Source organism: Chaetodon auriga, chromosome 6 (assembly GCF_051107435.1).
Source record: "Chaetodon auriga isolate fChaAug3 chromosome 6, fChaAug3.hap1, whole genome shotgun sequence".
In the NCBI taxonomy this organism is placed as follows: Eukaryota; Metazoa; Chordata; class Actinopteri; order Chaetodontiformes; family Chaetodontidae; genus Chaetodon; species Chaetodon auriga.
Window position 1 is genome coordinate 2,529,442 of NC_135079.1, and position 56,473 is coordinate 2,585,914.

At 43.6% G+C, this 56,473-nt stretch overlaps 1 protein-coding gene across 1 annotated transcript; it reads right to left on the minus strand.

Moving 5' to 3' along the window:
* Positions 1-1,241: 1,241 nt before the first annotated feature.
* Positions 1,242-37,984, minus strand: LOC143321680 (chemokine-like protein TAFA-5). The gene is made up of 4 exons (XM_076732191.1): positions 37,252-37,984; positions 23,042-23,191; positions 14,182-14,309; positions 1,242-3,662 (listed from the first exon to the last, which is right to left on the minus strand). The coding sequence occupies exons 1-4, from the start codon at positions 37,340-37,342 to the stop codon at positions 3,654-3,656; spliced, it is 378 nt and encodes a 125-aa protein (XP_076588306.1). The 5' UTR covers positions 37,343-37,984; the 3' UTR covers positions 1,242-3,653.
* Positions 37,985-56,473: the final 18,489 nt, after the last annotated feature.

Here is a 56,473-nt window from a genome sequence, read left to right on the forward strand (position 1 = left end):
TGAAACCACGACCTGAAGCATTCATCGACGCTGCAATATGCGAGCAAACATGAGGCTGATGCACAATAAAAAGGCCCTCATGGTCATTTTTGTGCTGGTTTCCATTAGTGAGGTAGGTGGTCTTGACGTCTGCTTGTGTTGCAATGTATTCTTTCATAATTGCAAAAAAATACTACATACCTGTACTGCAGTACTTACCTTCAGCACTGATCAGAGTCCCAGCAGAGAGAGGACAGTATGTACCTGCCTGCCAGGTGTTTGTGCAACCAATCAATGACAAATGACAACTTTACTGAATCTCTCTCCACTTAAGCGCTGAAGGCTGATCTTATTGGAGTATTGACTGTGACTATTGCTCCTTTCTTTGATAATGTCACCTCCATATTGCTCCAAACGATGAGCTACCCTCCGAGCGGACTCTCTGGAAGTCTGCAGTTGTTGGTTTGAAGCCCCGCTGATGGAGGAGGTGCTGTTAGATCTGTGATCTGCAGGTGTTGACGGTATCGTTCAGGTAACGCTGAGGAGGAGCAGCTTTCTGGTGGTTTCCTGCTCTGTGTGTAAAAGTGGGCTAATAGTGCTGAGGGGAAGAAGTAGGCCAGAATTTAAAGTTAATAAATAAAAGAGGATAATGTAAGAGCAGCGAAGCCTCAGAGAGCTCAGCCTACATTCTGCTCAGTATTTTTAGTTCATCTGACGCCTGAAAACTGTCACGTTCACTCTGTGAATCCAGCAGGAAAATGTGTGAAGGCTTCAGTTGGAGGGAGACGGCCGAGTGTGGAACAGCCGTCAGTCTGAGGTCCTGGAAATCACCTGTTCATAGACACCTGCCTGAGGGTGTTTGTCTGAGCACCCACAGTAAAACACCTCTACGCTGCAGGACAACACCATCACCGGTCTGTGCTTATCTGTGATGTGAAGGTCAGGACTTCACTGTAGTGTTTACATATCAAATCCAAATCTTGTGATTAATTATGTCATTATCTGAGGATATCAAACGCCTCATATGCCGTTATCTGACATTATCTCAAGGTTAAATCTTAATTACCTTTTTGTAAACACATAGTTTACAAGCTTTTTGCAGTGCCACAGTTTTTCAGGAGCCAAAGTTCATATTTAAATATCTGATGCACTTTAACATCACCCGATTTTTTATTCAGAAATAATCATGTGAAATATGAATAGAACTGAAAATGCAGTTTTTGCGTGGGGAACCTGAGATAATGCGATGAATGCCGCCTTCAAACTTGCGAGGTTTTGTTTATTTTACATCACACACTGAGGAAACAGCTTCAGGCTTGTTACCTCCTCGGCTTCCACGCGAAACTCTTTAATGTGTCATTAGAAGAAAAGCTGTGAGCTGAAAGGCAGATGAAGTCGTGTTTTCTGTTTAATGAAAAATACGCTTCATAACGGCAGAGCATCAAAACAGAGACGGCGAGTTTCTCTCCGGCTGAGATGAATAAGGCAATGACCTAAAAACACACTACATTCTGGGATTTGGTGAACGTAACCTACAATAACCGAAGGAGCACTCAGTGCCACTTTCTCATAAAAAACATTTTTAAGTTGTAACGAATGACTTGATGTTAATTATTTAATTTACGGTTTAAAAAGACTTTTGACTGCTGTTCATCCTCCAACATGACACTTTAATTCAGGTCTGTGACATCCTGGAAAACATCTGTACACGCAGACACAAGCAGCCAGAGGGATTTTCACTACCTGGCCAATCATTAATAAATGATTCAGAATTTAATAGTGACCTATAAAGCTTGAGTAAATTCCTCTTTAATGATTGCTAAAGCCATTCGTTAGAACCTATAAAGGCTCTGTAAGTTATCAGAAAGTGGTAAAAAGTCTTCCTCCGTCCCTCCTGAGAAACCATAAGCGAGCTTTGACAGCAGCAGCCTTCAAACCTCTGCAGCTGCCTGTGAATCCACTTCATGAGCAAAATGAGTGTTAAATAAAGTTTTCTACAAAGATACAACATATAAAACTGTTAAATATAGAACTTTAGGCTTTTGAAAATACATTGAATGCTTCTTTCCCCTCAAACAGACATGCCGGTGTGAGATGGTTCGCTTGCTGATTCGTTAAAACCTGCCATGCCATGACTGCTCGTCGGCCAAATGTAGAATCTGATTGGATGCGTCACGTGGTCTGCTGGAGAAGAACCGGAAATCATTGTGAACTCTGCAGATTTTTGGATAAAAACTGGAAACTTTGCACACCGTTAGCAAACATCCCGGAGAATATGTTCAAGTTGGACAGTCTGGGTGGAAATGTTGTCTGTCCACCGGGTGGCGCTGTGTTACAACAGCATAATGTTGTACCAGAGCCGACCAGCAGACTAAGAGTCTGCAGCCACACCCGCTGCTCTGTGAAACCGTACTCAGGCATGGCTACTTTGAGCTAAATGCTAATATGTTGATGCTAAGCAGGTGTATCGTTCACAGTCTTAGTTTAGTGTGTTTGAATATTAACATGTGCTAATTAGCATCAAACACAAAGTGAAGCTGAGTCTTAGTTTTGAAGGCATTTGGTCAGAAAGTAGTTAAATTTGGACCTGATGGTGGCGCTAGATGAAAAAGTTAGAGATCATCAAAGTTATTACAATTCATCCTGAGGAGGACGTGAATGTTGGGACCACATTTCATGACAGTCCAACGAATGATCGTCAAGACGTTTCAGTGAAAATCAAACGTGAACCTCATGGTGGCGCCGCAGGAAAAACATTCATGTTGAGATGTTTGAGTCGGGACCAAAGCGTTGGACTTCAGGCGTCACCATCAGCTGACGGTAACCTGACTCGACTCAGTGCAAAGGCGGCAAAATAAATCAGATTTCATGTTTAAAATAACATCAAAATGGGCCCAAAGAGGCGAGTGTTTATATGAAAGAATGTCTGAATTTAGTTTTCACCTGGTTTCCATGTTGGACGCGTCTCCTGCCCTGTTTGACTTCCTCCAATCTTTGAAATATGTCTTCAGGTGTTTGCTAAGAGTGCACAAAGTTTGACGTAGTCATCGTAAAAATGCCTGCTAAGATCTCCACCCTCCTCCACCCGCCTGAAGTTCAGCACGAGCAGCTGCTCTGTCCCAACACAAACACCACCAGCTCCACCTCTGCTCAAACACATACACTTTTATCATTAACTCATTTACAGTTTACTTTGCTCAGTGAAGTCACTTCCTGTATAATATCACAATGTGTTCATTTCTTTACATGGGTGTGTGTGTGTGTGTGTGTGTGTGTGTGTGTGTGTGTGTGTGTGTGCGCGCGGGGAGGCTTCTGATCGTCTCTGCCCCTCTGAAACGTCTCATCGTCGGCTCTGTTCATCTTTGGTCTGTAAAAACGAAACAGAGTTTGTGCCAAACTAAAGAAATCCATCCAGCAGCTCGTCACGATCCGCTTTTTTCAAACGTCCTGGAAATAAACGGAGTCACTTCCTTCCCGGAAACAGCCTCAGGCTTCAAGCTCCACAGGTCGCTCAGGTGAGACGCGGGGAGCGCCGACGCGCCCGCGGCTCTCACGGCGGCCGATGATTGGTCACCGGCAGCTGTGGCGGCTGCGGATGCTCCACTCGGCGACGATGGGCGATGGACAGTGGGGACCAGTCTTTCTCGGCGGAGCGTCTGTCCTTGCCGCCGCTGTCAGGAGACCTGGAGGACAGAAGTGAGCAGCGTCAGGAGAGAACAACCAATCAGAGCATCAGCAGGTCTGAGCAGAGGGAGACCGCCACAGTATTTTCATCAGAATACACCTGAAGCACCAAAAGAATAATGTGTTACCTGTTATTACTGACGCCTTCCTGCATAAGCATCGCTTTAATGCTGCAGCTGGTGAAGGTGAGACCAGTTTAAATGACTTTCTATACTGCAGAACTTGTGAATTCCTCTCATTTTGCACACGGTAATGAAACTTCCTTCTTTCAGAGCCACAATGAAAACCAACAAAGACTTCAGCAACTTCAGTTTTATTGCACATCAGCCAAAAACTCTCTGCACACTTTACGGGCATAAACATCAGACACACGGCGATGCTGCAAAAGACAGCGAGACGATCAAATAGAATACGATAAATAATATAAAATACTGACAGTACAGTTCTAGCTGTGCTCATTAAATCAAGTGCAATGGATGCTGAAACAGTGCAGCCTTAGAAATAACTGTTCATTGTGTAACTTCGAAGTGGCACTATGACTGAAATATATCAAAATAATACATATTAAAAGTATGAAGGTATTGTTTGGGTTCAGTCTGAGTCTCCTCGGCTTTATGTTTCCCTTTCAGTTGCTGTAGGCGAACGTCTCAACTTTGCTGGGCTTCATTAGAGAAAATGAGCCTCACACACAGACCACAGAATTAAAAACCACACAGTTGGTCCAATTAAAGCAGCTGAGCTGGATCTGCAACCAAACCCAGAGTCACAGACAGGATGAGAATTTATACAACAACACGTCTCTGCATGTCGGAGACGCAGAGCGAGGAGGTAACAAGCAGAGTAAATGAGGAGCTGAAATATCGACGGAAACATTCGGAGGAACACCGTCAAAGTACAGCTGACTGGAAAGCTTAGAAAGAGCTCCTGAGCCAACGTTTCCAGGATGAGGTGTTTAAAAAAAGACCTGAAAAGCCGAGTTTGACTCTAAAGCTCAAGACAAACAGTGAAAGACGTCGACAAACCTGAACAGACGTGAATTTCATGTTGGACCTCGTCTGTTTGTTTCTGGATCAACATAAATATCAGCTTTTCACTTCTGCTTTCACAGATATCAGCGTCCATGATCAATAAGTTTATGATCACAATGTTGTTATCATCATCTCTGGCAGGTGTCAGCCTGTCTTTATATGGACATTGTGTCTGAGGTTTGTCTTCTCTGGTTACACCTTGATAATATTAAACTCTGTTACATCGCCAGCAAATATCAAAATGACATAAATGAGTCATGAAGTTTGGTGTTTTTCATGCAGAACTACGCTACGCTACGCTGTCTGCATCTCACTGAGTGTGGACATGTCCTCCTGAAGGCGCTGAGACTCTGATTAAAAACGTGAAGCTCTGGGGATGAGCGGGGACACTTCATTTCTGTCCCCTCTGTGGAGGCAGTGCTCTCTGTAATTGCTTTCAGGTGAGGACTCACAAGAAGAAGAAGAAGAAGAAGAGGAGGAAGAGGAAGAGGAAGCAGCGGCGGCACCTCTGAGACGCACACCCCTGAATTATTCATGTCCGTCCTGTTTGACTGCAGCTGGAATCCTAAAAGAGCCGGAGGAGTCAGACAAGGACGAGGTGGATTACAGCGAGAAGCATACATCACTCTGAAACAGCATCAACATGCAGAGGGTCCCTAAACACTCCGCTCACAGCTGATTAAATGTGGAGGTGAAGGTGCGTTTGGAACATTTCAAACATGTTGCTTCAGCTCCTGCAGTCAGATCAGACGTGAAGCGTCTCCGTAGGAAACGCAGGCAACGCTTCCACCGCCGCCGTGGCGCTCTGAGCTCAGGTCGTCTGGAAAACAATCAGAAAACCTGTGGCCCAGTTTCAGTCTTCACTCACAGAGGAGACAGTCCTTTGGGCCACAGCTCACTCCAGCATCCTGTCCTGATGTGTTCAGTCCAATGAGTGAACATCAGAGATTAGCCTGGACATCAGAACCAGCCCTATTAACCTCGAACGTTGCTCCATCATCATGTTTAGATGCTTTCTGCAGCATCACAAGTCATCCAGTGATTGTTTCCATGGTTACAGAGCAGACAGGGACCGCCGGCGGCTAAATGTGGTATGAATTTTTTAATGGTGCACATTCAACAAAAAGGAATATAGACTGAAATAAAACTAATTCGGATGGTAACGCCCTGGTGCGTCTTGGTAACATCAGCAAAAGCACGATGACGGGGCTGGTGCCAAAAAACCTCAAATGGATCCATCCCACACGATACAGATCGATCAGATCAATCAGATCAGCACATTTTTCTGTCAGAACTAAGACTTAAAGGGAACTTTGGTATTGTTCAACCTGTCTTCTCATGTTTTTGTGCTAATGGGAACAACGACGTTTGAAACCAAAGTCTCGCAAGAGGTCACTCGTTGCTTGTTTGGTTGTGAAAATCAGCTAAATTTTCAGTCATGGCGCTGAAAGAACATTAAGCTACGACCTCTGTACTCCACTCACCTTTCCACCGATGTCGCCTTGCAACAACTCAACTCTCACGAGACTTCAGAGCGAGACTTGACCTTGAGTGAGACTTGGTTGGACACAATAACCCAAAGACTGGACCGAGGATATTTGCCATCTGGGAACCTGTTTTCAGGACCGAACCAGCTGCTGACTGACTCACAACATCGCTGGTTTGAAGGGAAGTGAGAGGAAAACTGATGCGACCTCCTTCAGGTTTCAGTCAAACTGACCCCTGAGAGTTTCCATGTGAGCAGAAAACAAGGTGAGAACAGCAAAAAAAAAAAAAAAAAAAAAAAAGATGTTCGGTCTCTGAATTTGCATCATGCTGTGTTCACCTTCTCTCCAAGGAGAATTGGATTTCTGTCTGATTGAGCAGACTGTGATTTGTTCCTCTGTCGTTTTCTCCCGGTGTGACCGAAAATAAATTCAAAGAACCTGGTTTCCGCCAGACGTGAGGCTTCAACACGCAAACGCACACACAAACATGCAGAAACATACAGACAGGTAAAGTCACTCACTTCTTTCAAGGACAGTCATGTCGTGATGAAACAAAACACCTCCAGGTGAGCCGATGCAGCGAGGCACAAATGAGTTCTGCTTTCTGCTGCGACGCCTGATTGCACCTTTGTAAGGGCAAATTACATCCTCACTCGCAGACTATAATGATCGTGTAGGAGTGAAAGAGATGAAATGAAGTGTCTTCCAGACATGAACAGTGCGGGTTTTTAAAGACACACACCTGAGGCTGCGTCGTCACATGTGCTTCAAACTCTCAGAACTTTATTTTAAGTTCGAGTGGAGATCTCCACTGGTTTTAGTCGCCTGAAATGTTTGTCGGGAGCTTTATTTTGAAAGGGTAACCGAATGTTGCAGATTCATTATTGCTAACTTAACTGTGGACAGAGAAAGTCTCGTTTTCACCTGATGATACAACAATCAAACACTTCCTGTCTCCTGCTGTCGACTTTGTAGCTGAGGCCACACAGTTCAAACATGCGCTCTGATTGGCTCCCGCTAAAGTCTGGCAGCCCAGTGGGATCAATTACAGGAAGAGGATCAGAAGGCAGCACCTGTCACACATCGCTCACACCTGTCCCCTAATGGGAGAGAGCTTTTAATTCACAGCCAGGTGTTAAGACAAATAACAGATTCAGTGCAAACGGCAGCGGAGACCAAACCGAGTGGACTCGTGGACGACCAAACTGAGCTGTCTGCGTGTTCTGGGATGAAGATCAGCGAAGAAATCTTAATGCAACAGCCTGAAACAAGTTTTCAGAGCACAGAGTTTATCCGGTTTGAGGACGGCCAACAGACGACAGGAGCTCAGCGTTTTAACAGCAACACAAAAAGTGGTTCATACAAAGCCGACACACGTTATTAAACTCTGTTTGCGGGTTCATCTGCGCTTCATTAGCTCGCAAACAAACTATCAAGTCTTAAATTGGCTTCTGTAATTGGAGATTAGACTCACAATAAAAACCTCTCTGACTGAGTTTACTCTTCGTTAACACCTCTGATCTGTGTTTCCTTCTGTTTGCCTGACAGGCTGTTAGTGTTCAAACAGTCCACAGATGTACGTGACTGGGTTTCTAATCCGCTTCTCACCAAAACCCAAAGAGGCATTGCAGCATCACGTGAAGAAATTTGGACTCGCTAACAAGATCTTTAAGTCGTGATTAAAATCAAAATGATAAAACTCTCATGCCTGTTCTGTAAATGTGATCTGCAGCCAGCAGCCAGTTAGCAATTTAGCTCAAAGGCTGGAAAGAGTGGGAAACAGCTAACATGACAATAACAAAATGCCTTCCAGCACCGCTAAAGCTCCTTAGCTAACACGTCATCTGTTTTTTTTTTTTTTTAATGTTATATTAAAACCCAAAATCGATCCTGTAAAACCTCAATGTGTTTAAAGAAGCTTGTAGGGGGATTTTTATTACCATCAGACGGAGCCAGACTAGCTGTTTCCCCCTGTTTTCAGTCTTTGTGCTAAGCTAAGCTAACCAGTTGTTGACTGCAGCTTGATATTTATACTGTATTCTGTAAGTAATGTTTTCCTTCACTACATTTTAATTGAAATTTTTTGGAGGAAACTATCATATTTCTTAACTGTCCATATGTAGAAATACATGCAATGAAATCACAGTGAAGTTGAAGTGAGGTTCAGGTCGATGCAAACAAAATCATTAACAACTCTGGAGACAATAAAGTTACGTGATGTCGGTTAGAAACCGACATCAACAAGATAACCGCAACAAGGTAAGTTTGATCGAAAATCCAGAGGCAGGTCAATCCAGAGCAGGTCAATCCAGGCAGGTCAATCCAGAGCAGCTTCACCAGGTTCAACCCAACGACAAACTGAATGAAAAGTGTGATTATCAGCTCCGGTGAAGAGACGCTGCTGCAGGAGCACAAACACATTCAACAACCCCAAAAATGACCGAACGAGCTCCTGCAGCAGCGAGATGAACGACGCGACGAGGAGAGTCCAACCAGCCGAAACAGAGACATCATTTCAGCGTTCGGCCTCCTGAACTAAACTGAACAACACGTATAATTAACAGCTTTGAAGCTGCAAATCCATTTTGACTTTACTGTGCCTTTAAATTCAAAGTCTGACTGAAACTGACACCCAGTCGCCTCCAGACGTCAAAATAAGTTCCTGCTGCTGTTTCTACAGGAACCAAGTTACATGAACACACGCCGTCTGATGAGAGGGGTGACCTGATTTCACGAGCGTGTGAACAAAGTGCAACTGTAAACAGGTTAGAAGAAGAAGAAGAGGAAGAAGAAGAGGAAGAAGAAGAAGAAGAAGAAGGCTGCGATGGAGGCAAACACAAGCTGCAGTAATAATTTCTATTTTATCAAAGATGCAAAATAAAACGCATTAGAAACCAACCAATCAGGAGTCGGCATGAATACAGGAACATTACTGTCTGCGGCTCGTTAACACAGAGTTAATTAATAGCAAACAAACACATTAATATCAGGAGAAAGACACAGGAAGCAGCAGATATCATCAGAGGAGAGAACAGGAAGCAGCTTTTAGTTTAATTCACACAACAGCAAGTACAGCCCACAGTTATCAGAGGTGTGTGTGCGTGCGTGTGTGCGTGTGTGTGTGTGTGTGTGTGTGTGTGTGTGTGTGTGTGTGTGTGTGTGTGTGTGCGCATTGTCTGCTGCTTCCATGATAAACACTGCAGCTGGGAGTAAACTGGAAAGCAGACGGCCTTGTTTCCAACATAATTGCTTTATGATGAATTGCGGCCGGTGATGAGGAACAATGAGCTCCGTTACTATTTATTCCACCTCCAAAGTAAAAACAGCCCAGAAGTTGTCTCATTAATATTACAAAGCTGCAGCTTCTTAAAATATTAAAGGGAGCTACGAACCCATTTTTAATATTCTCTGAGCCTATAGATGTTTAAAGTCCTCCTGGGAAATTACAGGCTGCCTGTGAAACACACAGGTGAGCGTTCAGGTGAGGAGGCCTCGGCTTCTCTCGGACTGTTTGTACCTGCCTCTCGTGTGACAGCTGCGACACAGGTAACAGCTCAGCACCAGACCTGTGAGGCGGGTAAGCTGAGGTCGGAACACCTGAGACGAGTCGGAGCGCAGAGCACTGCTGACGTTTAACAGGTGCTCGGCTTCCTGCGAATCAGTGGAACTATTTTTAAAATAACTCTGTTCATTCTCTGTCTTGTTACGTGAAGCACTAGGTTCATGTGGTTTTCTTTAATGTGAAGCGCTTTAAGCTGCATTTCTTGTATGAAAGGTGTGACACAAATAAAGTTTATTTTTAACATTATAGTACAAACTAGAATGCTGAAAGGAAATTCATGTCCAAATCCCGACCAGAAGTTGGGTTTCAGCTCACGTAGTTGTTCACATTTTGACTGGTGCTCATTTAATGAGGTGGTTCAATGGTGGTTCAATGGCTCCTGACTGGAGAATTAGCGCCACCTGCTGTTTTTCCGGACAAACCAACTTCTAATAATTGCCTACTCATAAACAGCAGTGGATGGAAACACGCCTTAATTCACTTTTTTTAAATCAGGTTTTCTTGAAATTTGGTGAAAATTTACACTGCATTTGGACAGAAACCTGCAGACAGAGAGAATAAGTTCAGACCAACGCCACTAGATGGCAGTATGAGAACTTAAAAAGTAAAATAATCTTAACTATTAAATAACAATAACAGGAGTTCGCAGTCATCCAAGTGGAAGGCGCACTGTTCACATCTAATGCTAACGATGCTAATGTCAGCATGCTAACATCTTCATGTTAACATGCTGATGTTTAGCATGTTCAGCATTGCAGTTTAGCATGTTAGCATGTTAACATGTTCTGACAGGGATGTCAGTAGTTTGGTTAACATTACAGAAAGATTTGATTCAGTTAAACGTTGATAATCACGCTGTGCGTCCTGGTTCACTTCACTTCATCTTTCAGGGTTCGTGTTCAGCACCTGTGTGATGTCAATAATCATCTCTGATGGTTTTATTTGAACCCAAACCAAATCTTTTCCTAAAGCTAACCATGCAGATTTGTAATTGTTGCTTACTTGACGGCGTGGTGCAGACATGAAAGATGCACGAGTCCATGTAAATGAATAGATTAAATTTCACTGCTGTGAGACTGTGCTGGATCCTTCCTTTACCTGAACCAGGTGCTGCTTGTGCCTCAAGATAACCACGAAGAGGTTTAACAGCACTGTGGACACAAGCAGCACAAGCGTTGCTTTGTAAGATGAGATATTTTGCCGTTGCAGATGAATTTACAGATCAACATTTCAGCCGTCAGGATTTTGATGGAGCCTGTTTTTGCTGCATCGTCTGTGATTTAGGACAAAGATTTCCACAGTTCACTCTCACCTGGGACGGACCAGAGTCTGTAGCAGAGGTTTAGGATGTTCGTACAGGAGGCCCAGCGGTAAAAAGTGTTGTGCTGCGGGCTCCGTCTTTCATCAGACTATGAAGTCCTTTAAAGAGTCTCCATCAGTCTGCAGAGACTTCAAACTGTGTGAAGGATCACTGTAGGTCTGTTTGCCTCATCCAGACTCATTATATATCACCAATTAAATCCTCTACACTTTCTGTGCATCTCTGTAAGCCTGTAAACCTCCTCAGGGCTAATTGAACGTCCTTTGTTCCTCTGATGCCGCTCTCACAGTTTTAATGAACGCTGATTCGTCCGCTCCTGTAAACACAGCCAGTTTCGTGTCGGTCCGCCCACTCAGAGCTGCGTCTCGTTAATTTAATTTGCCTCAGAGCAGAATCAGATCTGCTGTCCTTCATTAGCAGACGAGCTTGTTTTTGTAACGCTCCTTTTAAAAAAAATTTGATTTTCTCATTTATGTGTTGAGCGCAGAGCCGCCGCCATCTTTCAGCCACGTGAAGACAAGAGATGAAGAGCGTCGTTGAGCGGAAGACGTTCGTCGGACCACAGGATCAAACTTCTTCCAGCGAGAGTCTGGTCCAGATCAGAGAAACCATCCGCTCATCATGCTCATCTTGGGTTAAGATTAATGAATGGTTGTTTAAATAAAGATCATTCAGTTCAAAAAAGGACTTATGAGTGGGTGCATGCATGAAGGGATTTTTCCAAAGCTTTTTATGTGCAGTTTGCAGAAATGTGAAAATGCAAAATGATTCAGCCAAAGTCCAACTACACCCCCCGTCAGTGCTAATTAACATCTTCTGTATGAAAAGCCACATTCAATCTGCTTGGATTCAGTGTTGTGAAACATCTTGAAAACCTCCAACATGGTGAATCCTTTTCATACGCTGCCATGTAGAAATGCAAATTAAAGTAAAAACAAAAGCGTAACATCTAAAATCCCCAACGTGGCTCCGGCTCCAGACGTCCTGCAGTGTTTCAGGAGCGTCTGCCGGAGTCCCCAGGAGGCCGAGAGGCGACGCTCCAGCGATCTGAATTTGAGGACGGCAGGCGGCTCCTCGCTCTGCTGTCCATCTTTAAAACAACAAGTTCCCAAAGGAGGAGAAACTCCCAGACAGGGCAGAGAGGAAGGAGCTCTGTAAGCGTCCTGACGTGTGAAAGTCAGCGGCGGTTTGACAGACTTCATTATTCACAGAGCGGACGCCTCGTCTCAAAGCAACCAACCAGAACGCAGGACAGAAGGAGGTGATGCAGGAAGCTGCCCGTCAGCAGAGGAAACGGGCAGACGGACGGCTACAGTCGTCATCCTGGAGTCGTCTGATTTCTAAGCATCCTGCAGAGCTGCTGTCTGAGATCACAGCAGCTTGATTTCTGCTGGAGAAAACTTGATTTTTGACCAAATAACTGCAGTTTTAATCAGTGTCCTTACAGATGGATCCATTCATTATATATATATGAGTCTGTAACCCAAAAGAGATTCAGGTTTCGGTTCTATAAAACAGAAAAAAGCAGAAAATCCTCACACTGGTTGGAGGTTTTACGTCATAAATTAAACAATTGATTATCAAAATTGTCGTCAAATTTATGTCATTTGAGGAACTTACACACTATATTTAAAAATGGTAAAGACATTAGATTTTGGAAAGAAGTCAACTAAATGTGAAATCATATTGGGAGATATTGATTGATTTTATTATTTTTCATTGATTTAATTTGTTATCTTTATTGTTTATTTGTTCTGTTTTCTACGTCGACTTTTTTATTCTGTTCCTGTTGTAACAAGAAAGTTTCCCCGGCCTGGTATCAATCTTATCTTAACTTATCTTATCTTAGAAGCAATGACTTCATTAATTATTGCATTTATTTACCTGTATCTATATTTATTGTTGTTGTTGTTGTTGTTGTTGTTGTTGTTATTGAGGATGTTAGACAGGTAAATAATGATGACACCTGGGACGTGATGATAAGTGATGGGATTCTAAAGGCCTTGGTTGTATTGATGTGTGATGTTTATTTAGATTTCACATATTTCATTTAAGCTGATCAGAGATGAAGATGCTGAGGTTTAGCAGGGTTGTTTTATAGGTGTGTGTATGTGTACATATATGTGTGTATTTTTGTAGGTTTCATCTTGTTTTGTTCGTCAGGATCGCTGGTCTGAGGTCAGTCAATATAATGTAAATTGTATATAAGCTCTGAGTGAAATCTTAATTGGACATCCAAACATCCACAGGTGATGATATCCAAGAAACTGTAGGTTGAAAATGAAAGAAAGGGGTGACGGTGCAGGTCACAGGTGAGTGTTCATCAGAGTGCAGGTGAAGAGACGCTAACGCAGAAACACAAAGAAACTAAACTCTCACATCTGAAGCTGCATGAAACCAGGAAAGCCGTGAATCAGCCTCATCAAACCAACAGTCTGCAGCTGAACAAAGAGCGACAGAGAACAGGAGGAAGATGAAGAGTTGTGTTTTAAAAATCAACAAATTATGAATGAGGTTTGGTTGATGTGGCGAAACGCGCCGCCTGAAGAGGCTCTTGAAACAACTCCTTAATCAGCCGCTGTGAAGAGAGGCAGACGGAGAAGAGAGAGTGCTCATGGGTAGCAATTATTCAATCAACACACACAGACGCACGCACGCACACACGCAGGGCCAACATCTCGTTAGAGGATGTTATTATGTTATTAGAGGCTGGTGTTAAAATTAGATCTCTGATTGAAATTAAACACACAAACAGAGGAAAAGAGGAAATGCGGAGAAGAAGGAATGAAGGGCACAAACTCAACACATCCGCTGATTTACAGAAGTACAGACACAAACTGTGCCCTGTTCACCCACTGCTGCAACAAAAAAGAGCCGCGTTAGAGCAAATTCACATGTTCATGTCTGCGGCAGCGATGTGGAAAGGTGATAAAGACAAGTCATGAATCCAACAGTGTGCATCCGCACCGACCTCCAACTTTTACCTTTAACATCTGATTCCATAATGTGACGTATTTCCTGTTGAATACATCTGAAGTGTAAGTCAACAGGACATCAGTCACATGTGATCAGGCGGGACCGGTTCAGGTCCAGCCCGGTCCGGCTCGGTTCTGTTCTCACCGTGGTGGTCTTGACTCGGCCCCCTGGTTGCGTGCAGGTCCAGCCCGACTGATTGACCAGGAGATCGCAGCCTTCATCGTCCAAACACGGAGTCATCTCACACCACTGTCGACTCCAGACGATACGAACTGAGGAGGAGGAGGAGGAGGAGGAAGAGGAGAGATGGTGAGTTTGTTTGACTTTTATTGTCTTAGTAAACGTCTCTCAATGACTCGCTGTCAAAAAACATACTGTGATGTCTTGTAAACACACCTCTTCTTTCTTCTAAAATCACAAATCACAAACTTTCACTCTGAAAACACTGATGTCAAAGTCATTTTACACAAACTTCATCACTTCACTTCACAGCTTTCCATCTCTGCGTCTTCGCTTTTCTCAATTTGCCTCTTTTAATTGTAAATTTTCAACCTTATTCTCACAAGAATACCACTTTTTCTTGAAATTGCAGCTTTATTCTCACAAATTTCTGACTTCTATTCTCATTAGATTGTGACTTTTTGTGTAAACATCAGATCTTTAAATCTCCAAAGAAAGTGGAAACCAAACTGAACATCCGAGTGCTGATTCTGTTTACTGTACACACCTCCTCTTCATCACAATCAGCTATTTATAAAGAAATAGGACATTCTCACCACCACATTTGCATATTGTGGCTCTCTGATTGGCCCACAGAGAGAGAGAGGAGGGGGGTGTTGAAGAGGAGGAAGATGATGCCAGAAATTAATTGAGCTGGAACCAGCTAACAAGGAATAACCAGAATCAGAGGACGTTGAGTCAGAGCCTCAGATATCCTGACTTGTGTGGGTCAAGCTCTAAATTTCCCATAATGCAACCTGATATCGTCTCCTCCCTGCCTGACAAATGTCTTTCAGCCTCCAGTTTATAATGCAGGCTTTGCATATATTTGTAATCTACACCCAAAATGTGATACCCTGATGACATCATAGTGATGTCATCAGGGTCTCCTCAAGAGCCACAAAAGACTTGAGAGTGGCCCTTTAACGTGAGGTTGGAGTCACAGCTTGTATAAGCGGTTATGGTATGTGTCCTGTATAATGATCTTCATGCGTGAACCTGGTGGATGTTCCCCTGAAGTGAAGGATTCTGGGATACATATCAAACCTCCAGAGAATCCACGTGACTATCAGTCAGTCCTGAGGAGGTCAAAGGTCATAACGATGGAGCAGATGTCTCTGTGACTCCACTTCATGTATACGAGTATGAGTAAGAGCATGTGCATCTCATCAAAGATGGCCGCTGCTCCCCGAGGGAAAACACACGGGGGAAAAGTTAAAGCTTGTTAAGGAGAGGAAAAGATGGAGGAGGAAGCATCAAACACAGCGACACAGATCAGAGAAACAAATGCATGCGATCAATGAAGGGCCAGCCTTCTCCCGTCGTGACTGACATGATGATCACATGAACTCGTTTCAGCATCGGAGCTAAAATACTCATCATACACGTATTTACATTAACATTTAACGCAGTGCTTCACGATACGCTGCGCATCCTAACACTGAGCTTGTTTAATTGGCCATCGTGAGCAGACTGTGCGTATGAGATGACTGAGGTGTGAATGTGATGACTTTCTATAAAACGTTTTCAAAAATGAATTCACTCACGTAAAGTTTGACATGAATCATCACTGCAGCACGAACGCTGCAGGAAGAGATACAAACGCTGAAGTAATGTATGAATGTTACATTATATATTTTTAGATTTTACATAATGCAACAGAATGTTTAACAATGTAGCATAATGTTTCATACGTAACACACATTCTTCTTGTTATTATTATCATTATTATTATTATTACTTCGACTACTCCCACTAAAACTACTTATTATTACTATTATTTTCATCACTATCATTATTTTCTCTGACCTGCCTGAAAGAAACTAAATGATTTATGTTATTTACCTCGTTCATGTGCTCCTCTTATTTCAGCTCGGTGTGACTCTTTAAGATAAATGCAATGCAAAGTTTCCTATTCTAAAAGAGCTGGGATTGATGGAATATTTACATTTACACACATTTGCATGTTATCCCTGCTTCTAGCTACCGTTTCTCTGAATCTGAATCTGAATTACTGGCACAGGCGACTTCAAAGACATGTTTGCTCTTCCACAGGTGAATCCAGGGATTCTCTTCTCAGCAGCACAGCAGGTTCAGGTGAGCTGATCGAAATGATGCCCCTTCTTCCTGCCTCTTGTTTGCCTTTTGATTGACAAGACAAGGCAAGGTAGTCAAAACCGAGTAGCTCTAAAGCCACGTTTAGACCACGTTCAATGCAGCGGATTGTTTCACAGCACTAAGCGCTCACATTTATTTACGTCATAAAGACTCTGTTATCAGATTTAATGTCGTTTTCTAGCTGCACACAGTTCGTTTGTGTGTGATTGTCAGAGAGAGTGAGAGCGAGTGGGAGCTCTGGCCTCTCTCTCTTCCTGTCATCTCATTTGGAAATGAATCCTTCACTCTGAGGGATTTCCTGCTGTTTGGGCGACACTTCACTGACCCCGTCGCTCCCGTCGCTCCAGCATCGCTCTCATTCCCCAAACTAAATTACACTCCGCGCTGAGCCGGGGGATAGATGAAGAAAATGAAAGGCTGTACAGGCCTGTAATACATAACCAGGTAATCAGTTCTCCCTTTGGAGCAGCGGAGCAGCGGTGTGATTGTGATAGCCCGTTAGCCCCCAATTATCAAACCAATTTCCTATTGAACAGCAGCTCCTCTCAGCCATGATACCTAATTAAATTCTCACATTGCTCACACCTCTTATCGTGATGGAGACGCAGGGCTCCTCCTCCAGAATGAGGACACACTTCAGCCAAGGCATAAAAAGGTTATTTTCAGAGTTAAAGAAATATTTACACGTCGGTAAACCCTCGGTCTCCTCCAGAGCACCGTGGGCAGGGGGAAGCTGCTAGCCTAGCTTAGCATGAAGACTGCAAAGAGTCTGCTAGATTAGCTCCATCAAAAGAGAAAAAACCTTCCAGCAAATCTGTCACCGCAGATTTAAAACAACAGCTACTGTTACACCATTTCCAACATTATTCAACTCCGCTCCCTCCGACAGCAGACAGTTAACAAGACATTTTGTCTCACGTTTTTAGTCAATTTCTTGCATTTTTCACCCTTGTGAACAACAACTTTTGGTACTCAATAGAAGCTCCTCGTGGTTTCTTGGTTTGACTGATCTGAGCAGCTGTAATTTGTGTGTTTTAAAGTGTTTCCTATGCAGAAAACCACTTCCTGCCCTCCATCTGCAGTTCGCGCCACAACATAAGAGCGACATGACATCATCTGCAAACAGCCTATTTGCAGAGGGTTGATATTGTGCACTGCACAGCAAATAGATTTTGGTCATTGCCCTTCCTCCTCCTCCTCCTCCCTCGTCTTCCTCTTCTTCTATTTTCAGAGGTGGCTGACGTCCAGACAGGTCAAAAAAAAAAAAAAAAAAAGAAGTGTGAAAACCAGCGAACGTGTGTGAGTGTGAGAAAAACCCTAACATGACATGACGGAGCAGAGATGCTGAATGCTGATTGGACGTCAGCTGATGATGTGTATACTATTGACAGAGCAGCTGTTGTGTGAACGTGCTCGCTGTGGCGATGTCTTCCTGCTCAGGTTTGCATGGAAACACTTCGCCGCCTCCCTCCGCACTGAGCGCGCTCAGATCCCCCCCCCCCCGAGACACGATGAAAGGTGTCAGAGAGCAGAGCGGCAGGAAGCAGCGGCGCCCTGTTTGTTTCTGAGAGGACGACGTGTAATCACAGCCCCTCCGAGTTTCCTGCTGAGGACGAGGATGGAAGCCGACAGCGGCGTGCGACGTCTCTGCTGAGCGAGCGCGCCGCACGCTTCCCTCCAAAACACCTCCATTACCTCAGCGGCGTCTGAGCGTTTTATCAGACCCCTCGCAGAGGCTGGAAATGCTGCTGTTTCCTGAACTCAGCTGGAAACGTTCAGACTGAACACATCAACTCAGAGAGAACAAGACAAAATGTCCAACCAGGACCCGATACGAAGCCTGAGCTGGTCAGCCCCCAATCCAAGGTCACACAAAATGACACGAAAATCACGATTTTTGATGTTTTCAAGCTCAAAATACTGACCTGTTTTTTCCTTTTCTAATCTTTTACAGTGTAAAACTGAAAAAAATCACATGCTTGACTTTCTCGTGTGACCGGGGTTCAGTGCCTCGCTCAAGGTCACTTCACCTGGACGGCAGGAGCGGTTTCAGCTGAGTTCAGTTTCAGAGTTTTCAGGCGTTAAATATAGAAAACAGTCAGAAACGGAAACTTTCACATTAACAGTGTTGTGGATTAATCTCAGGTGTAAGTGAACACCTGAACACCTGCGAGCGCTGCATCAGCGTGCTGATTAATGAACGACCGCGACGTAGATCCATCCGCCGCCGCCGCCGCTCAGCGCAGTTCATTTATCCGAAAACAGAGGAGGCCATTTTGTAATCGCTTCATTCATCAAAGACGGTGTCCAGAAGGAGGGACGCTGCCTCGTCCCCCGAGGACGAGAGGAACGGGGAGGAAAGAAGGACGAACAAACAAAAAGGAAATGAGGCAAAGAACAAACAGATGGAGGGAAATAAAAAAGTGTGCCGCAGAACAGGAAGTGGACACGGAAGCCATTACTCCTCCTTTAAAGGACGGACAGATCGAGTTTGATGAGCTGCAGAGGGAAAGAAAATCATCATCACTTTTCTTCTTCTTCTTCTTTCTCCTCCTGTTTTGTTTACTCTCCTTTTCTTCATGCTTCCCTCCTTTAATCCGCTTTCCTCTGCGCTGTCGTCCTTTACTTCACGCTTGCTTTCCTGAGGGTCTGTTTCGCAGCATCCAGAAAGAAAAGGAGACGTTTCGTATTAATTATGAGACGCAGATTTTATAATCACCGTCTCAGCGACAGGAGAGGTGTATTAAAATCATCAGATGAAGACGTCATTAGTATCTCAATCACAAGATATTCTTAGAATTACAAGACAAACATCTGATTGAGAGATTTTTTGAAGATCTTTTCTTTGAACTCTCATTTTCTTACAACATAAAAGTAGTTTCTTGCAGATTTTATTAATAAATTCTGAGATAAAAGAAAATGTGAAAAAACATTTGCTGCTTCGTTAAAATTTCCTTCCCTTCATATTTTCTTTCTTCTCTGGTGTCTTCAGGTCGAGGTCGGAGCAGGTCTTCACGTCTCTCAGACTCACTCTGAACGCCTCACAGTCCCTGAACGCACCGCCTCTCTGCCCTTTTCAGTTCGTCTGCACCTGATGAGAAACAAAAAGGTCTCGTCTCTCGTTTGTTCTTTCACCGCAGCCTCGGAGCCTCGTGGCCTTTCTTATTCCTCGCCGTCAATCTGATGACGTCTGAGACGAAGCAGTGAAACAGCAGCTGCTTCAGAGTCTTCTTAATCCTTAATCTTAGTCCTGATGAAGCGTCTGCATCTGTGAACATGAAGACAATAATCCCTCAGATTGACCTCCTGCGATGCATGCTGGGATGGTCCCGCTCAGACTGGGACCTCCGCCCTGGAACCAGGACTTGTTAAAGTCAGATGAAGAGTGGAGACGTGGGAGGCCGGATAAGAGCTGACTTCCTCTGAGCTGGTGGTCGGAGCTCTGCTGCTGGATTCGAGCAGCAGAACGACGAAAGGCGAAGCGAGCCGTCGCCTGAGATACAAACTGACATAAATACCAACGTGCAGCCGAAAGGTCACCGAGACGAAAACGGAGGTCTGAGTTTTATTTAAGATGTCTGGACACTGACGACGCTCTGGCTTTGAAAACACCTGGAAAGTAAAATAGTTTTTAAAGTGAAACACAGATATATAAAAATAAGGATGGAAGTTAAATGAGGTGCAGAGCATGAATGAAAACATGCTGCAGCTGCTCCAGATTAGAAGAAATTAAAAAACTCCACAGAAACATGCCTCAAATTTACTCTGGAAAAACAAAACTACACAAAAAGATGCATTTGATGACTCGTCACATTTCCACGTCAGAGGGAACTACTATAAAATACTTATACTACTAATACTTTTTACTGCACTGCATTAATTTAACAGCTTTTGTAAAAGTACATTTTCCTCTGATACTTGTGTACTTTTACTTCAATGCAGGATCATTCCTATTTTTAATTTGTGGCGTTTCTACTTTTACTTTAGTAAATGATCTGAATACTTCTCGTGCAGGTCCCATGATGTGAGTGTGGCAAGTTTTTGTTTACTTTGGGTTGAAATAAAGTTTTTCAAAACTCTGGAGTTGGTGTTACCTGAGATTGCGACAGAAAACACAAAGTGACATAAATACCAACTCGCAGCTCTGCAAAGGTCACAGAAAGCTCACACAAAGGCTCAAGTCTGCACTGAATACTTTGGGAAATCCAACTTTTTCTGCTGACAGTTGACAATAATCTGTCATTCACATTGATCGAGACTCCGAATGATCAATACATCAAATCCGTCTGCTCACCCTGAGGGACACGCTGAGCTCTAATGTGTTTTTTTATTGAAGCCTTTAGCATCACGAGCATTTGTATTCGTGTTCTCTAATGGGCTTCACGCTACACGTCCAAAAGTATGTGTCAAGTGTCCCATATGGCTGCAATGGTCGGGTGTCCACATACTTTTGTCCATGTCGTACCTCAACGTTTAACAGTTATTTAATGTTGTTTTTTTTAAGATAACTAACTGATTAAAGGAAATGCTGCTCATTCACGGCATCGAAGAGGTCACTAAGAGTTCAGGCAGGTTTTCTTTTAGGTCGAGACGTTCAGGGAGGACAAGAAAACAGGAAAACAGGAAGCTGCTGATGAGGCTCTGAAAACAGGTCGCAGCGACCAGCAGCTGAAAATATCCTCCCAGAGCAGCAGAGCACGCTCCACCCTCTCTGATCCCCGACAGCTCCACCTTTACCCTGTTCAGCTCCAACAGCACCAACTTTACCCTGTTCAGCTCCAACAGCACCAACTTTACCCTGTTCAGCTCCACCTTTACCCTGTTCAGCTCCACCAGCACCAACTTTAACCTGTTCAGCTCCAACATCACCAACTTTACCCTGTTCAGCTCCACCTTTACCCTGTTCAGCTCCACCAGCACCAACTTTAACCTGTTCAGCTCCAACAGCACCAACTTTACCCTGTTCAGCTCCACCTTTACCCTGTTCAGCTCCACCAGCACCAACTTTAACCTGCTCAGCTCCATCAACACCTTGAGCATCAGCACTTCTGAATATCAAGCGTTTATCTTCAGTTACAACATTTTCAACATCGACTTGAGTCAAATGAGAAAGAAAATAGACAAACACCATTTTCATCTCTGTATAGTGCATAGTTAGCCTAGCTTAGCACAAAGAGTTGAGGAAGGAGGAAACTGCTAGCCTACTTTTGGGGAACATGTGCCATTTTAAACCACCAAGATCACAAAAACAAAACAAAACAAACAAAACAAAACAAAACAGTTAGCGAACTGGTTATTCCATTATGAAAATCTATCTAAAAAACTCTTTTAACTGACTCTCCAATGCCCAAACGGCAGACTTTGGTTGGTTGGTGGGATTTTTCTGGCCTTTAAAAAGTAGAAAATTTTACTTGTAAGTTTTGTTGTTCTCTTCCAGAATAATCACGACTTTGTAAAATCATAGTTGGACAACAAAGAACAACATCATCAACAACAGGGAGAGTTACCGCAGCCTGGCATTTACTAGCAAGCTAATGCTAATGGCGGTGCACATATTATGTATTAAAGTTGAATGAGGTTTTAAAGAGGAACGCCACACTAAATAATTCCTTTCTGTGCTGTTCATATTATCACATGTACAGATTCTCGTTGGCATGTGATGTTAACAGGCGACAGATGAACTAGATAAAGTTTTCCACTGATTAGATGAAAATCTGGATGTGATAATTTGGACACTTTGTCTCAATTGTTATCATCCTGATTGTAGGAAATCAATGCTGATGAGAGGAAAAACTAACATCAAGACAAAGCTGAAGGAGAAAATATCTGAAGCTATTCAACTGCAGAGAAAGCAGCACAGCAGGAAAGACTGCAGAGGTTCTTTAACTCAGCTCAACAACTGCTCACAGTCTCTGACAATCAATAGAAGAGGCTGCAAATCCCTGCAGAGCAGACGAGTCCCTCCAGCTGTTGTCGTTGTCTCCAGATGGCAGAAAGAGAAAAGAGGAGACGGTGATGAAATGCAATGCAACTGTGGGCCGTTCCCATCTGGGCCGTGACTTTGTGAACCCCGCAGTCCAGATGAAGAGATGTGGAGGATTTAGAGGGAAGCTGCAGGTATCTGTGTGTTTGTTCCCGTCGTTAACTTCCAGCCTCTGCTGTGAACCGACTGCCAGTCACACAGAAGACTCTGCATACCATATCTTAACTGACAAAAATCCCCTAAAATACCCTTAATTGTTCTTAATTTACCCCTAAAGACACAGGAAACACCTCCGTCATCTGAGGTCTTTGTCTAGAATTAGAAAAAAATAGATATGGGAGAAATGGGTGATGAGGTCGAGCTCAGGGAGGAATGAAAAGCTCGTTTAAACATCGTGGAAGTCGTAATACAACACGATGGATCTACGGAGGAAGTCAGGTGACGCTAGAGCCATTAAGTCTGCGTCAGGAGGAGGTCGAGGTCGACGGATACGTCAACAAAATGTCAGACAGTAACGACAACGATCAGCGTTTTTCTATTGTTGTTCCAGAACCAGAACCACGTGTTTGTTATGGCGTTAACACATCAGACTACAGATTTACCCTTAGACGGTGAGCTGTGATGAGTGACGAAGGTACAGATCGTCCTTTGCTGTGTGCTGTCAGAGGACGGCGAGCGCCTTACCGTCGACGCAGGCCGGTCTGGCTCGTGTCGTCCCGGCGATCTGTCCCTTCCTGCAGGCGCAGCGGGCCGTCTGCCGGGCGATGGTCCTCCTCGGCTGGCTGCTGTCCCGGTCCAGAGTCACGATCTCACAGGTCCCCGCCGCCAGCTGACCTGAGGGCCACACGGAGGGAAATCATGCACATTTATATTTAAACTGTTAATATTCACAAAACATTTGATCTCAGGTTGCAATGTGCTCAGTTTGAGAGTCAACAAATAGTTGCAGGAGGAGGGCTGGTTCACACCGTGATGCAAAATGAGGCACTTTGTATGACTGCATGAAACCACCGAAAGACCAAAGAAAGCTGAATGAAGGGGTGGAGGTTCAGCTCACAGTCGAAATTCTCTGAATGCTTTGACTCCGTGTCCACTTCTCTATTAGTCTCCACTGGCTTCAGTTCTCCTGATAGTCACCTCACAGTTTGATTTCCACATGGGTACCCAAGCTTCACTGTCTTCAGGTCTGAATGACCTTTTCTTCTCTGCCTTTGGAGGAAGTATCTGATATATCTGGAATATATATAAATATAGATGTGGAAGTAAAAATGGCCTCAACACCAATTAATACGAGCTGTCTTGTAAATGCAAAGGCCTGTGGGTAAGATGTCATTATCCAGCTAATGTTCCCACATACAGATCACATGGATCAGGTGATGATTAATAATTAGCATCTCTGTGAATCTGATATCATCTCATGAAGAAGGCAGACACAGTTCAACCTCTGGACTCATCAGCTGAATTTCCTTCATTAGCGTCACATCAGACAAACAGCTGCTGACAGACGGACTGGAAGTAAAATCGTGTTTCTTTTACTTTTTCTGGAGAGACAAATTGTTATTGATGTAAAGTGGTCGATTCTGAGTTTAGGAAAATACAACAAACATTATCAAACAACAGAAACCTGCAAAATCACGACCATGAAAGTCTGCAAGATGGTGGCAGAAGATCAGACGAGCAAGTTTTAAAGTGAAACAGGAAGACGTATTTTTCTTCACTCTGCGGCGGCGATGCTGAACGAGCTTTAAAAAACCTTCAGCGTCTGACTGACTGACGGCTGCTGGACGTCTGAACTGACTGACGGCTTGTTATTTTCAGTCTGTTTCACTGCAGCAGTCAGTCGGTCCACCACTCGCTGAACGCATCCTCACACACTCATCCAGCATTTTACATAGATGATACCACAGTCGCCATACAGACAGACCCCCGCGCTCTGATTGGCTGACAGCCACGTGTGTTCACCTCAAACATGATTCTCTAAAGCACTTATATTAAACTGCAGGTATCCAAACCAACAGTACTGATACACACAATACACGCTGAGTTAGCTCCTCTGAAAGAGGAGGCTGGATGACGGGGGGATGGATGTTAGGTGAATCAGAGGGGACAGAAGCCTCAGGAATTGGGGGTGGGCTGCATTTGGTCACGGTGGCGACAGCAGAAGCCCCCCCTGCATGATGATGAACTGTCATCAATAGAGCCATGGACCGTCCCCTCTTCAGGAAGGACCGGACCTGCAACAACCAGGACGTCAGAGTGAGGAGAGCAGAGGGAGGAGATCAACAGACAGACGGAGGTCAGAGGGGTCGGGGCAGGAAAAAACAACATCCTCCTCCTCCTCCTCCTCCTCCTCCTCCTCCTCCTCAGCAGCAGCAGGAGTTCATTTAACACAAGTCTTTCTGGGAAGCTCAAACTACTCAAGAGGTTCAACACTGTCTCTGATTCAGCAGCTGGTCGTTTCCTGTCTCTTCGTATCTGTTTGGATGATGACAGAACACAGGAGACGTTCCCCAGAAGGACAAAAGAGACGAGACCAGCAGGAGGTTCGTCCATCCAACTGGGTCCTAACGAATGGAGGGCAGACCTCCATGAAGCAGTGATGTGGACAGAGACAGTCGAGGGGCCACGATGACCCGTAAGATGAAGGTCAGATGATCACTGGAGGCGGTCGATGGCGCTGCTAACCGACTTTTACTTTCACGGTTTAGCCTCGCTTGCTCGTGCTAGTGTAGTCACATGAGCCTCGCGTCACATGCTCCGCTGAGGCTCTCCAAAAATCACAACCTCTGACCATTTTATTCTGGACACTCGTTGAGCGTTTCTGTGGCGCCACCATCAGGACAATACGTCACCTCTGACACTCACAGAGGTTTCACCAAAGATAGAATACCAACTGGGCAAACCAGGGGCTCCAAGGGGCTCCAAGGGGCTCCAAGGGGCTCCAAGGGGCCCCAAAAGTCCCAGTTTCAGGTCAACTGTCTTCAGTTTATTTCTTTTACTCCTGACCATAAGTGACAGAAGAAAGGAAATCTCATTCCTTCTTCTCTGAGTTCACACTCAGTCACACACACGATACACACAGTTTTAGATTTGCCATGACTCACATTTTGTCTCTGATCTTTTTTTGAAGCTTTCTTCAGTATCAAAGCAGTCCGGCGACAGTTAGTCTGTAAATCCATCGATACTCTGCAAACAGGAACTGCTCGTAGTTCAATGCTGCCAAGTGCCCAAAGCATAACTCCAAGGTGACATTACACTTCCTGTTTACATCCCCCCAGTGCATTCTGGGAACTGTAAAATCAATCAATATGACTATTTTCATGTTGCACTATCAATATATTTTTGGTAGTTTTCAGGCTCAGCGTGTCTCATGAGCATGTGTCAGATATTCCCGGAGCACTGAAACGCTCCTCTGTTCATTCATATATAGATATTTATTATAAATTGAAAACTAAAAATCTTATCTTTAGTTAAGGGAATGTCAGAAGAGGATCTCTCATCAAAAGCTCTGGAAGATGATTTCACAAACAGTTTTTCTGCTGCTTTGTTTTCTTTTTCAGCAGTTTTTCAGGATCTATTCTGTCACAGCTGTTTGAAGTCCAGACCGTCGAGGTGCAAAGCTTCAGCTGTCGGCCTGAAACGTGACGCAGCAGCAGCTTTGATGTGATGAGCAGCGTTCGCTGTCAGCAGCGTCTCTGTGAAACATGACTGAAGTGTTGTTGTGTCTGTCGGTTCAGAGTCATCAGGTGAGTTTTAACTCTGGTGGATTAACAAGATCGGCTGTTTGTCCAGGAACAAGACGGAATCAAAACAGTGTAGAAATACATGAAAGGTCCTACAAAACTTCTCAGTGTGGAAACAAATTTCCTCCATAAAATGAGATGGAACACAGAGCTGCTGTTTTTACCTCATGCCACTTGTACTACATGTATTTATATGTTTTGGATATTATGACTATTTACACTTCAGGTTAGATGCTGAACTGCATTTACATTTCATACTTTCTGTTCAGCAACATTTTCAACGCAGGATCTTTCCTTAGTATTTTTACAGTGTGTCTTTGGTACTCTTACGCTGAATATTTCCTCCTCCACTGCTTAACACGGCTCCGATAAGGCCGTGGCTGAGTGAGAGGTGAGGCTGATATCAGTGAGATGACATTTCATGCTGCATTGTGTCCTGTGAGTCCTGTCAATTACTGCTCGTAACTGAATTAAACACATTAAACAGCTCATGGAAAAAGCTTTCAGAGAGTTCAAACACAAAAAAACAACACTGAAATACAAAATAAACAGAAACATATAAATACTTGTACATGTTCGTGGAGTTGAAGGTGATTATTTAAGAGGCTAAAATCAACCCAGAACCACAGAAAGCTTCAGAGGAGTTGAACCTCCTCCCACACCTGTGACCTCCAGATTAAAGGATTCACTTAAAAAAGGAGTTTGATGAAATCTGGATTGAACAGGTTGAATTTTCCTCAGTTCAGATCTAAATGTTGAGACTCTGCAGTTTTAATGAAGCTCATAATTTCATCTGACAGGCTGCATTAACACGACTGCTGCTCTCTGTCTGATGTGTTCCCCTGTTAGCCTCCAGGCTACATGGAAGCTAATAAACTATCTCATCTCTGCCTGAGAGCTGCCGCGATGAGGGTTACCACCTCCTCCTCCTCCTCCTCCTCCTCCTCCTCGTCTCTACAGGCAGTCTGACCTCTGTGAGCTCCGTCGAATCAGCAGTTTATGTACATTCATGTTTAAAGGGTCAAAGGTCACCGTCTGACAGCCAGCGACAGGACATAAAGAGGAGAGGAAACTTTAACCTTCAGTCCTCTGAATGTGATCTCATCTGATACAAAGGTCAAAGGTCAAAAGATGGAAGCCAACACACACACACACACACACACACACACACACACACACACACACAGAAAACAGCAGCTCAGTGAGCCTGAATGTACACATACACGATCTTTAAGAATCTGTTCTGCAACGGCAACTAATAATTAGAGCTCAGGCTGTTTTTTCTCATGAGGAAATGTTTTTAATGAACTGATCAATGCAGCAGATTTCATTTCTGGTGACTACAGCTGAATGCAGCGTGATTAGCGTTGTTATGTTTAGACGACTCAGAGCTCTCGATCTCAACCCTTATTCCCTCTGTGGGCAAAGAGTTGGATGAAAGCTACAGCCAGCAGCCAGTTAGCTTAGCTTAGCATAAAGACTGGAAACAAGGGGAAACAGCTAGCCTCGCTCTGCCTACCAGCACCTTTGCTGTTTTGCAGGTGTTATATGCAGAGCTGGTTATTGGTTGAGTAGCTGCGAGGCAACCTGTGGAGACTCCAGGAAGTTACGAAGAAACAGTCCGACATGACATCTGTAAGACTGCAGATTCAGCACAGAGACTTTTAGAGGTGCTAGTACTGAACGAGCACATTCCAGTTTTTATGCTGAGCTAAGCTAACTGGCTTCTGACTTTAGCTTCATATTTAGGAAACAAACTGCAGAGAAAACAAAGTAGCTCAGAGCCACTGTGACTGAACAGTTCCACTATGTTCCCTGCTAGCTAGCATGTTAGCCGTTAGCTCACCCAATATGGTAGTTCATCAAGGTGTCACCAAACTTGTAGAACCAAGCTGCACAGATAACATTTTCGCTGCTATTTTATTCTTTAAACTCGAGTTTAATCTGTAGCTTAAAGGGTGAAAAACAAATTAAAGGTCATATCAGCAGAATCAGGGTCAGAGTGTCGGTGAAACAGCTGCAGCGTGTTTTTAAACCCCACAGGTCGACTTTTCCATCTCAGTGACCCTGAACCCTCGGAGGTGCTGAGACTGAGCGGTCTGGAGCTTTCTGCAGTAATTGGGATTCAGCCTGCATGTAGATGATGTAAGAGACGTCTCATGGTAACCTGAGCCCGGTTCCTCGTTAGCTGCAGCTCATCACCGGCCTTCTTCCATCTGCTGCAGCTCACCAGGATGAAAAAGTTATTGTTTTTGTGTCCAGCAGATGCTGAGAGAAGACAACAGCACGTTCGCTGTGAACACGATTAAAGATTAGTTTTAAAAAACACGACAATAATCTGACAGAGCACAGAAATGTGATGACTGAGGCTCACTGATGCTGCATTCAAACTTTTCACTGCTGGACGTCTTTAATGAATAAAAACGCTGCGTTCACTTCGAGCTGCATCAGCACGAACATGAATGGCTTCGGTTCACAAAGTGAAAGAGGCTGCAGGAGTTTTATCAGCCGAGCGTCGACACAAATTCTGAACTAATTAACGGCTCTTCAAAGCCTGTTTACACCACGAGCATGAAGCCGCCTCATTTCTGACAGACGTGAAATCTGATGTGGGTATTTCTGCTCCCAGTGATTCAATGACTTTTCCTCTAATGTCAATCTAAACTAAAGCAAAGGTGGAGTTCGTCACTTAAACTCAGCGGTTTTAAGTCAGATTGTCCTGCTGTCTGTTCAGAGCTGCTTTCATCTGCAATCAAAGAGTAATTCATCATCTTCACCTCTGAAGCTCACATTGGTTTGCGTCTCACTGTGTGCATGTTCTTTGGTTAATTTAATGTTTCTGTTTGCGTGCAGCACACGTGCAGCCGGACGTGCTGCACGTTAAAAATAAAATAGTGTAATGAACAGTAATATGACGTATTGAGCAGCAGTGACATTTAAAGAAAATTGAAGTTTGTGAACTGAAACTTCAAACTTTACGATACGGCTCTTAAAGGTCCCACGTTGTGTGCAACTGTGCCTTTAAATGAGCCGTCAGGACGCCCATAAGGTTGTGATGTCACAACTATACAGTCACCACCCTCTGCCACACCCCCAGCAGAAGACATTGGCTGGTACCAGTTTAGGCCTGTGAGAGCTGACCAATCACAGCAGACTGGTCTTAAAGAGACAGGCGCTAGCAGGCGATAACTTCCCAAAGTCAAGAATAAACTTTAGTTGCTTTGTGATGGAAAATTATGTTTGTTATGTTTCTATGCGTCACCTGAAAACACATAAAACCTAAACGTCATCTTTCAGTTTCCTGTCAGTCAGATTTAGTTTTAAAAGAAGGAAAATATTTCTTCTTCAACTGAAAGTCGTCAGATCTTCTTTGTAAACTTCAGTTTTGACAATGCAGTTTTTCCACCTACAGGAAAATCTTTACTACCTTCATAAAGAAAATCCACCACAGAGAATGTCTTATTTAAGTTTTTATATCTTTTAAAACTTTTTCATTATTATTCCTTTTACAGCAGTAAACTGGCTGTGATGACTTCCTGCCTGCAGGGATCGATTTCCTCCCTCTGATCTCTGCAGTTTGTCTCTGCAGTAAAACTCTTGTACATTTATTTGACTTTGGGATTCGCTTGAATGAATCGCAGATGAAACTCAGCGTCGTGCCTGTGGCTGCGTCAAGACCCCAACCAGCTCGCTTACATTACGGCAGAATAATGAAATTACAATGTGTTGTTTTCTGTGCTCACGCTGCTGTTTTCTCAATCACAGCCAACATGTAATCTATTCATGAGAGAGCGGAAGCTGACATCTGGTTGACGGCTTCTGCTTGAGCTTTTATTATCCGTCATCTCTTTTAAATTCCCTGCAAATTGAATATACGAACGAGAATGACTGCGCAGGAAAACTGGAGTCGCTGCGTTTGTCCCGAGACTGAAGACAGAGGAATAATGATGAGGCTGAAATTGGTTTTGACGCAACGCGGCGGCTGTTTTCTGATCCTCAGATGACAGTTAATGAGGCTTTGCAGCAGGAGACAAATCCAGAATCCAACATGAGGTTGGACACAAAGTCTCTGAAGCCGTTTGGAAACAGAAAGGACTTGGACACGAGTCTTTCCTGTTGTTTTAAGGAAGTGGCGCGAAGAGGCCTCGAAACAGAAAGATCAGACGGGCGGCGACCGGTTTCCATCCTGATGAATCTGGTTCCTCACGTCTGGATCATAACCCAGAAATCAAACAAAGTCCACCATCATGGAAGATGCTCCAGTCCCTTGAATGGGACGAGGAGCAAGGGAGCACAAGTGATGGTAACGCCCCTTCAGGAGGAATCTGTTCACTGATTGGTCAGCTGATTGACGGTCACACAAAACAAAGAGGTGATGATTTGAGTTTTGTATGTGTTTGTGTTCATGTACCAAAGTGAGACCAGAGGAGCATGAAGGTGTTTGAGGAGGAGGAAGAAAAAACATGATGCGTAAATTTATTAAGAAAAAGTGGGGAAGAAACTAAATACTGATATATGTGCACATACACACATACGTATCTAATCTAATGTCCGGTCTGCTGTGGAAATATCATTATCATTAATGCTCAGTCTCTCAGGGCAGATCTGGCAAACATTATTCCAGTTTCTTCATAAAGTAAAAATCACTCGATGTGATTCAGTCTCAATAATGACTGAATCAAAAAAGATTTTTCATTCATCTCTGAGGTCTCTCCAAATGTTTGTCCTCTGCAGCAGCACAGATGTGGTTATTATTCAGTGATTATATCAGATTTACTGCACCTGCGGCCTTTCCCAAACAAATTATAGATTTTATTTAAATCATTTATGGCTGTTTTTATACTTTATTCTGTTCTTTCATATACTTTCATGTCGATGATGAGAGTGTTTTTCATAAAAGCCAGAGTCAAGAAAACACTTAAAAGAAAGTGCTGAAGCTGCATTTTAATGCAAGTCTTTGTGTTTTATTATAAATCTAATCTTTGTGCATAAATTTCACGAACTCTTCCACTGATGTCAGCATCTTCTTTGATGATTTTTTTTGGCACAGATTCCTTCAGAGTCCCCTGAACAATCATAATTTTTCTTAAACTTACAGTAATCACTTAAATTAATATTGTATCAGACTGCTTTTAAATAGGAATTTATATTTACTATGATTATCACTGTTGAATCAAAGCTTTCATTATTAATGATTGATTTATTGTCTATGAACCTGGATGTTGATTTGCAGGATAATGCAACGCCTAAGGATGTCTTAAATCAACCGTCTCACCGCCAGCTCATCACATGCAGACGCCTGGTCAGGACTGGGCTACAGGTCGCATGTTAGCATCATTCTTTAACATGCAGTGTCACCTGACTGATCTTCACTGAGCTGAATGTTGGACACAAGCCCTAAAACAAGAGCCCACAAAGACTTCACAGAGTCGGTTCAGGCAGAAAAAACCTCTGCTTTCTCAGTTTGATGCAGAAACTCAGTTTTCTGTTTGCATCGTATGCAGATGTTTCAGCTAATCAGAGCTGCTGCAGGAGAAAGAAAATCATAAAATGCAGCAGCTGCTCATTGAAATTCAATTGGAGCTCAGACAGACTCAGCTGAGCAGGTTGAGGTTTCCTGTGATGCTGCAGAGGCTCTTATTTTGAAAAGGCTGGGACGTTTTCAGGCTTTGAGGCCGAGGTGAGATTAAAACAACCAGAAAAAGCAGGAGTTTTTGGTCATGTTCTGCACTGACAACTGACGCTGGCATGAAGTTATTTACACTGCGTTCAGCTGAATTCCTGAACTTTTGCTCTGGATTTAATTTTTTTCATTAGTAAAATCAGCAGCTTGTCTTTCTGACTTCAGCCCCTGAGTTTCCTGTATTTCCTCTTATTGTGAAGTCTGTCGGTGTCAGCGCTGGTTCCTCGTCACGCGGCGGTTGATCCTCTTGTCTCCTCGATTGATCCTCTTGTCTTTGGGGGTCGGGACGTTTACGGTTGTGCAGTTGAGGTGGGGTTGAAACTGTTAAATACAGTCACGCTCAGCGACGAATCGCTCGCTGATGTTCCTGCTCCAGATGAATTTATTAAAATCCAATTACACCCTCTGCAGCTTTTTGCTCCGTTAATTTTTGTTTGTGTTTTTTTTTCTCTTCTCAGCCGCTGATTTTCTCTTTCACTCAGACACAGTGTGTTCATAATTCCCATGAATATGTGCTCGACTTAATGGAGCATTGAGAATTCATTTGGACTCTGAAGGCTCCTTAGGTAAGCTTTCTACACCGCAGGCACAACAGTGAATCAGCTGCATAATAGGCTTGTTTCCAGGATCTAAATGAGCTTCACGAGCAGGCAGAGAAAAGAAAAGAGGAAGTTAGTCAACAAAGAGCGTGAGGGAATTAAATTCAGTCTGCAGTTTGTGCTCATTAGAGCTTCTCACATCGAGGACGAGACAAAAGGCTGAAACCGATTCGTTAAAGGTTCATTTGATTTCCCGTTTGGGACTCGAGCTCCTGCATATCTCTGTACTGACATTAAATGTTTACATGCCACTTTGTGTAACATTACCAGGTGTGTGTACTAATCTGGTAATATCACAGAATAACATGAACCGACGGACCTCGCGTCTCTTCTGCAGCGTCACGGCAAACCTCGACCTGCTCAGATGAGTCTGTTTGAGCTCTGCTGAATTTCAATGAGCAGCTGCTGGATTTTATGGTTTTCCTCTGATTACCTGAATCATCGAGAGTCGGGTTGGTTAAATCAGGTTTGGTCAGTAGGAGACAAAGCAGAAGCAATGACCGCAGCGTGTAAATATGTGGCTGCTTCTCTGGTACATTTCTGGGGTCTTCGACAGGTGAGCCGGTGGGATTTACAGCAGGTAAACAGATGATTTCATGTCAGGTAAGTCCACTGCTTCACCCTCAGGTGACCTTCTTTCAGGGTCAAACTAAATTATCAAACACCAACACCGCGATGGCTGAACTGCTTCTCTTTGGTGAAGCTTTTGATGTGAGATGGTAGTGACGACGACGACGACGACGAAGACGACGACGATGATGACGATGATGATGATGATGGTGATGCTCGCAGCTGGTTTTCCAGGTTTGGGTCAGTTGTGCGACCTTCAGTGCACGCCTCAGCCCGTAGAGCTGCAGCAGAGCGAGGTCGTTGCAGCTCATCAGAAACAACAGCTGGTTCCACGTTAAACAGCAAACATGTTCACTTCCTTCAGTCGACTCCTCGTGTCCTGAAACCTCTCACCAAATCAGACGTCAGAGCAGCTTTTGTTCCTGCAGAGGAGGAACATGGTCAGTGTTTCCTGTTTCCAGCTGCACCTCCCGCAGCTTTGACAGATCCTAAACAGACTGTGGTCACGATTAAAACGCTCAGAAACGAACAGCGACCCGACGTGTTGGTGACCCGTTCATCCACCCCGACCTCCTCCTGACTGGGCGGCCGTGATGTGACACGACTTGACAACAACAACATCAAAGCTATAAGAACAGCTCGACTATGAACCAGAACCAAGAGGAGAGAGCACGTCAGTCCAGTTTTGACTTCCTGTAACGTTCAGGATTGATTGTAAGGGCCTCCTCCTCGTATGGAAGCCCTCAGGGGACCAGGACTAAGCTACATCGCTAACTCCCTCTTTTCTTATTTGCCGTCATGAACTGTGTGATCGTCTGCTGCTGGTTTACTGGACGTTTCCAAAGAAAACTGGGGATGCAGCCTTTGTCCATTACGCCCCAAAGCTCTGCAGATATCCGGGAAGCAGCTCACTGAATCTTTTCAAAAGAAAGCCAAAGACTGATCGCTTCAGCCTTTCACTCGCTCTGACTCTCTGAAGCAGGTCTGAACCTTTTGTACACGCTCACACACTGCTGCACTTCTTTTAAAATGTTGTGTTTTACTTGATTTCATGCGTTCAATGTAATCTATTTTATTTTTTTTTTATTATTTTTGTATCTATTTTAACCTACCTATATCTATCTATCATTTTATTCTGGGGTTTTCTCTTCTTCTGCTCTATTTTTACCTCCATTTTAATATTTTATTGTGTGGTTTAGTGCATTGTCTTCATTTTTATTTCCATCCTTACCATCTTATTTTTAATCTGGTTTTATGTCCATTCTGTCTTTTCTATGTGAAGCACTCACTTGGTGCATGTGATTTCTTTCTTGTAAAACACTTTGAGCTGCAAATCCTGTATGAAAGGTGCTGTACAAATAAAGTTTATTATTATTCTTATTAAATAAAAGTCGGTGGAGGGGCCCTTTAATCCTGATAATTGAACATGTAGCTGCATGAGAAACGTTACTACGTCCCTCATATCTCTTTTGAAAAAGACCTGAAGGTTCAAACAGGAACATAAACAGGAAAAATCTCTTGATGTTGTCTGAAATCCAAACTCTTTGACTCAGAATGTGTTTAATTCAGTGTTTGTACTCCACGCTGTCCTCTTCATTTTACATTTCTAATTTTTTGCAGTCATTAACGCCGCCGTTCTCCCGCTGAGCATCTCACTGAGGGATAAATTCAACATTACAGCAGCCTCTGATAATGAGCTGCACACAAACCGGCCAAGACACCCAAACGCCACCACTGCTGCACGAACCATCACTGAGGGTTGATGCTCAGATGAGGCTTTGATACTCGACTTCTGAGCTCCAGAACAAAAGCAAAGCCTCGTGCTGAACAGATGGACCCGTTCTGTAGATTATAAACACACATCGCCTCACTGAAGGCTGCGTTTTCAGGCGACAGGTAAATACAGATTCCTTCACTGAGGCTTCTGCGAAAGCATCCAAAATGATATAATAATATAATGGTAGCAAAGAACATCAACAAAGAAACAAACTTGCATGTAAACTGCAGTATTATCACCACACTAACGTCTCTAAAGACTGATAATTTATGCTAAATATTCTATTTGCCTCTAAGAGCAGCGTCCTTTACTGGCTCATCTGTGACTGATGTTCAACGGAGTGTTTTCAGGAGATCATAAATAATGATTCACAAAAAATGAGAAAAGTGAATATTAAGTGTGAAGACTGAGCTGAAGATTGTTTACCTTCACCGATCCAACAATAAATGACTGAACCCAGCACAGGTGGTTTGGTCAGTGTTTTTTCAGCAGACACTACTGAATGATCATAGAAATATTCTAGGAATATTACAGGAATACTACAGGCACAGTGTGTCTACATGATCCTCTCCACCTTCTGCAACTACGTGTTGCTGCTTGTCACTTTCACTATGCAGGTGACACCAGTCTGTAGAGTGTATAGGCTACAGGATAGTGTAGTATTGGGTGTTTCTAGTAAATAGTTTGGAGAATGTTAGAGATCATGTCAGAACCGACTGAAAGAAAAAGGTGCATTTACAAATCTGTGTGTTACTTCAGCACCACGGACAGCAGCATGGATTTATTGACACGCAGCACAGCGAGACTGCTAACATTCAGAGCCGTGGTCGGGGTCAAAGGTTCAAACTGAGACAAACCTCAGTCAGACGAAGGATCAGTGAGTCAGACGGAGTAAACAAACATATTCAGCTATTCAGCCCCAAGAGAGGGGGGAGGTTAACAAGGGGGATGCATCATGGCATCCCTCCTCATCCAGATGGCTGGCCGTGAGCATCAACCTGCATTAGTAGAGCCATACATATGTTAGCTTTAGTATGTTAGCATAATGCTAACTACTTGACGCACAATGCTAAGCTACACCAGCTAGCGTTCAGCCTAAATCAGTGATCAAAGAATCAAAACGAGCCTCAAAACAACATTTAAGGAGTTCATCTTAGAGAAATAACACTGAAAAGACCGGAATTAACTGAGCAACACGTTCCAGACAGGCCTTTAGTGTTTGATAACAGACGCGTCCTATTGGCTGAGCTTTTGAGTGGCAGGTGAGCTGGCCAATAGCAGCTGTGGTCTGCAGTCTACGATCTACTCTGCTGTGACTAATCCTTGTAGCAATACTACACGGTACTCTGTTCTGTTAGTCCTGCATTCAGCATGTACTGAAGCAAAAGTACAAAAGTATTAACATCCAAACATACACCAAAAGTACACATCGGAATTTCAGAATAATACACATTTTATTACTGGATTATAATTGCTGATGCATTAATGTGTTCTTCACTTTATGTTGCCGCTGGTAAAAACGGATCTCATTTTAATTACTTCATATACAGTCGAGTTTCTGGTGAATTTACCCCCAGGGATCAATAAAGTCCCATCTTCATCTCCAATCATTTATCAGAATTGATTTCTTAATTATATTTTATATTTCAATCTCATTCCAGTAAGTTCCACAGTAACTGTGGACACAGTGGAGATTTAAAAAATATATTCTTATAGTATAATATCTATTATAATAATATAATATCGAATAATGTTTCAGAAAATGGAAATACGAGTACAAGTACCAAAGTACTTTGAGTAAATGTACTGCGATGGACTTTTTTTTTTTTTTTTTACACTTGTTTCACATTTGATAGAATAAAAAATTAACCAATGTACTGAATTTTATTGATTCATCGATAATTAAAGGGATCATTAGCTGCAGTTTATTTCTAATCTGTTTTCCTCCTTTTCAATTAATTTGTCAGTCAAGTACAATTAGAGTAGATTGCAGAGCGAGTGTGTGTGTGTGTGTGTGTGTGTGTGTGTGTGTGTGTGTGTGTGTGTGCTGCGCGGTGAGAAAGAGTCAGGTAGACAGAGGCAGAGTGACACTGTCTCCTCTCTGTCTCTGTCTGTGGATTCTTCCAGTGAAAACCAGCGGACCCGCGCTGGAGCTCAGGCCGCCTCCTGAGCCCTTCGGGCCGTCGACAAAGCCCGACCAGACCCGGTCCGGTCCGGTCCCAACCCGAGGCTGCTGTTGCTGCCGTTTCATCAGATCTCCATCTCTCGCCATTTATCATCATCCAATTCGCTGCTGCACACACGCGGGACGACATGCGCGCACACACCCCCAGACCCCAAATTCACCCACAATCATCAGAATAAGAACTGACTCTTTGTAATTTTAACAGCTTTTCTGTGACCTGTTGAAGCATTTTGGACACTGAGTTTGACCTCACACACACACACACACACACACACACACACACACACACACACACACACACACAGTAAGATGTCTGTGATCAGACTACAGAGCCTACCTTCTCTCAGGATCTGGTTGTGGATGAGCAGGAGCAGCAGGAGGCAGACCGCGGCGGCAGTCAGAGCCCAGGCCAGCCGGAGGAGCTGCATGAGGGAGAGCCGCACGGGGAGCCAAGAAGTCCAAACTGTGATTATCGGCGGGCTGGTACCTCCTCACTGCGCCACATCCATCCCGATCCGACCCTGAGGAGGACGGAGGCGAGAGACGGGTGGCATCTCCCGGATATGAAACCGCGCAGGAGTCTGAAGGGTCAAATCCACAGTGGGGGAGATTTTCAGCAGCTCAGATGTTTCCGTTTCCCTCGCCGGACTCACCGGGTGAAGCTGCCGGGGTCCTCGCCGCGCTCTCCCCGGCGCGTCACGGTGCGCAGCGGTGGCCGACAGCGGCAGCAGATGCCCGGGGTGATCTCCTCCACCACAGCATGTTCATCAAAACACAAATCTGCTCCGAATGTTAAGTTTTCCAGTTGTCCGCCTCCAACTTACAGCTCTCTGCGCTTCGCATCCATCAGGAGTCTCCGTCCGCTCGTCCGCAAACTAAATCCGTCCAGGAGTGGAAAGACCGACACCGGGTCCGGCTGGAGCTGCTCAGCGGGCATGTTGCACGTTTCCCCGCCGGGTCTGTTGCCCCGCGGACCGGCTGTTCGCTGCCCGGTGGTGAGGAGCGGAGGAGGCGGAGATGCAGCTGCTGCCGCTGAAGATCCGCTGCGATCTGCAGCCTCAACAGCGACTGACACACACACACACACACACACACACACACACACACACACACACACACACACACACACACTCTCTCTCTCTCTCTCTCTCTCTAATCACGGGCTGACGTCACACCGGTTACAATAACGTGTGTCAGATTCATCCACAGGCTGCAGGACACCGGGTCTCATGCGGTCTGCAGCAGGGGCGAAAAACCGGACTCAAAGGGGGACTGGGGCAACCTGGCGTGTGTGCGCGTGTGCGTGCGTGCGTGTGTGTGTGTGTTACAGATTGGATGAGAGTTTTAAAGCATGCAGTGGGTCTCAATAAAACACCCTTTCCATTAAATCCTATTTCTCAACTGTGATTAATTGTTAATAGATTTAATAGAAAGAATAAGTTTTGTGTTTCCAGGTTGTGAAGATCCTCTGAGAGGTTGAACCGTCTCACCAATGAGCTGCTTCAAAAACCTTCTATTATTAACTTACTCACATCCGTATCTCCAGACATGATGGTTTATTCAGAAGCGAAGAGGATTTAGTCATGGAGAATCATGGAACCAAGAATCCCAAACTGGGACTCTTCGGACCAGAGTCCAGGCTTCCCCTGGTCTCCAGTCCTTGTGTTTCTTGGCTCCTTCCTGCTGGTCTCCCTCAGTCTGGTTTCTCGTCAGCAGTTCAGGCCTGATTCACAGTCTCCTCTGAACTGTTGATGTTGGGACGTGTCTGCTGATCTGAGCTGCTGTTAATTGGTGATTTCTGCGGCTGGTAACTGAAATGAATTTCTCTCCTCCTGGTCTTCTTTCCCGAGGCGGTCCTCATGAGAGCCGGTGTCATCACAGTGCTTCATGTTTTTCACGACTGCACCTGAAGACACATCCAAAGTTTTTGAAATTTCGGCAGACTGACTGACCTTCGCGTGTTAAAGTAATGATCTCTCGTTTCTCTTGAGCTGAGTGGTTCTTACCATAATATGGATTTCTACTGTAGTCATATATTCACTGTAGAAACACTACTGAGGCACAGCTGACGGTGCATTAAAAACCCAAAAAACTCCACTAATCATCTTTTGACCAGACACAAAAGCATCTTGCGCTACGGCCGGTGGCTCCTCTGACATTTCACTTTCTGTAAGAGGTTTGCACTGAAGACATTTCTAAACATGGACTGACTCAAAAACGTCTCGTGTGTAATCGTTCTGCATGTGTTTTGTGAAGCAGTTGAAATATCTTACATTTAGAGGCGGCCTTGAATCTGTCATGGTCAGTTTCTTTCTTGTATATTGGTCAGTCAGGCATCAGCCGTCTGGACCAGCTGTCAGCGACGAGCTCTGCAAACCAGCAGTTAAGTTACTGTTTATTCACTCAGAAGCTCAAAGTTTTGTCCTGTTTTGTCTCTGTGAAACGAGACGCCTGGTTTTATTCGGGTCATTCTGCTTCATTGGCACAGACGCAGTTAGGACGCCACCGACTGATGCTGGTTACCTGTCGCCCTCACTGGCTGTGAAGAGCAGAGACTGAATGTGTGTCTGCCCGCAGAGTTCATATGTGCAGTTAAACAGAGGAGAGGTTGGTCAGTGTTGGTGGATTTCTGGTGTTTTGGGTGCTGCAGCAGAGACGATGCTGCTGGTTGCAGGATCTCTGACAGCTCACTGTTTCTCCACGTGGCTGGAAAGAAGGTTTGGAAATGTGCTTGCTAACAACTTCCTGAGTTTCCAGGAGCTGCGAGCACTGATGCAACACTTTTCATGAGGATTCAAATGAGCTCCAACATGAGCACCAACCATATGCTACCAGAGTTATTACCATTAGTTATTAGAGAAAGGAGTGGGTGGGCTACATGTTGTTACAACATGTTGTCCACACAGGCTTTATCTGCTGTCACAGCGACTATCTTTGCATTGTGTTTTTTGTTTGTTTGTGTGTTTACAGCCCATATTTGGAGAGATAATTTCTTTTTGAGGGCTTAAAGAATAAAGTCTGGAAGCTTTATCACATCTGTAACACTGATCTTAAACGCAGGAATTAAAGAAACTCTTAGATACTATAATGTTAGTAATTAAAGTAGATGCGAGCTGTGTGGGCAGAAATGGAAAACTCACAGCCACAAACGTCTGAACACGTCGCTGCTTCTCATGAACTGAGCACATCTGGACTCGAAGCAGAAGTGTTTTATTACCTCTTTCATAAGAAGCTTTCTGTAAACAGTCTGTTGGAGGAGGAAAATGTAGATGCTCACTTGTTGGCGAGCGGCGCTGACAACATGAATTATTGCAGTAATATACCAACCAAAGACTATTTTTACGTTTTCCCTGAACTCAGATGATGTGATGTGCAATCTGCTGCTCTTTACATTCTGCTCTAATTACTGTCTTCAACCATAAAGGAATAAATTATTCAGAGCTGCTATAGAAAATGAAGCTGCAGTCAGCACACGGAGTCTGTAATGATAAGTACAATAATGTACTTTCCATCTGGTCAAATGACTTTTAACAACACATTTGTGATATTTCTTGGAAAATGTCAAATTATACATTATCATTTGCAAATTCTGTTCATTTCTCAAACAGCTCTGTGGTGTGTTTGCTGCATATTTCTGGTTGCAATAAAAAGGAGAATGAAAAATATATGGAGAATAATGACAATTAATTATTAAATGCTATAGTTGCATTTAATAAATAAATAAAATATTGTGAAATGAAAATGTCATAAAGTAAGAATAAAAAGATTCTGAATGCTGCCAATTAATGAATAAATTCTCTTACTTTGTCTTTAAATTCTGAATTATTGTACATTTTAGAATGTTATTACCACATACATTTACCAAAATACACTTAATGATTAAAAATGCAGTGTTTTTAGGTTGTTTTTACTTTTAATTCATACATTTTCATCATGCATCACTTAACTAAGTGCACACATAAATCATATTTTTGTATTTAAATGCATCATTTTATTCATTGATTATAACTGAACGCTGTAAAAGTCGAAAATTATCACCATATATTTTGAATATTGGACTGTATTGACATCATTTATTGATTTATTTGCCTCATAATTTCACTGATTAGATCTCATTTCGCTCTGATTTTGCTGCTTGGTCACACGAATCAGCCACCCGCTGCTTTTCGTTAATCAGCTGAGATTGTTTCCTGCTGAGCGACGAGGCGTTCAGGGTCACACCTCCCTCTCCATCTTGGTGTGTTTACTTGCCCTCTGACTTATTAGGCTCTGCTGTCTCTCACACAAACAAAGGTCAGGCCTGAAGGCAACACCCGCCTCCTCACCTGTCAATTAACCTGCTGTGGAGAGGATGAAGCTGCCTCTGTGTGTGTGTGTGTGTGTGTGTGCTCTCCTGGGCTTCTATCTTTGTGAGGACCAGTGAATGAGGATGTCTGCACATCCAGGACACTGCTAAAAGCAAAAATAAAGTTTAATCAAGTTCATTACTTTTCATGTCTGATATGACTGTACACCTGGTCAGAAGAGGGACGCTGTGTGTGAAGAGAGCTACCTGGAAACATCATTCAACATCACTTGAACATTTTTCAGGCAGCAGCGTTTGTCCTCCGTGTCCAGTGTTTGGAGTTGAATGACGGCAGATGAAACTGTTGCTTGTTGATGGAGCCGTCAGATGATGACAGCAGCAGCAGTGCGCCTCTCCTCTTTGAATGAATCCGAGCGGCTGATTGATCGTTCAGCTTCAGAAGCCCCAGGTTACGTTCAGACTCTTATCAAAGCTCTCAGCAGCTCTCGTCTGTCAGACGGACTCCATCACCGCTGCCCTCCTGCTCCGACGGGAATCCGTCTCCGTCAGGCCGCGCTCTCTGGGCCTCTGGCGGCGGTGATTATTGCTGATGCTTTCCTGCCATCGATTAGCTTTCCGGCGAGCCGTCAGTCAGCGTCCGGAGGCGTCGTATGAGAAGAGTCTGGGGAGAGAGATCAACACGAACGCTGTCAGCACTCAGCTGGCATCTGTAACAGCACAGGAAATGAAAACTGTCGGTTTTGTAGGACGAAGAGTCACAACGGGATGAAGATAGATCAGTCAAAGCAGAGTGAGTCTAATATTAACACCTGACAGGTAACTGGGACCTAAACTCATCTCACCAGCCAACATGGAGGAAGCTGGATTGAATTGAACAGGACTGGGATCAAGGACACAGAACCGGACCGAGTCAAATCATATTTATCAAACAGAATTCCTCTTCTGTGTCCCCCCTGACCGGTGGTGTTCCCCATGGCTCCATCCTCGGCCCCCTGTTGTTCTGTATACACGCTGCCACTGGGGATATCATGCATAAACACAAAGAAGTATCACTGTTATCACTGTTCAGTCATTATCTCGTGTGTGAGAAATAAAGTGTTGGATGTCTACTTCAGTGGCACGGTGGCAACACTGTCGCCTCACAGCAAGAAGGTCCCGGGTTCGAATCTCGCTGCGGGCACCGGGTGTGTCCTCCACCATGCTTCGGTGCCTGCTGCTCGAGGAGGGCCTTTCTGAGTGGAGTTTGCATGTTCTCCCCGTGTTCACCGACGGTATCCTCCGTAAAAATATACCCCCACTAAAAACATGCAAGAAGATCACCACCTGACCAATGGTGACGCCGAAGAATGGGTCCCCGGGCGCCGGTCTGGCTGCCCACCGCTCCTGGTCTGCCACGGACCAGGATGGGTTAAAGGCGGAAGTCAAATTTCACCTCTGTGTGCCGTGCTCGCATGTGTGTGTGACAAATAAAGGGGAATGTCTCCCCCCGATTCTTCTTCTTCTTCTTCTTCTTCAGACTTTCTCCAGCCAGTCAGTTCTTATTGGTTCTCAAGTCCATCAGTTTACTTCACACACAGAACTTGGTCCGTGTTTGGACAGTCTTACTTTGGGCTCCTGCTCCTGAGACGAGAGAATTGCCAGCTACGCCCAGAGTTCAGACTGCTTTTTCAGTTAATCACCTGGTGGCATCTGAGATTTATCAGCGTTCTCTTGCTGTTTGTGTGTTCATCAGTGTAACGTTACCCAGCAGCCAACTGCCAGCGCTCACTTGTTGGTACATCCTCAGAGGTTTTGCTGCAAATTCATTAAAAACAAAATTAGCTTTGAATTGAACATGAATTCGAGTCCAACCTTGACAAAGTTGACACCATCAAGTTGGTTTTCAGATCAAAGTGAAATCCTGCTGTTTGCCGAACAAAGACTGAGGTCGATTTTTTAACAGAGACAAAGAAAAGCGTCATCTTTCTTTCATGAAGAATAAAGTGCAAACCACATTAAAATCCTCTGGGCGTCTTTGTGTTTATTTCATGGAAATCAGCTCCTCGTGTGCGTCTCCTTCAAACTGCTGCAGACTGTGTCACAAAGGTTTTCAGCAGCGTGAAGGAAGCAGAGGAAACACGTCAATTTCACAAAAAGCTGCACATAATCAATGAGAACAGCACATCTGGCTTTAAAACAAGGAGCGATTCTCCTCTTTCCTTTAATGGAGAAGCCTCTTTGTAAGCTGGAGCTGACGATCTTCAGCGTCTGAGTTTGTGTCTTCAGCATCTGACTTTTAGTTTGTTCCTCCAGAAGCCAAATTAACTCAGCAGCAGGGACAGATTGTGACAAACGCTGTTTATTCATTGATGAGCAGAAACCGTGTGGAGCCGAGATCATACCTGCGACTAATGAGAGGCCTTGATTCAACAATTCACAGCAAAGCACTCACACACACACACACACACACACACACACACTCGGTTTTCCTTCCATAGACACCTCATTTAACACATGTTCAAACATCGCCTCACTTGGGCCGTCGTGGTCACCATCGACTTTGTTGCATTTCATCCTTTTTGTGTTCTGCTGCGGCTTATTTTTGTGCATCGTTTCATTTAAAGAACAAAAAGTCTGTTTCCCTTCAGTGTCATCAGGTCAGAAATGTGTGTGTCTAAAACGTATGTGTAGCGATGCTAGCAGCTCTGTGAGCCTCAACTTAGTCACAGTAGCATTTTGTGCTAAATGCTAAGACATCTTATTGTTAGCATGCTACCTGCTCCACCTCCTCCATCCATGGTTCGGCTGAGGTCAGAGGCTGAAAACACTTCAGTTTAACCCAAAATTACAAAATTAGTTGTTGGAAATTGTAAATATGAACATTTTTTACAAGTTTTGGTCAAAGTTTGGTTTTTAGTTTTTGATGTAAAAAAGGTGAAATTAGTTGACTCAACAGTTGAGTCAGTCCTTCATTGTCAGTTTATGTCCTGTGATTAAGGACTGTTATATCAGAATTGTGTAACGCTGCGTGTGTGCGTGCGTGTGTGTGTGAAATATGAGTCTCTGAGAGCAGCAGCCTGATTACACACAGCCGCCATAAAAACTTAAGTATCAGCGATTAAACACGACGCGTTTTATCGCCGTTCGAGTTAGTGAATCACAGCAGACTGAAACCTGCAGACCGATCACCTGAAATCATCTGCTGATCAAATAGTTTTACTTCTGCAGGTTTCACCTGCAGCAAAGCCACAAATCACACCTGCAAAGTGCAGTTCAGCCACATGTGGAGGACGTTCATGAGCAGAGAAACAGTTTGTCTTCCTCTGGATTTTGGTCTGATGTCCACACTCTTCCTCCTATTTCACAGTGAGTCCAACCAAAAACTGAAGTCAGGTGTAAAACAAAAAGCTTCTACAGGTGTTTTCAGGTCTTTTAGTACAGATCTCAACACCTGTTACCCAGGTGGTCGGTTACTACCAAATCATCCACGTGAATACAGGCTAAAGACAGCGGCTCAGTACTGACATTTAAAATGAGAGATTAGATGGAAAATGTTCATGTTCAAATTCATGGTTTCTGTTGAGAGAAAACAGTGGTGGAAAGTAGCAAAAAGCATTTATTTGAATACCATATTCATGTACAGTTTTGTATAAATCAATTTAATGCAGATTTACTTTATACTTTCACTTAATGTTGTAATTTATACTCCACTACATTCATTCAGTCTGAGTGCAGTATCCCTTCAGGACGTTCCTGCTCAGAAGAGGACAATCGTTCGGCCTCTAGTTTGGCAGCTTTCTCGAGAACCGCTCACCCAAACATCTTCACACTCATCAACATCGTCTTTCTTTGGATCCTCAGTTCAGCCGCTAAACCTGAAGTCGATCGGATGGACGGTTATCGAGAGACTTGAAGAACAAACAGACAGAGAGTCCGTCCATTTGAGATCAAACCGCCAAACTTACCAGCATTAAAGGGATGAACACATGAAACCTAAACGTCTCTAAAGGATCTACAAAAGCAAACGAGACCATCAGCGAGAAGACTGGATGTTTCTGTGTGGTTCATCCTGATGCCTGTCACCAGTTCAAAAACACGTCCTCACACCCGACCAGCTGAAGTTTGATCACCACTGACTCCTAAAACGACATACGTGAACGTTGGAGGGTACAAACGACAGGCGTACCGCACCTTCATCGTCATGTGATCAACGCTGTGACACGCTCACTGTTTGACTGTCGCGTACCTGATGTAACTCAGGTGCGTTACGTACACGTTACGCTGACACAAACAGCGGTCCGTGTTCCATGTGGTCTTTCCTCCACACGCAGACTTTCTTGCTCTTTATACGTTGCTTGACTTCTTTTGCTCTGTCGTAATTAGCACGGCCACTAGAGATCGCTGCAGAAAAACAGACCAATACAGTTGTTATGAGCTCCCCCTCAACCAACTACAACAGCAACATCCTGTTTTTCCATTAATGCACAAGTCATAATAATCTAATGATCAAATGTACTGCAGTCTAACAGCCACAGGGGTCAGTTTTCATTTGCACTCAGTACTGAAAGGGTCTGAACACTTCCTCCATCACTGGAGCTTCAGATCACACATTCAGCTTCAGATTTTTGTTGCCTTTTTACTTATTTTTCTTTTATTCTATCATTCTAACCAACAAAGTTCAAAACAGCCTTTAAAAGGAAACTTTTCATTCTCCTGACCTTTCTGTTTGTCGTCCACCTTCATATTTGCAGAGGAAACGTAACCGTGCGTTTCAGCCCTTCATTTGCAGCTCTGTCTGCAGTAAAGATGAGCGATGGATTTTTTAACAAACCGTCTTAAAAACAAGCAGAGACAATTCAAAGGGCCATCTCTCCTGCAGATATTGCAGCTGTAAAACAACGCTGGGACTTAAAAACATCGTCTGGGTGGACTGCGAGCAGAGTCGTGTTCAGCTCCTCAGCCGGCTGAGAGGGAGCTGAAACAAGTTTAATGTTCCCATAAAACGAGGAGGACGCAGCGAATGAAACTGGCCTCGGGTCAGCAGTGAGCACATTTCATCCAAATTCAATCTGAAATTTACATTCTGCTTCCTGCCATGCAGAGCAGAGACTCTCAAGGCAACACATAAAATATCTGAACTACAAGTCGACCGCGTGCTTCATCTCTGCAGAACTCCAGCAGCAAAACAGAAGAAATTAGAAATGTAATAAAACACGTCTGTTTGTCTCTTCATCTGACACCCAGAACACTTGTTACACATGAAAACTGAATTTTTAATCTTTAGCAAACAATTGCACAACAAAATAAAATACTTCCTCCAGCAGTGATGAAGAGCTTCAGCAGCTGCACATGATTTATATCAGGAGCTCCTTTTAATCCAGTGATATCAAACTGAACGCTCACACAAAACCCAGCGAGTAGGATCCATTCAACCCTGTTTATAATCACATTTATATACAACTAATTCGGAACAGAGAAAACAGATTTTTCTTAATATTTTTAGCTTATTTGACAATACAGGAGAGGGAGGGAGAGGACAACATGTGTCAGTGGCAGGAGAGATCCGGGTTCCTGGAAATCAAGAAACCAGTAAAAGTAGTACCTACCACTAGAACCTCCTACTGAAACCAGCCTTCAGATAAGTCAGAAAGTTGCACGACTCTCCACAGTTAATGGCAGAGGGTGTTAAACACTCCAGCTGCATGAAAACGTTTGATAAGCAACACCTGAGACTGATTTCTGTCGCACCTGATTTAATCAAGGAAATTAGCAGTAAACCGAGGGAGAACATGAACAAACACTTTCATTTTTATTTACAGTTTCAACATTCAACGGACAGAAAATCAACTTTCTTTCACTCAGCAAAAAACAGCTGAAGTCCACAACATTCAGACTGTTTGTGAGAGCAAGTGCAGAAAATTATGAGGAAAATTTAGAAATAATGGAAAGGGTTAAGTTTCCCACATCAGATTAAACAAGACGAGCAAAATACTGAACACTTCATCCTCCAGTATGATTAAATGTTCACGCTGGGAGAAAGAAGTCCAACTCAGACAGACTGAAAAGCTTCATAAGAGCACAAAACCTGGTGGATTTCAGCAGGTCTTTATGTCTCTGCACGGGTTCAATGTTTTAAAGGAGGTTTCGGAAAAAGCTGCAGAGGACAAAACATCAGTTAAAAGATAGAAAGGATGTTTGCACTGCAGCCAGTGATCAGTGGGGGGGCAGGTGTGATCCGGCACACACTGAAGCATCTGGACCCTTCTACGTGCAACACTGTGGGACAGCTGGTTCACATCAGGGACACGAGTTAGCAGCAGGTAAAAGGACGACAGGTGAATCAAGCGTTGTTCTTTCCACGTGAAGAGCAGCTCAGCAGTGAAATTTAAGCAGCTTTATCACTTGAGGGCAACGCAAGTCAACACTTCACATTAATATCTATCAATCAGTGGTGTCAGTGTGTCTTTCTGATCTTGAATTATAACATTTAATGACAGTGATAACTCATGAAAACCGAGCACTTTATTCGTAATTGAATCTCAACATTGAAAACGACAGTAAAGACCAGACATGTCTCCAGTCTCAGGTCTGGTCCTCCCAGTCCAGGTCTGATGAGACAGTCCATAGTGCTGCTGATGGGCGGCTAGATCATAGTTTCCATGATGGCCTTACTAAACATGTTCACAGCTTTCTGTTAAAGTGTACCACATACTGTCTGTGTCAACCTGCAGCTCGTCCAGCAGTGAACCTCCGAGGCTCGTTTCTCCCAGTCAAGACGACGGCTGTGCACAAAGTCCTGGTTCTCCACAAGCTGAGGCTGAGCCCTCGTGTGATAGTGCTGCTTGCATGGCTTCATTTTTCAGCCATGGAGAACAGAGACTCAGTAAAACAAGCAACACCTACCTCACCGCTTCAGAGAAAAATATTGTTTCTTCCTATCCAACTTCTCACCAGGACATCGCTGAAAAGACATCATCCAGGAATCGTTTTGTCCAAACTGCGAAATTCTGCGACCAAACGTCTCACACCCAGTTGAATTTGGGGGTAACAATTGAATAAAAACGTGACCAGATAAGAAGCCTCTTTGGAATTGTGCAGTAATACGATGCTTTGCAGATCTTTGAGGTTCTCTGTAATTCAGGTGAGTTTCTCTTTCACAGGTTAACCTCAGCTGAGAAGCCCCTCCCCACTCATTCTGACCCCACCCCCCGCTGCGTCCCTCCTTATCATCTAATAGGCACATTATTCAGCCGCTTCTTTAAAGGTTCTGCTGCTGCTGAATTTATGGTTCGGCTTTAAGTCAGAGGTAGAGCAGCACATTAGGCAGATCAGAGCGGCCTGTGTGGAATTATTACACTCACTTTACTGCGCAGGAGGAGGATTAATTAAAGGAAACACAGAGGTGATACATCAACAGGCTGTCACTTCATTTCCCACCGCAAACACACAGACTGTGATTATGCTGCATGCAAAACAGTGTGAGGCTGCTGCACCGAGAGAGCATCAGTAGTACATACAGTACGACAGAGTACTCCTCACTGCAGTACAAGCTTTCAAACAGCACAGTGCTCCTGCTGTCTGAGTGAAAATATTAGATTTAATCAAAACCAAATTTCATGTTTAGGCTTCATACGTTTATGCTCACAGAATTGGAAATAAACTACTTTACAAAAATGAGACACTCAGATTTTTAAGCATATAAATTTCTGTTAATCTGTGTTGAAGCTCATGGTATCAGTAGCAGAGATGTTCGGTCAGGGGATGATCCACACAGCTCATTATTTGTAATTAGCTCCATGTTTTCAGTCCTGTTACAGTCAAAACACACTGCTGTAAAACTGCCAGCTCCATCAGACATTTAGAACCCTGAAAAATGTCAGAAAGGGAGTTTAGAAACAAACCAAGTGTCTTTGTTGTTTACATTTTTGAAAATGTGTTTTTAGTCGGAGCAGCTAGCCAGAAACATGCTAGCATTCTCCCACGTCTCCATGTTGTCAGTCGGCATCTGCAACCACTGGACTACCTTCTACCTTTAGCAAGACTAAACAAATGGAGGCAGAAAGAACTCAGACTGAAGGAGGAATCTGCAGAAACCTGACTGTCCTCAGTCAAAAACCATTTTAGACTCAAACACTGTTCACGCTGACAAACTGAAGTCCAGTTCAAACTGTCAGCCTGCATAATTAAATAAAGATAGTGCAGAGTGAGAGTCAGACAAGGTGTTAGTTCTGATATATGTGATGAGGAAGCACAACTCAAAAACCTGATAGCTTAGCATGTTAATAGGAAAGTTGGTAATATAAAGGTTGTGAGTTCAAAACCTGTTTTTGACAAACACATCTCTTTGTTTTCTCTGTCCAGAAAACATTTTTTCACTAGAATCTTGGTGATGTACTTATAGGGCTAATTGGAGAGCTAACTGCTAACATGCTAGCGCTAGCCAGCCACAGAGGCCAAAGAATAGCATTGGTGTCAAACTAGCTGGCTTGCTGAGGAAGTGTAACTCAAAAGTCTGATAGCTCAACATGTTAACCAGAAAGTTAATGATACAAAGGTTGGGAGTTCAAAACCTGTTTCTAATGAACATGTCTCTTAGTTTTCTCTGTCCAGAAAATATTTTCTCCATTAGAATCTTGATGACATATTTATAAGGCTAATTGGTGAGCTAACATGTTAGCACTAGGCAGCCACAGAAGCCAAAGAATAGCATTGGTGTGCTGGGTTGCTAGCGAAAAAGGGGAAAAAGGAAAAAAAAAACCTTACCAAGGAAAAGCTAGCTGGCTTGCTAAGCTAGCTAGCTCTTCACTTACCTGGTGTTTGTTCCCTTGAAGGTGGGCGATGTCCTGATGGTCCAATGGCTTGAAATTTGTCCGTGACGCAAATTCCCGCAAATTGTCCGTGACGCAAATTCCCGTATCGAACGAAGCGTACGCAAGCGAACCGCGGCGATGAAATTCAGAATCAAATTTACACTCATTCACACATTCACACTGTGTCGCATACCTGTGTTCCACCTGAGGCTGGATCCCACGTCTCCACGTTGTTGGTCGGTATCTGTAACCACTGGACTATTTTCAGCGCTAGCGAAGAACTCAGACTGAATGAGGAATCTGCAGAAACCTGACTGTCCTCAATCAAAACCCATTTCGGACTCAAACACTGTTCACACTGACAAACTGAAGTCCAGTTCAAACTGTCAGTCTGCATAATTAAATAATGATAGTGTACAGTGGCGGAGCGTCAGACCGGGTGTTAGTTCTGATATTTGTGATGAGGAAGCACAATTCAAAACACCTGATAGCTCAGCATGTTAATAGGAAAGTTAGCAATATGAAGATTGTGAGTTCAAAACCTGTTTTTGACAAACACGTCTCTTAGTTTTCTCTGTCCAGAAAACATTTTTTCACTAGAATCTTGGTGACATATTTAAGTCTAATCGGCGAGCTAACTGCTAACATGCTAGCACTAGCCAGCCATAGAGGTCAAAGAATAGCGTTGGTGTCAAGCTAGCTGGCTTGCTGAGGAAGTGAAACTCAAAATCCTGATAGCTCAACATGCTAACCAGAAAGTTAGTAATACAAAGGTTGGGAGTTCAAAACCTTTCTTTGACAAACACATCTCTTTGTTTTCTCTGTCCAGAAAATATTTTCTCCATTAGAATCTTGGTGACATATTTATAGGGCTAATTGACGAGCTAACATGCTAGCACTAGCCAGCCATAGAGGCCAAAGAATAGCATTGGTGTCAAGCTAGCTGGCTTGCAGAGGAAGTGAAATTCAAAATCCTGATAGCTCAACATGCTAACCAGAAAGTTAGTGATACAAAGGTTGGGAGTTCAAGACCTGCTTCTGATGAACATGTCTCTTAGTTTTCTCTGTCCAGAAAATATTTTCTCTATTAGAATCTTGATGACATATTTATAAGGCTAATTGGTGAGCTAACATGTTAGCACTAGGCAGCCACAGAAGCCAAAGAATAGCATTGGTGTGCTGGGTTGCTAGCGAAAAAGGGGAAAAAAAAACCTTACCAAGGAAAAGCTAGCTAGCTTGCTAAGCTAGCTAGCTCTTCACTTACCTGGTGTTTGTTCCCTTGAAGGTGGGCGATGTCCTGATGGTCCAATGGCTTGAAATTTGTCCGTGACGCAAATTCCCGCAAATTGTCCGTGACGCAAATTCCCGTATCGAACGAAGCGTACGCAAGCGAACCGCGGCGATGAAATTCAGAATCAAATTTACACTCATTCACACATTCACACTGTGTCGCATACCTGTGTTCCACCTGAGGCTGGATCCCACGTCTCCACGTTGTTGGTCGGTATCTGTAACCACTGGACTATTTTCAGCGCTAGCGAAGAACTCAGACTGAATGAGGAATCTGCAGAAACCTGACTGTCCTCAATCAAAACCCATTTCGGACTCAAACACTGTTCACACTGACAAACTGAAGTCCAGTTCAAACTGTCAGTCTGCATAATTAAATAATGATAGTGTAGAGTGGCGGAGCGTCAGACCGGGTGTTAGTTCTGATATTTGTGATGAGGAAGCACAATTCAAAACACCTGATAGCTCAGCATGTTAATAGGAAAGTTAGCAATATGAAGATTGTGAGTTCAAAACCTGTTTTTGACAAACACGTCTCTTAGTTTTCTCTGTCCAGAAAACATTTTTTCACTAGAATCTTGGTGACATATTTAAGTCTAATCGGCGAGCTAACTGCTAACATGCTAGCACTAGCCAGCCATAGAGGTCAAAGAATAGCGTTGGTGTCAAGCTAGCTGGCTTGCTGAGGAAGTGAAACTCAAAATCCTGATAGCTCAACATGCTAACCAGAAAGTTAGTAATACAAAGGTTGGGAGTTCAAAACCTTTCTTTGACAAACACATCTCTTTGTTTTCTCTGTCCAGAAAATATTTTCTCCATTAGAATCTTGGTGACATATTTATAGGGCTAATTGACGAGCTAACATGCTAGCACTAGCCAGCCATAGAGGCCAAAGAATAGCATTGGTGTCAAGCTAGCTGGCTTGCAGAGGAAGTGAAATTCAAAATCCTGATAGCTCAACATGCTAACCAGAAAGTTAGTGATACAAAGGTTGGGAGTTCAAGACCTGCTTCTGATGAACATGTCTCTTAGTTTTCTCTGTCCAGAAAATATTTTCTCTATTAGAATCTTGATGACATATTTATAAGGCTAATTGGTGAGCTAACATGTTAGCACTAGGCAGCCACAGAAGCCAAAGAATAGCATTGGTGTGCTGGGTTGCTAGCGAAAAAGGGGAAAAAAAAACCTTACCAAGGAAAAGCTAGCTAGCTTGCTAAGCTAGCTAGCTCTTCACTTACCTGGTGTTTGTTCCCTTGAAGGTGGGCGATGTCCTGATGGTCCAATGGCTTGAAATTTGTCCGTGACGCAAATTCCCGCAAATTGTCCGTGACGCAAATTCCCGTATCGAACGAAGCGTACGCAAGCGAACCGCGGCGATGAAATTCAGAATCAAATTTACACTCATTCACACATTCACACTGTGTCGCATACCTGTGTTCCACCTGAGGCTGGATCCCACGTCTCCACGTTGTTGGTCGGTATCTGTAACCACTGGACTATTTTCAGCGCTAGCGAAGAACTCAGACTGAATGAGGAATCTGCAGAAACCTGACTGTCCTCAATCAAAACCCATTTCGGACTCAAACACTGTTCACACTGACAAACTGAAGTCCAGTTCAAACTGTCAGTCTGCATAATTAAATAATGATAGTGTAGAGTGGCGGAGCGTCAGACCGGGTGTTAGTTCTGATATTTGTGATGAGGAAGCACAATTCAAAACACCTGATAGCTCAGCATGTTAATAGGAAAGTTAGCAATATGAAGATTGTGAGTTCAAAACCTGTTTTTGACAAACACGTCTCTTAGTTTTCTCTGTCCAGAAAACATTTTTTCACTAGAATCTTGGTGACATATTTAAGTCTAATCGGCGAGCTAACTGCTAACATGCTAGCACTAGCCAGCCATAGAGGTCAAAGAATAGCGTTGGTGTCAAGCTAGCTGGCTTGCTGAGGAAGTGAAACTCAAAATCCTGATAGCTCAACATGCTAACCAGAAAGTTAGTAATACAAAGGTTGGGAGTTCAAAACCTTTCTTTGACAAACACATCTCTTTGTTTTCTCTGTCCAGAAAATATTTTCTCCATTAGAATCTTGGTGACATATTTATAGGGCTAATTGACGAGCTAACATGCTAGCACTAGCCAGCCATAGAGGCCAAAGAATAGCATTGGTGTCAAGCTAGCTGGCTTGCAGAGGAAGTGAAATTCAAAATCCTGATAGCTCAACATGCTAACCAGAAAGTTAGTGATACAAAGGTTGGGAGTTCAAGACCTGCTTCTGATGAACATGTCTCTTAGTTTTCTCTGTCCAGAAAATATTTTCTCTATTAGAATCTTGATGACATATTTATAAGGCTAATTGGTGAGCTAACATGTTAGCACTAGGCAGCCACAGAAGCCAAAGAATAGCATTGGTGTGCTGGGTTGCTAGCGAAAAAGGGGAAAAAAAAACCTTACCAAGGAAAAGCTAGCTAGCTTGCTAAGCTAGCTAGCTCTTCACTTACCTGGTGTTTGTTCCCTTGAAGGTGGGCGATGTCCTGATGGTCCAATGGCTTGAAATTTGTCCGTGACGCAAATTCCCGCAAATTGTCCGTGACGCAAATTCCCGTATCAAACGAAGCGTACGCAAGCGAACCGCGGCGATGAAATTCAGAATCAAATTTACACTCATTCACACATTCACACTGTGTCGCATACCTGTGTTCCACCTGAGGCTGGATCCCACGTCTCCACGTTGTTGGTCGGCATCTGTAACCACTGGACTATCTTCAGCGCTAGCGAAGAACTCAGACTGAATGAGGAATCTGCAGAAACCTGACTGTCCTCAATCAAAAACCATTTCCGACTCAAACACTGTTCACACTGACAAACTGAAGTCCAGTTCAAACTGTCAGTCTGCATAATTAAATAATGATAGTGTAGAGTGGCGGAGCGTCAGACCAGGTGTTAGCTCTGATATTTGTGATGAGGAACCACAACTCAAAAACCTGATAGCTCAACATGTTAATAGGAAAGTTAGCAATATGAAGGTTGTGAGTTCAAAACCTGTTTTTGACAAACACGTCTCTTAGTTTTCTCTGTCCAGAAAACATTTTTTTCACTAGAATCTTGGTGACATATTTAAAGTCTAATCAGCGAGCTAACTGCTAACATGCTAGCACTAGCCAGCCATAGAGGTCAAAGAATAGCGTTGGTGTCAAGCTAGCTGGCTTGCTGAGAAAGTGAAACTCAAAATCCTGGTAGCTCAACATGCTAACCAGAAAGTTAGTGATACAAAGGTTGGGAGTTCAAAACCTGTCTTTGACAAACAAATCTCTTATTTTTCTCTGTCCAGAAAATATTTTCTCCATTAGAATCTTGGTGACATATTTATAGGGCTAATTGACGAGCTAACATGTTAGCACTAGCCAGCCACAGAGGCCAAAGAATAGCATTGGTGTCAAGCTAGGTGGCTTGTGGAGGAAGTGAAATTCAAATTCCTCATAGCTCAACATGCTAACCAGAAAGTTAATGATACAAAGGTTGGGAGTTCAAGATCTGTTTTTGACAAACACGTCTCTTAGTTTTCTCTGTCCAGAAAACATTTTCTCCATCTTCTCATTGGATGAACCATCTGTCTATCACCATCCAGGGCTAAATTCAACCAATCAGATCATGGAAACCATTTGCTGTCGTAGGACTCATGTCAGTCAGAGAAGAGCGAGAACACCTTTCCATGGAGAAAAGCCTTCAGTTCTCCTTTCAATGAAGAAATACTCTCCAGTTATGATATAATCGATGCTTCAGAAGCATCTATGCTAACCTCTTCAGGAGCCGCCATTGTTGTTGTTGAACAAACAGTCCCTTCTCTCACTGTCCATTCACACCTGCAGCTGCCAACTGACTCTGATTGGTCCAGTCCACTGTGGTTTGGCCATAAACGTGATCTCGCGTGATGTGTGATCTCATCACCTCACCAGTCCATCTTTCACTAAAGCTGCTGATAGAGCAGTGAGGCAACAACAGGGTTAACAGTACAGTTCAGTTCCTTTTTGGAAGTAAAAATGTTTTTCATCAAAACAGAATTTTCCAACCGAAAAGAAGAGAAGCATTTACGTCCAAATTTTTTGGTTTCCATTCATTCTGTACTGAATTCACCGTTGCTGTATGATCGGTGTTAAAGCTGACATGTTCCTCTCTCAGCACTGTTCTGTTCACTTAAAGCTTCACTCTGTGGTGGCAGCTAAACCCAGAGGAGGAAACTCTGCAGGATGTTTGATGACGCTCCCTGGCAGCTCATTCGTCTGAGGATGAGCAGTAAACAAAAGAGCAATAAGAGCTCTTCTCTGATAAGACTTTGATTCATCCCGTTCTCTTATCACCTGCTTCTCAGAATCACCTGCAGGCCTTATTTCCACCAATGCGCCGAACTTTCCCCGCTGCCATTTATCTGAGGAGTTTACATACGAGGCAGACAGGAAGACAGCGCCCTGTGTGTCACAGACGATGATATCTGGGGGAATTTAACTGACAGGCCGTCATATGTGGATTAAAACTTTGAAATGACTTCACACCTGCTGCGCGGAGGATTTCAACATTAAATCCAGTTGAAAAAATAGGAGGAAAAGTGCCTGAAAGCCTGACAAATAGCACCTAAAATTAGCTTTCACATGTGAATATCTAAAGGCCACATGTGATAAAGTCATGTATTTGTGTTTTTCGTAGCAGAGTCCCCAAATACTCAAACTTTCTTTCACATGGAAGCAGCCATCATGCTGCAGAACAGGATGGAAAAACTTTAATTACAAAGACTAAAACAAGATCGAGGTGTCGAGGTGTACTGGTGCAAATACACAAGTACACAGCATGTACTGTACCTGCCCAGGCGGGGGTTAACAACTGTAAATAGCCAGTTTCCTATTCTTTGATTTTATTGGTTCTTTTCAAACCAAATTTGTGCAAATCTGCCAGTAGGTGGCAAACAGACAATGTGATGCTTTGTTTACATGCATTTTGATAGACACCTCAAGTATTGTTCATAGTATTGGAAGAGATATTCAGATCCTTTTTGGCACTAATTTCATGCAGTAATAATGCTAAGAGTATGTAGGTTTTATCAGGAAAATGTACCAAATGTAGTCAATGCAGAAAAAGGGAACCGTGTTAAATAAAGTTAGTGAAGTTGATGAAATGATGA

What these genes read in the sequence shown, in the direction of transcription:
- LOC143321680 (XM_076732191.1), bottom strand. Translation starts at nt 37,342, where the DNA reads ATGCAGCTCCTCCGGCTGGCCTGGGCTCTGACTGCCGCCGCGGTCTGC. An exon ending in CAACCAGATCCTGAGAGAAG is followed by an intron (nt 23,192 to 37,251) that starts GTAGGCTCTGTA and finishes TGTGGCCCTCAG; the next exon opens with GTCAGCTGGCGGCGGGGACC. An exon ending in CAGACCGGCCTGCGTCGACG is followed by an intron (nt 14,310 to 23,041) that starts GTAAGGCGCTCG and finishes CCTCCTCCTCAG; the next exon opens with TTCGTATCGTCTGGAGTCGA.